This window comes from Medicago truncatula, chromosome 3 (genome assembly GCF_003473485.1).
Source record: "Medicago truncatula cultivar Jemalong A17 chromosome 3, MtrunA17r5.0-ANR, whole genome shotgun sequence".
NCBI lineage: Eukaryota > Viridiplantae > Streptophyta > Magnoliopsida > Fabales > Fabaceae > Medicago > Medicago truncatula.
This window is the reverse complement of record NC_053044.1, coordinates 53489983-53555237: the sequence shown is the minus strand read 5'-3', so window position 1 is coordinate 53555237 and position 65255 is coordinate 53489983. Positions and strand designations below refer to the sequence as shown.

Below are 65255 nucleotides of genomic sequence, written 5' to 3'. Positions count from 1 at the left end.
CAATAATCTATGTATGAAAATTTCAAAATAGTCTTTCATTGTGCAATTTTGACTAACATGTTATCTTTCTCTCGTAACAAACAATCGATAGATTTTCTCTCCTTCAACAAATTTCTATGTTTTTGTACACACTCTTTTCCATAACAAACAATCGATACAACAAATTTTCTATGTTTTTGTACACACTCTTTTCCATAACAAACAATTGACAGTAATTTAAATATTGTACACATTTTTTTAATAATTGTAAAGCAAAATAAAAATTATTTCAACTTTACATCAACCAAAAGTTAAGAAAAAAATTAACTTTAATCCAACTTCTTTAATCTATACTACATATAAAAAAAAAAAATAGACATTTTCAACTCTTTTGAGCTAATTTTTTCTCTTTTCCAAATTACCCTCAACATTAAATACAGATAACATGTATAGCAAACAAATAGTAGAAAAATCAAACATTAAAAATGTGTAACAAATTTAATCTTTTTGTCCACGACGTATCAATTTTTTTTTCTTTTTCTAATCCTTTATTCTTTAAAAAAATAATTGATGGGAGTTAAGGAGAAAACTTAGGTACAATTCCTTAGGTGCTTTTCGTATGGTTCTTAACTAAATTCACCATAATTTCCTCAAATTCATAATTTTCTCAAAGTTTGTTATATCCAAAAAAAATATGTATTTTTAATTAAAAACCATACGAAAAGCACCTAACGAATTGTACATGAATTTTCTCCAGAAGGTAATTCAAAATTTAAAAAAAATGTAACAAATACAACAAGAATATAAGTTCATATTTTTTTTCTTCTTTAATGTTTTAAAAAGTGTAACAAACTAGATCGAATATATATATAAGATTTTGGGCTGACGTTTTCATTATCTCAGGCAGCAAAAAGACGGGTACTTACGTGTCCGTCTTTTCGCTCTTTTTATTGCACTAACGTTTAAAAATTATGAACGGTGTTTTTTTTATGAAATTTTGATTTTGATTAAAACTAAAAATACAAATGTCTGTTGTTTTCAAGTTATAACAAATCAAACTAACAATGACTATCTATTTCAATGACACCAACAATATAACAGAAAAAATATAATCTAAATGCCTTTTTTTAATGACACCAACAACAATCTTTATTATAGAAAAAGTTGTTTAAGGTATAATTGGGATAATGAAAAAGTAAGTATAAATACTTATCTAGTTTGTTACACTTTTTAAGTTATAAAGGGGAAAAAATCAGATATATATACATTTTTTTTTTTACAAGAATCATATATATATATATATATATATATATATATATATATATATATATATATATATATATATATATATATATATGTGTGTGTGTGTGTGTATTCATATCGCGTCTGTTACATTTGTTTTAGTATTTAAAATTATTCTTATCTATTTGTTTTGAAAATTGAGGGTATTTTTGAAAAGAAAAAGTCAGTCTAAAAGTGTCGAAAGGGGTAGTTTTCTTTATATATATTATTATATAGTATAGATTATACTTTAAAACAATTTTTTCTATAATAATGATTGTCGTTGATGTCGCTAAAAAGATAAGAATTTAGATTATATTCTTTTTTATATCGTAGGTGTCATTGAAATAGATAAACAAAGTTAGTTTGGTTTGGTATAATTTGAAAGTAACAATCATTTATAATTATACTTTTAATCAAAATCAGAATTTACTAGAAAAACACTGTGCATAATTTTCAAACTTTAACGCAATAAAAATGCAAAAAGACGGGCACGTTCGCTAGTAGTTATAGTATAGATAGCTACAATTTTAATCCAAATCAAAATAATTTTATTCAAAATTTCATATAAACTATTGTTTATAATTTATACGCATTAACGCAATGAGAAGACGGGACAAACGGGCATGGAGTTAATAATTACCTTTGGAACTTGGAAGCCTATATTTAATAATATATTGAATATTGATTGTACCTGATCGTAAGCTGACTGTCGGTGCTATTTAAAACGGTGGTTGTACGATGGTGGAATGCTTCAGCTGTTAACTGGAACGGGGGGTACCTGCAGACACTTCAATGCGATCGGAATGAAGGTTTAGAGAGAAGATACATTATACCTTGGGTACTTCAAAGAGTCCGCTTTATATAGAAGTGGGTGTTTGCAGAGTCGTTGTGAGGCAAACGTGTGATCGGCGATTACGAATTCGTAGGAAGTGTAACTGCCGAGGAGAGATTCGCGGGAACATGGAAGGGACGCTACAGTTCGTTTGAACTGGTCTCAGTTGCTCCGAGCACCTCTCTCACGGAGAAGGGGTGTGTTGCGAGTAATATTGTCAGATGCAGAATTTAGATTGTATTGCATTGGGCCTAAGCGCTTTAGCCGGTCCAGAACATATATCATATCTAGAATTTACTTTAGTTGCATTTTAGAATGAATATTTTGGATGATTTTAATCGGATGAGTTGGTATGATCAACTTACTATTAAGTATTAACAATGTAAGGGAACTCATGCAGTTAAAATCATCGAAAATCTCTTTATTTACTTATAAATTTGATCTTCATGCAGTTAATAATAAGTTGATCTCCTTAACTTTATTTACTTATAAATTTAATCTTCATTTTAAAATCATCCAATTTTGGTTCATGCCCCATATATTTAGATCGGTGATGTGATATATTTTAAATAACATTGCATAAAGATTTAATGAGGTTTAAATCTAATCATCCGCATAAATTAATTATGTACTGATATAAAAAAGTAGATACGATAAAATTTTAAAAACTCTAAGACTATTTTCAAAATATTTGACATTTTCCAAAATACTCTTTAACTAATTAAAATTTTAAGATTTCAATAACCTCTTTTACTCATTAAACAATTTAGTTTTAATTGCCACATTTAAATACAAGTTCATAAACATGGTCTGATTCCAGCATTGAATAGATCGGCAGATATAAATATTTGGCCATCTCTAATGAAAATTACATTAGTAGGAATATAAGCTGAAACATCTCCTAATTGGGTCTCAACTATTGGTAAAGTAGTCATACTTCCTTCACCTAATTGAGAACTTAATTTAGCAGCTCTTTCCAAAAGACGAGAATATAAATAAAAAACATTTTCGGGATACGCTTCGTGACCTGGTGGTCTTTGATACAAAATTAGCAAGTGTACTAAAAATATATCGAAGTAATAAAATTTATAAGTTCGTATCCACAGGGACTGTTTCAATTTCTACTCGGAAAAAAGTTAAAATAAAGGATGTATTAAATTCAAGAGTGCCCTAAGCAGTTGAGTTGATTTTTGTAACATAAACGTAATAAAAACAGTAAAAGTTGGTTTTTAGAAAATTAGAGAAAGAACTAGGTCTTTTGAATCATCTATCATCACTCGTTAGTAATCTGCACCTAAATCGTATGACTGTTATTCAGTTTACAACAATTAACAAAATAGTTCAGGTCAATCCCTTGACTCAGAGCCCTATTTTCTAATTATAATTCCCTAATTCCTTAGGTGAACCTATAATCATCAAAGGTTTTAAGTCCGTTAATTTTATAATCGCAACCTAACAACTTTCCATCCCTAGATTGTCCGTTAAATTGAACAACATAAATAAGTCTGAGTTATAAGCTGGTGTCAGCAGTCCTATAATCTCTAATATTAATTATATTGAGTCAGAATCATAAAAGCATTACATGCAATTTATACCGAATAAACTAGAATAACTTTCATAATAATTAAGAGCTACAGATTACTTGGTCATGAGCTATAACAGAATCATCTATGACCTAATCAATGGAAACTAGCCACTCATAATAAAAGACTTTAAACAACAAGGTTAAAAGAAATTACAAAGAGATGTTTTGCTCATCAGAATTTCTTCTATCCATGGTGCATCCCGTCTTCTATCTCTCTATGCGTGCGTGCGTTTTGCTTTGGAATCCATTCTTTCCATTCCGTGCTCTCTCCCCCAAAACCGTAATGCATAAAACGTGAATCCCCTGGTGGTATATGTGGCTAGCTTCTTATATATATCATTGTGACCTGGTTGCTATTTTTAATTCTTCTTCGGGTCACATAATCTTGGGTCAAAGCCCACTTGTTTTCTTAATGCAAATACTTGAATTATTTTCATTCATCACTCATTCAATTATTATCACACTTTTGTTTTTCTTGGTTGGCCAATAAACTTATTTCCTTCCTTCAAGTGGCACACACCAATTGACCAATAGAACACTAGTAGACTTAATAAATTAATATCAACAATTTATTTAAAATGACTCTAAATTAAATATTAAACTAATGAAAATAGACTAAGTACTTAACTAAAAAGACTCTAAAAAAAGTGTATGACTGACTGTCATCAGTCTTCGTAATAAAAGAGACATTTGGCAATAAGCATGTGCTTGTTTGAAAGGATTGTCGTAAATGATTAAAGTGTGACGTTCGCGGTACATGAAATATTCAGCCAGAGTTGCACCTATATAAGGAGCGAGATAGTGTACTGTAGCTGGAGAATGAATCAAACTGTAAGCCATAAATGAACAAAAAGAAACCAGAATGTAGCTTGAGTAAATATTTAATTGGTGCAAAATTGTGGGTGGCCTATTTCAACAATTCACAAACTCAAAAGACGTTGTTATGTAACCAGTATGTTAGCAGGTCGGGTTACAGATACAGGTCTAAGTAATGTTAAGAACATAAACCTCATCCTTCTATCACATTCCACAGATCACAGTTACTCTGAACAAATTCCAGTGAATTTCACAAGTCATTAGGTCATCCCAAAGAGCATAAATATGCATCAATTTACCGTAGAAGATGCCACAATCATTTAGATATATCAAAGAATGACTTATAAGTTATAAGCAAACATAAAACAATATACGAACATAAGCTAACTGGATTAATCTCAATGTTAAAGGCAGCCTTAGGCACTGCCATATTCATTTCCTGGATCAATATTCATTGGTTGTGCTTGTTGTTGGAAATCTTGCCCATAACGTGAGGGGGTGTGTTGGTAATCCCGCCTTTATTGCGATTTACCTCGTGCCGGCTTGCTTTGTGTTGGCTTTGAGGGGGTGGAGTTAGTCCCTTACAAGTTGGTTTTGTAATGATGAGTTAGACCCTAAATTTCAACACACTTGTGAATTAGAGTAGCCACTAATTTCATCTAGATAATATTTTTCTATCAACACGGGTTTTTGCCTTGTATGACTCATTTTACTCAGCTGTACATTCAATACAGTAATCACAAATGACATTAGGTGCAAATGGACCTGGCTGAAAGAAAACAAAAATAACTGTCAACGAGCCATATCTGACATCTTTTTCCATTTCTCTCCAATTACTCTTACCACATCCGTAAATGAAATCCCAATATTAGTTTTCTTTAGATTCTGTCATTAAGAAAAAGCAGTGTTTGAAATTCATTCCATCAACAGTTTTAGACAATTTTATAGAAGAAAAGTGATCATTTCCACGCCACCGGTATGTAAAACATAAAACACACCTCTCTTTCCTTTCGAGAAAATAACTTGAATCCAGACAACACACTCTTGGGAGCATTTGGATCCCTTTTCTTCTTCTGTTTTTTCTTCTTCACGTCTTCATCTGCATCTTTTGATTTCTTCTTAGAAGTAGAAGCAGAAGCCTTAGAAGTTAGAAGACAGATCCTTCTTAGGTTCCTTTTTGGCAGGTTTCTCATAATTGACCACCATTGAGGTGTCAGGAATACCAAAGAATTAAAGAGTAAAGGCAAGGCATCGCAAGATAATAAAGGAAAATAAAACAAATCCATTTCCTCCCAAGAGGGCAGGCTCACTTATACCAGTTTGTGTAAGACTTTTAGAAGGTGGTTCATATTTATTTGGTTTACCTGTGTTTGGTCATCATGAAATTAAACAGCCGTATAAGAAGGAGGATCCAAACTACATGGTTATGATTTCTCATTTGAAAATTTATAACCTTCCAGTATTTCGATTTCTTCTTTATGACTGAATTCACTAAACTAACAACATACAAATAACAGAGTAAGGAAGAGAGGGGTTGGGTAGCTCAACCGGTTCAAGCTAAGGGAAACAAACAAATATTGCATCGCGATAATTTATTGCTGCATATGTTAATATTCCAAGCCAACTTATTATTGTAAGCAAAACAAACAAACATTTCTTAAGACATATCATTATTTAACCACTAACATAAACCTTAATCCATATGTTACTCTGTTCTCAATACTTGAACAAATTTTATGTGGCATGATATGTTGCCCAACTGGCCAATTGTTTCTATAGATGAATTATCAGGCTTCTAGTGAGAACTCAAGACATTCTTGATTTGATTAATGCAAAAACCAAGGGAAAACTTGGCAAAGACTGATTCATCGGAGCACAAAGCAAGTAATGCCTACAAAGGGCACAACTAAGCATTCAACAGAGCAGGCACAAATCTAGTGTGGGGGCAATGGGGTCAAGCGACCCCACTTGCCTCCACATGTGTATTGTATTTTTAATCCAAAATTAGATATATATCTAGTTTGACCACTCTTTATATAGTATTATTGTCTTCACACATTCTATTTATTACACTACAAAAAATTATAAAACTAAGAAGAATCATAATGAGTGTTCTAAGAGCACTAGTTAATAAATCAAAAGAAGTATTTTTTTATTTATTTTTTTTATAAAAAGTTGTTATAATTATTATATTGATACAAATAACACTTATTTTTAAGATAAAAATTTCTTTTATGAAATCTTTAACCAATTATCTCAGAGCATATCGTTGGCAAGACCATAAAACTATTACTATTATTATATAAACTATTCTTATATTTGTTGAAAAAGGTTGTGACTACGTTGGTGGTGAAAAATAATTAATTATAGTTATATTTTTAATACTATGTTAGAAATGGACAAATATTTTTTAAAAAATCAACATTTTAGGACAATTGTAAGTATAACTTATATAATTTTCGCACGCTTACGCGTTTATAAAATTTAATATAAATTTTTATGATATAATTTGACCCCATTTATTAAAATTTCTAGATTCGTCGGTGCAATAGAGAGACTGAGAATAATGGAAACAGTACAAAATACATATATATTCTTAAGCCACTAAGCAACTACAACGACTTCCATTATTAGCACTCACCGACTCCCGACCATGATGGACTTGATTAAATATGAGCTTGGTAAATTAGAAATGTAGAAAATAATTATGAAGTGTGAATGCTACTAAATTCTGAATATGATATCCAACATATTACTCCCCTATCCCTGCATCTAAGCACCCATTTAATTTTATTTTTGTCCATAAATATAAATCTATTTTCAAATTAATAGATGCATTTATTATTATTTTTTTAAAACATACCCTTAATTAATATTATCATCTTGTCTTGAAATATGAAAAGACAATTTTAATACACATACAAATAAAGGACAATTTTGTAATATTAATACACAAAACCAACACATTAATTACACTGTCAACTTTTGTTAAGAAATGTAAAAAAGGCAATAGATGCTTACATTAAGGGACGGAGGGAGTATTAAATATAGGCTTCTAAGTTCCAATGATAAAATTAAATATGAAGACCAATTTTCATATTTGTGACATGAATGAATGCTTTCGTCTTTTAGTGAGCCACCCGTAACCATCCATTCCACAACAATTGAAACAAAAGGGAGTTGTTCTTGCCCATATGCCGAAAAAATGAAATACAGTCCTCTTGAATTCCAGTCATTGTTTCCCAAGCAACTTTACCAGAGGGAGACAGTTTATAACTTTTTCTTTTCCTATAAACATCTTTTGGAGCAGTTTCATCACAAACATCTTTTTGGAGCCCATGAAAAACCCTTTGAGCCTCTTTCTGCAAGTTAATTAGACTGCTCGTAAAAAAGACAAGGTCGGCGTAGCACTCCTTCTGCTTTGGTCTGCATTCTGAGATAAATAAGCAATGTAGTAATTATTATTACTACCTCCGTTCCTTTTTAACTGTCGCTTTTTGACATTTTACACAAACCAAGACACTAAATAAATGTTATTTTTTCTTATACAATAATTTATACTTTTACTATAATAACCTTAGTCATTTAATATCTTATTTCATATATTTCTCTCTCCGTAATAAATAACTAAGGAAAATATTGGTAAAACAACATTTATTGTTGCATTGAACTTTGAAAGTGACAGTTAAGTAGGAACAAAAAGTTTCTCCAAAAATAACACTTAAAAAGGAACGGAGGAGTACATGATTTTCTCGTAAATAAGGAAATTCCTTTGATATCTATTCTACGTATTTACAAATGTCTAGAAAACCACCCAACTCAAATAGTTCAATCTTTCTCTCCCCCAATTGCCATTTAACTCCTCACCAAAAAGTTCAATCTTTCTCTCCCGTAACTCTATTCTTTTCTTTCTTTCTTTGAAACCTAAAAAAAAAAACACAATGAGAATCAAGTTTAATCAAGAGATCTCGTTTTGTTTGATTGATTTCAAAGTTTCTAGATTTGTTGAAGCATGTGTCTGTGATCTGTGATATATAATCATCAAACTCGGTCCAACACATGTGTTGTACTACTACCTTGCTAGCAGTAGCGGAGCTAGGAATTTTATCGAGTCTGAGCAAACTTTTTATCGCAAATTCACTTGCGACATAATATATAAATAGTCATAAATCAAAATAAAAGAGGTTCGTCATTTTGCTAATAAAAGTACAACTTGGAATAAGATAGATGAAACATAACACTTTAAAATGGTCTCCTTATAATTACCTACCCGTAGGTAAATGTGAAAAACATGTAGTGACAGTCATTTGGCAATGACGTACATATTTACCTACGAAAATTTGCCCTATATTGACGGATTTTGGCTGTTATTATAAGTCAAAATTCCTGTAGCGATACAAAGAAAATATTGATTGAGCCCGGGCAAGTGCCCATGCTAACTGGGCCCTAAAAATACCCCTGCTTGCTAGGTTTGGAGGATTAGTGGAGATGAAATGATAAATCATATATGGCCTAAGAAAAATTGATTCATTTCTATCCTTTAATTTTATTCAAGTACTGAATTTGAGACCACCTGAATGTCAACGACAATAATGCGTGTTTGATAGTGTATAACATTTTTATTTGAAATTTTGAACTTTTGTTAATGCATCATCAAGAGTAAGTGTTTTTTTAAAGGGTTTTGCTAGAAGACACCTTTTATGAAGGTGTCTTTTAGCAAGTTATTCTATTAACATTTGGTGAAAGACACCAACTAATTTTTATGAAAGTGTTTTTTAGCAAAATTATAACTAAAAAGTGGAAATCACACCTTAAGGTGTGGATTGCTAAAAGACACCTTCATGGATGACTTCTAACATAACCCTTTTTTAAAAGGCTAATTTTTTTTATCAAACACTCTTAACCAAGCACAAAGATACATCAGAGAACAATGTTTGATTACATACTCCCCACCCCCAAAAGATAAAAAAAACAGAACCAATAAGAATGCAACAAGAATAACAACTTTAAATTCTACCAAACGTCTAGAGCACCTCTTGCAATAGGCTAACAATTACTCCCATCAAACCAAACTTGCCAACATAAATACATAAGACCAATACACTATATACTAATAAATTCAACCATGTAACCCAAAACTGTAGACTCAAACAACACTAGTACAAAACCATCATTTCCAAAATCGCACCAGATTAGACCAACACTAGTACAAACAATGTATTATGCCATAAGGTTTGTATCATGCTTTGAGATTTTTAATGGAACAAGACTTTATATGATAAATATTTATAGAAAATTTTAAGCAACGCAAAAGTGATAAAATAATAGTATCGTTGTCATTGAACAAAATACTTGAGATTCTAAACACTATCATATTATATATTAGAAAAATTAAAGACTCATTAACATTGATAAATTAAAATTATTGTTTAAGTGTCTATATTTAAAAAGTACGGTAGAAATCATTCAAATTTTCATCTCAAATGCATTTACACATTTGATTTTATAAAATTCATGAGATAAAATATTTTTTATGGTATAAATTTCCATATAATGGGGGCAATATATTATTTTAAGAGGGATAAATTATTAAAATATCAAATACTTAACAGATACTACAGAAATAGTAGTGGGGGTAGTTGCCTCCATTCTACTATATGTATATTTGTCACTGCCTACATGTGTTAATAACCTCACTAAATTCAGTTAATTTCATATGTATATGCATTTATTACTTTACGGATACTTAAAATATGTTTTATCCTACTATATTCGTGGGCACTCTTAAGATATTCGCTCCATACTGGTCCGTAGTGAATTTTATTTGCGAATACCATTTATACCAAATTTTGGTAACCCTTAAATATATGTCTAACTTGGGTAACACCGGATAAATACACTAGTATTTAACACAAACACTTGATTAATGTTGATATTTTGAAAACAATCACGAGTTTTCAAGATTTTATCATTTCGATTATTGTATATTAGTGTACATTTTTCACCCTATATATACAAGCATATAAAATCCTCAACGAGTATGGTGCCTCCCCAAAACATGTTTCTCTCATTTTTCACTATTTGATCACTCAAACCAATGAGATATATATTGCCACATGGCCAAATTTTTCAGCAAAAATACCATATTCACCTTTAAATATTTCACACCATCAATTTTAATTTTTGTACGTAGAATAAATGACAAAAGTCATTAAAAAATAGTTTCCGTAAACTTAGCTAAGTTGACAGGGACAATGCATAATATATGCAGGGGTTGAGAGTTTATTTGAATCGGACACCCCACTTTTCCACATTTAAAATGTGCGAGCTCTAACCAATAGTAGGGATGACAAAATGGGTTGGACCCGTCGGTTTGGCCCGTTTAACCCGTCTTTTTTAGCGTGGTGAGTTGAGATTCTGAACCTGCCACAAGCAGCCTAACCAGCTAAAAAGCGGGGCACTGATGGGTGAGGTGGGTTGGGTTGATATGCTAAAAATAAACTCTCTTTTTCACTTCTTTTTATTTACAAGTCACAATCAATTTTCCAATTTTCTTCTACATATACTGGGGAAAAAATTATATTAATTTTATAATTTTTGTTTCATGATTTTAGCCTCATATTTTTAACAATTGGTCAATTGATAACTCACATAGTTTTTATTTTCAATATCTTATTGATTTATTATAGATTTTTAGATGATATAATTTAACGTTTGAATGATTATTTTCATATTTTTAGTGGAGTCAATAGTTATATATTTAGTTTTCCTTAAATTTATATATTACATCATTTATGTGAAGTTTTTAATTAATATTTATTTTATAAAAAAAAAACATTGACGGGTCAATCCGCCAACCTGTCAGTCCCCGATGAAACAGAGCGTATTGATTTTTTCAACCCTACATCTCTAGGTTGCCTGCCCCGCTCTGCCTCTTTCTAGACGAGTTATCTGCGGTGCGGACGCAGGACGAGGCAGGTTAGTCTTTTTTTGTCATTCTTAACCAATAGATTACTTAACCAACAAAATAACACACATACAAACGAAGGAGTAAGTTTGTACACCAGTTAGTCAGCGAGTCTGACTTAACATTTTTGTTTTTATTTTGTTTGAGCTGACATTAAATATATTTTATAAACAAAGTGAGTAAAATTATACTCCTTCCGTTTCAAAATGAGTGTCGTTTTAGCAAAAAAAAATTGTTTTAAAATGAACGTCACTTTTAGTTTCCAATGCAATAGTAACTTTTTCTTTTCAATTGTACCCTTCAATTAATACTATGTTACACTACTTTCAAAGTATTAATTTTTCTTTAATGAAAAACAAACCAATAGTTGATTATGATAATTTGGTAAAGTTGCCATGATATTTGAGTACTTTATCCCATTCCTTAATATATGTGCAATGGGTTAAAGCGACGCTCATCTTAAAACGGAGAGAGTAAAATTAAAAAAATGAAAGTACTTAAATGGTACTCGGGGACATAATTTCAGAAATTTAAAAAACGAAGGGAGTAAAATTGCAAAATAAAATAAAATTAAAGTACTAAAATCGTATTTAGAGTAAATCAGGGAAGAGATTGCAATTAAAATTTATTTACTGTATTTTTTTTTTTGGAGAGAATTTACAGTATTTTGTTGTCACCATTATCATCACTACGTCTACACCTGGCTTCTCACGCCGAAGACAGTGTTCATTCATTTTGGACTCCATTTAACAAACACTTTCCGCGCAATCATTTCATTTCATTCTCGAATTGAAAGAAACAACAAGCACAATCTCTCATTTTGATGCAGCAGCAGCATCACCGCGATGCGACAATGGGGAAAGAAACCGAAACCCTCTGTCGCCTCGTCGCGAATCATCTTCATCTTGCTCAATTCGAACCCTTACGCGGCGTTCTTCTCGCTCTCCGAACGCGAAACCGTGACCTAACTCGCCATATTCTTCAATCTATCGTTGCTAGATCCGCTCAATTCCCTAACATCGCTTGGTCTTCATCTTGTTCTTCTCCCGCTCTTCTCACCTATCTATCCACTCTCGAATTGCTTCAATTGGATGACGCTTCCTCCGTTTGGAATTTTGATTCCGAATCGCTCCGTTTACGGGCGGAGTTTCTTGTTCTTGTTCAGCATTTGATTGATTTTGTGTCGGAGAAGGAGGAAAATGATGATGACGAGGTGAAATTATGTACAAGAGTTTTGGATAGGGTTTTGGAGTTAGGTTTTAAGAGGTTGAGAGTTGATGAAAATGGTGAAATTGAAAACGAAATTGAAATCAGTGTGATTTTGATTGAAGAAATTGAGTTGATGAGTTTGAGGAAATTGGTTTTGCACTGTGCTGATGTTTTTGAAGCACTGAGTGAGAATATAGAGAAGCAGATTAGACGGTGTGATCTTGAGGATAATGGTTTAGAGGTTAATGTTAAGGATGGTGATGATGATTTGAAGGAGGATGTTGATGTTAAGGTGCTTTTTGGGATACAGAAGATGGCTCAGGTTGTTCATTTGAATGCTATTAGGGAGAGTCTTGAAGGTGGTGATGTTGAAGGGGCAATTTCTCATATACGTTTTGTCCATTTTGATTATGGACTCGATCAATCTGAATACCGGTATGTGCCTTTTTAATTCCCCCATTCAAATTGAAGTAACTTGTGATGTTGTTGAGAGGGTTGTTTTTAGTAACTAGCGAGTTGTCCCTGATGATTTGTTTCCATGTCAATGCACCATTTACCAAGGGAATTATGAGTATTTTGATTCTTGAATGTAGAATTTTGGTCTCCCTTTTAGCATCCAATATATTGAATGAATGGAGTTTTAACATGCATAGAGACTTACAATGTTTTAACGAGCCTTCGTGATGCTTTAAATCTATTATGGAAACCTATAAAGTTTTTGTTTCTAGATTTTATTTCAACTATGGAATTTCATTAGCAAGGATATTATAAATTTCTTAACTCATTCTTATTTGGGTCTATGTTCAGTGCTATGGACTAGTGTTGCCCCTTATCTCAGAAGTATCACTGCTTAAATTAAAGATGATTTTAAAATAGAATGAAAGTAAGCCAATGTTGCAGAGATGAGAATATTATGCTGCATGAGTTTTTGCAGTATTACACAAGACAAGTTTAACTTAGGAATGCATTGCCAGATAGAAAAACGAGGCAGCCATCATTGTAGAAAATATGGCAGGTTCTAGTCTTATATTGTTTTAGTATGCGTGGAAAAGACCCCATAAACGCAGGAGTGTCAGTCTGATAGGAGGCAGTCCAATAGTCAGCGTAGAGGTATTGGTAAATGATCTAAATGTGAACTTTATACATGGCATGGTGATGTGATGCCGTTTAATCTTATGTGACTGAGTGGGAATAAAAGCTTGGTTGTTGTATGGTAGGTAATAGAATGAAAAGTTGAAAACGTTTAATGTACATTTAGGAGGAGTGGAGGATAAGAAGTAATACCAAAAAGACAAAAGGAAGAGAAAACAGTAGGGCAACATGGCTCAGTGTTAAGATTGTGTAAACTCGACATGAATTATCATAGATTCTCTCTAGGAGTTAGTTAGAAAACTAACTGAATAATGTTGATATGATTGAATGAATAGATTACAATCCCTAGAATGTCTATTTATAGACATTTAGCTAGACCTGCAGTAGCAGATTACTACTGCTAAGATGACTGACACCAGTATGTCATTTTGTTACAGCACTCTAACTGTCTGAAGCAGTTAGTTACAGGTAGGGGATACCGTGATAGGATAGAGAGGACCTATGGCAAGCTCTCATGAGCCTGCACTAAGACTAGCTATACTACTCCTTTAATACTCAGAAAACTGTTAGGCTACCAATTTCTTTGAACATTTTTCTTTTGAATTAATGTAAAACAGTATTGAGTAGCACCGTTAAGAATCAATAATCTAGATTCCAGACCTTATTCTCCAAATTAGAGGACACATTGAAAGATTTCATTGCCTGAGCACAAGATTCATGTATTTTTTGTTTCCTTTATTTTTGTCATGATACCATTGGTATCTGTGCTACCTGCAAGTTCAAACATATGATAAATCATGTAATATTTCTTTATCTGTTATAGAAGGAGCAGTTATGGAACTTTCTTATCATTTCTTAATTTTGTGATTTTTTTTTTTCTTGAAATATTTTTACAATCCTAGTAGTTCATACCTGCATGATCCTAATTCTTTTGTAGCATAGTTTTGAAAGATCTCTTGAAGGCCGTTATATCAAGAAGTGAGGATTTTGGGGAATCTTGGCTTATCATGCGTAACCAAATTCTAAAGATTTACAGTGAAGCTCTTTCATCAAAGTGCAGAGATATTGTTCAAATGATGCAGGTATATAGTCCCTCCTTTCTGCCAAAGGTTTATTCATTTATAATTCTTCCTACGATCATTAAATGCTATCAAATACAAGTGTTATGTAAACTTTTGGTGCTTATGTGGTCTAGACTTGTAAAATCAACTTCTAACATTGAACAGTTTACCCAAAGTAAAATTCAATAATAAAAAACCATGGCAGTTCCCTAACAAAAGCAAGGCACAATAATTAAATGTGACAGTACAAATCCTATTCTTGCACCGATGACTAAATCATATTTCCGTAAGGTGAAACCATCTAAAGCAAGCTAAGGACCCGTTTACTTTGTGAAAACTCTTCGAACTTTCATTGTCTAAAATTTGTATTATATTTATTTCTAGTTAATAAGTGAATTACTACGACAGAGAGAAGATAAAATGCTAGCTAGAATGACGCACTTCAAGAAATAATGAAAATATCTCTTGACATTTTCATTGTTTCTGGAAATTCAAGGCAATTGTTCACATCAAGAGTCTCCTTTCTCCTTGTTAACAAGTAAAATTAATACAAATTTTAGGAAATAGAAATAGAAAATGTTTTCCTAAAGTAGCTAAATGTTCAAGATCTTCAAAATTAATGGTCTTGAATGGACAAAATGTTCAGAACTTTAAGACTGAGAAAATGATGAATGGACAAAGCACATAACAAGTGGGTTCGACACATAAAATTGATGGATTGGGATTAGGTGACTTTAGGGAGGGAAAGTTATGGGGACTTTAGTGTATTTTAGGGTGTTTAATGAGAGAGAAAGATGAAGGAGAAATAGTAGTTAAGATGAGAGAGAGTAATATAAGAGAGAGATAGAGAGAAAGTCACGGCGACTTTCCCTCCACAAAGTCACGGCAGCCCAAAATTGATAGGCATACACAACAATAACAAAAGAGTACAGTATGCACTGTTACACAGACACAGTAAAATTAGTTTAGTAACAGAGCTGGGATTGGCTTGTTTCGAGTTGACAGCACAAAGCAGTAGGTTTGTGCTAGAATGTTGAGGGGGGATACCATCTAACGGAGCAATGTAAGGATGTGTTTGTAGCGCGGGATGCTCACCAGCCATTGAGTATTCTTTAAACGAAGTGTTGCTAGAGGATTTCCAGAAGGGAGGGAGAGTTTTTGTTGGAAGGACCGGATTTTATGAGAAGTCAGCTCCGTTTGGCAGGGAAGCTGTGCTAGGTTTAATAGACTTGAAAAATCATGTTCTAACTATAATTTTGAGTGAGTTTGCATGAGTCCAAATGATTTTACCACCTAGAAACATCAACATCACCAACGAGTTTGAGTGGCAATTTTGACACAGCAAAGATATCCAAGTCAATATGTGAGTTTGACTACCATCTTCCAGAGCCTTCATTCAGTAGCATACTTCCATCACTGCATGCATCGTTACATGTTTCATCAGAGAGCTGCTGAATCAGGCTCTAACTCGCAATTTTGAGCGAGATTGCACGAGTTCACAAGAAATACTGCTAAAATACAAGTTTGTATGTGATTCCACTTGTTTTTCCTACCAAGAAATGTCTCCGGAGTTTCAAACCATCTTGTGAATCCTTTAGGAATTATCATATTTAATCGGTGCATGCGTTGCTGCCGGATTTCTTTTTTATTGTTAAATAGATTTGAATCCCACTCTCAAAAGCTAGCTCATAAGATGAGGGTGTCTAAACACATAAATACACCCAAAAACCCAGGAACCTTGGGAATGCAAGACTCCAATACAACTTCAATCCCACCGTTACGCCTAGCACAGGTACTGGACCAATTCCACATTGTCATCCTTAACCTGGATCTAATACGATGTTAAATGGAATTGGATCTCACTCTCAAAAGCTAGCTCATAAGATGAGGGTGCCCCAAACACTTATGTACATCCAACGACCCAGGAACCTTGCCAATGTTGGACTCCAATACAACTCCAATTCTCATAACAAGTGTTTTATTTCCTTAACTTATTGGATGTAAAGTAACTAACATTCAGGAAATCCCAAAGTAGAATAATCACATATAATGTTTGCATAGCAATTAGCAAGACATCACTTCAAATGGGATGCTAGAGAAAGCAACACAAAAAATAATATGAGTTTTAAGAAACTAATTGTTAAAGAGCCTCACATCGGATAAGTGATGGCCCGACAATGTGTTTATAAGTGGGGGAAATCCTCACCTCACAAGCCGGTTTTGTGGGGGTTGTGTTAGGCCCAACCATGATTTCTAAGACTAATGATTCAGAGACATCTTATTTTAAAGAAAGCATACAAAACCATTTTTCAAGCGAGCAGAAATTTTTGGGAATGCTTATTTTGTCTTTCAAGAATCATTTTGTTTATCTGTTAAAGCATTCCGGCTTCTGATCAGTAAGGTTTTTACAAGAAAAAAAACTAGTAATGCATTTCCTGCGTCTCCCACCTTTTCCCCACATTTAATCAACTCAGAGAAAATGGTTTCACTATAACTCAACCCATATCAATTTAGGTTGGTCATTTTGTCTCGGTGTTATTATTTTCCTTTATTTAAAATCATTTCTAATAGTTGTTAGATGAATAACAAGTTTAAACTCTACATCATATATAGTTTTTTCCTTGACCATTTTACGTAAAAGGAAATTTTGTTTTGTTTAACTATATCAAATATCAACGTTTCTATTTAGAGCATTCATGACGAAGTTTTGTCTGAAGAGATAGAAGTGGATAGAGTTCAAACTGAAAATTTTACTCCGCGTCCTCTTGTACGTCTTCAAAACTATCTGGCACAACCGAAGCCTGGTACGAACTTGGATGATAAGATATTATCACTGAATGAGGTAATCAGATCATGCAAGACAGAGATGTATCATTATGCTCGTGTTTCTGGAGTACATGTTCTTGAATGTATCATGGATACTGCCCTGTCTGCTGTGAAAAGAGAGCACCTGGAAGAAGCTAGCAGTGTATGTGCCAATTTTTGTACGCTTATGAATAAATATTTGTTACTGTATCAATTATTACATCCTGTCAATTTAACTCTCCCTAGTCCATAGTCCCTACACAGATGTACTTTAAAAAATAAAACTTCCGTACTTGTTTGTTGCAGGTCCTCCAATTGTTTCCACAACTCCAGCCTTTAGTAGCTGCCATGGGTTGGGATTTATTAGCCGGTAAAATAGCAGCCAGGAGAAAATTAATGCAACTTCTCTGGACAAGTAAGTCACAAGTAATTCGGCTTGAAGAATCTTCTCTTTATGGTAATAAATCAGATGAGGTATTTTTCGTCTTTCGTTGTTTCAAATGTGATTTGTGGGTAGTAAAAGTAAAAGGATGAATAGGTGGAACTTCACTCAAAATTTGATTTGATATTCTGGCAGATGTCATGTGTGGAGCATCTATGTGATACTTTATGCTATCAGCTCGATCTTGCCTCTTTTGTTGCTTGTGTGAATTCTGGCCAGTCATGGAATTCGAAATTGTCATTAGTGCGCCCTGGAAAAGAACAAGTGGCATTTAGCGATGAAGATGCCAATTCTGATCATTTTGTTGAGAACTTTGTGTTGGAACGTCTTTCTGTCCAAACTCCTATTCGGGTAATACTTTATTTCAAATGTACGACATTGTAGTTGGTGTGCTTGGAATTCACTCCTATCTTTGGAAGGGTTATAATTCCATATCAATAATTATTGATGTGATTGACTTAAAATATATGTAATTTTTTGCATCTTCTCACTAAAGACGATCCTCCTTTATAGGATGCACATGAATATTCGAACTTTATGTTTTTTGTATCCTGTGATACATAATGATATGTAGCGCAGCAGCTGTTGGGCTGCTTTTATTTTTATTTAGAAGATAGATGTATTATAATCTGTAGACAGTGATGTTATGATCTTAATTGGTAAGATTCTCCTTTATTTTGGTAACATCCTTTGATGCTATCATGTAACTATGCAATGCAAGTTATTTTAAGACATTCCACATACAGTGGGTATATCTTTGATGAAAACAGATTTGACTACAAAATAATATGTTTGTTGATGTGTAAAATCATGAAGGGCATCTACCTTCACTTCTTAAATTATCCGTAGTCACCACAAATTGCAGTCTTTATTTTTCAAAGGAAAATATATCACAAGTTGATAATCTATGATTTTTTAAATTTCAATGAAATCTGTAATAATTCATTTGAGATTGACAAAGGATAGAAATGGAATTAGCCCAACTAACCTTTAGTTAGTTACTTAGTTTGTATCTAGTTAGTTAACATGTAACTGCTATGTAACTGTCCGAATCTGAACTGAATACATAACAGTTTTGGCAGCTGAATAGAAATCTTCGCTAGCTCTAATTCATTCAACCAGAAACAGAATTCAAGAAACTCTCTCAAAAACACTTCCTATGAAAGATCTAAATCCTATAGTTTACGAAATTCAATAGAGATTCATTGTACTTTAAGTTTGGATGTTAAATATGATAGCACCATCTTCTGTTGTCTTGTCATGACTTGAGAATCTTCTGTAGGTACTGTTTGATGTTGTCCCTGGCATAAAATTCCGGGAAGCCATAGAATTGATCACTATGCAACCAATTGCTTCGACTCTGGAAGCCTGGAAGAGGTATGCTTATGATTCTCCTTTCTCTTTCAGTAATGTTCAGCAGCTTTCACCGAAAAAAAGTAATGATCAGAAGTGTTGTCGTTTTCTTAGGACAGATAGGAACCCTAAGTGACTGGTTTTACTGGGTTTGTTAATTAGTTAGTGTATAAGATGACAGGCACACTTCATTTTGAGGTCTATTGTTTCTGAGAAAATTACAAGGTATTCTTGATACTAATTTTTCATATTTGGAAACAGCATTCGCTCAACCACTACTGAAAAAGTAATTAATCTATTTTTTTTTTTTTTAATTCTGTCTTAACGTGTGTATATTGTACTTGTATTCTGTAAACATACTGTGATTCCTAGATGTTCCATTTATTTATTTCGATATAAAATTAATTTTGTTACGAGCCAAGGAGGAAAATACAATGACGGAGAACAGTATACCCATTAAAGTCCAAAACAACTAAAAATGGCAAAAGAATGAATCATGAATACAGCATGATTGCAAGTGCCATTTGCATATGTTCACTCTGTAATCTATTCTCGTTCTTTCATTAGTGTAATTAATTATTGGTTGCTCCTGTCAGCATCTAAAATGTTTTTTTTTTGTGTGTAGAAGTCGAGCTAAAATAGTAAATAGGATATTTTTATTTTTGATAAAAATGATATTTAGTTGTTTGAGATGGGGATATTTACATAAATGTTAATTTTGTCAACTATGGAGTGAACAGGCATCTTATTAATTAACTTGTATTACATTATGTTGATATATACTATTTAATAGTAATGCTAGCCACACACCTCTTCTCCTTTCTACACTATTTGATTTGCCATTGGATTATTCTCAGCTGTGTCAAGAATTTTTTGCATATATGAACATGTAATCTGATGGCGCTTGATTGGATGAAAGCCACAATTGTATAGCGAGACTTTCGTGACATGAAATGCTCAAATGCTTAATGTATCATAGTTACTGTGACGTCTATTTAACTCATTGAGCCTTTTGTTTTGTTGCTGATTTTCCTTGATTTGTCATAGGAAGCAAGATGTAGAACTTTTACATATGCGTTATGCTCTAGAATCAAGTGTTCTTGCTTTAGGAGCAATGGAAAAGAGTATGTCTGATGAAACAGAAACTCGTCAAAATGTGCCACTAGTTCATCTGAAGGATTTGCGGAGCCATTTGGATGCTATTAGTAATCTTCCACGCAAGGTTATTTTATTTTCAATGATTCTATAATTTTTTTGTCCAGTTTCTTCCTTCTCAGAATGTTAATCATTGCAAGGAAGAAGCAGTTTTCTTCATGTTGTTGGTCTATCAGAACTTTCTTGTAATCTTATACTCCTCAGTCCAGACATCTAATTCATTATTTTCTCTCTAACCATCTTCTTAAACAATTTTTTCCCATCCGTATGAAACATCTGACCAGTGACAAGTGCGATGTGTTGTATTTGGATATTTTGTCAAATGCTTTCATTTATTTAAAATTGAAAAATATGCTGTATATGGATCAGTGACTAGCAGTTGTGAAAGTGCATTTTCTGTGATATTTTGTATTTTTTTAAGTTGTTATATTTTAAGCGTTGGCATCAATTGTTCAAAGATTCTATAATAAATTATTTTTATCGTTTTTTACCTGACATGGACGAAAGTTGAAACATATGTCCGGTGACAAGTTCTGCATGTTTTATTTGGATTTTTTGTTAATTGCTTTTCTTTCTTCCTCTCCAATATTACTTTCATTTATTTAAAATTTAAAAAATATATTCTATTTGGATCCTTCTCTTAATTGATCTTCACAAAACAAATGCAAGAAAATAACTCATGTAGGTTGCAATATACCGTGTATCTTCGACTGGAAGTTGTGAAAATTTTCAAGTAGCATCTATACAGTATCGTACACATTATAAAAAGTGGTCAATGTGGCATCTTTTTAAATGTTTTGCATTCTCTTTTATCATTTGTATTTCTTCAAATTGTATATTTTAAGTGTTGGTATCAATTGTTCAAACTTCAAAACTGTAATAATTTCCTTTTTCAGTTGTTAATAATAATATAATAATATACCATATCTAAATCTATTTTTTCGTGATGTAGGTGACAGCTAGTTTTCTCATAATCTTATCCTCAGTCCACGCATGTTCTAACTTTACTCGTTTCTCTCAGTTAGAGGAGTCTCAAAAGACAACTAGCTGTAGTCTTAGTGAAGCCTTCTCTAGAAGCTTCTGAGTTAGTTAGAGTTTGTTAGAGCCTTGTAACTAACTAACTAACTAACTAACTCAGCTATAACTACACCCTACTCACAATGTAATTCATTGAAACATCAATACAATTTCAGTTTTCTCTTTAACTTTCTGAATTCTCTAGTTCTAACACTGTCCAATCAATTTTATAATTTATTGCACTAATTTAGATTAACGTTTGACCAGTGGCAAGTGCTACTTGTTGCCTACCTGTATTTGGATAATTTTCTCATTGCTTTTGTTTCTCCATTATCACCTTAATTTATTTGAATTCAAATAATTTTATGTTGTATTTGGATCTTTTTGTTGATTTTCACAAAATGAATTTGGGAAAAGTTTATGTAGAATTCAATGTCATATACCAGCGGTATGTTGTTGTTAATATTACCAAGTAGTGTCTATGTGGTATGGTACATACCATAAAAAATGGTCCACGTGGCATTGTTTTGGTATTTCCTATGATACTTAAATGTATCTTTATATTTTAATATTATAAGTTTTTGCACCAATTGTTCAAAGACTCTAAAACTTCTTTTTCGAGTTATGATACTTTTCCCATTGAACCCTGATTTTTCAATGATGCAGATTTTTATGGTGGATGTCATAATTTCACTGCTGCATATGGATAATATCTCTGCTAACTCGATGCATTGTGGATCACAAGAGAGTGATTCTACGTTAGCCAATGCATCTTCTTCGGGAAATAATTCTTCAGCTAGAAATGAAGGGGGAAATAAAATGGTTATATCTTTCACTAGTTTGTTACTTGACACATTACGTCAAAACATTCCATCATCTGTGGTTGAATTAGAAAACACACTAGATGGTGATGTAAGGACGACCAGCAGACAGGCCCTCGAGTGGCGAATGTCAATCTCAACGCGTTTCATTGAAGAATGGGAATGGCGCTTGTCAATTTTGCAGCATCTTCTTCCATTGTCTGAACGCCAATGGAGATGGAAAGAGGCATTGACTGTGTTACGTGCAGCTCCCTCCAAGCTACTCAACCTGTGAGTGCAGCTTGTATTTTTGTGCTCTTTGTTATATTTTCATTTCATGGTCTTTGGTTATTCTCCAGTGAATTTCCCGAGTATTAGAGAACTCTTTGGACTAATGGTCTATTATAAGTTTCCTTTATTTTGTTGTTTCATCTGTCATAGGGAAATTTTGTTCCCTCCTTATATGTTCTTAAATGTGTTAAATGTTTATTCATCGCAAAAAATCTGAAATGTTTTTTCCCCCTTCTGCAGTTGCATGCAGAAAGCAAAGTTTGATATAGGAGAAGAAGCAGTTCATCGGTTTTCATTATCTGCCGAAGACAAAGCAACCCTTGAGTTAGCTGAATGGGTAGACAGTGCCTGCAAAAAATCATCTGTATGTACTTTTATTTGGTTGGAATTTCTCTGACCTGTTGAACTTGTGCCTTTGACATATTTTTCCTGTCATCTTGCATTATTGCCATATGTGTGCGGAACCAAGTTATTAATTTTGCAAAAAATTATATTTAATTGCCAGTGAATTGTGGCCTCATTGATTTTGCCAAAACCTTGGTAATGAGCCAACATAATTTGCCCCATGGTAGGGGGTACATGCTGTGCTTAAAAGATAGCAAGGAGATCGTTCCAGAACAGGTGGCTGTAACACAATTAAGTATTGTGTCATTTCATTTTTCAAAAATAGATTTTGCACACAACACACTTAAGGTGAAAGAGAGGAGGCCAAATTTTATTCTTTAGGTTGTTAAAAACTTAAATGGTTGTCTTGCTACCTCCATCCTCTTCCTTCTTTTTCTTGATTTATAGGGCAATTCAATGAGTGTGATTCTTGTGGGTTTTGCACTATATACTTAGGGTATGTAGATGCTGTTATCATTTTCAAATTACCAGATCCTTATGTTCGTGACAAATATACCTTTCTTCTTTATCAGTATTGAACACCGAGTTGAATTGTCATGGTTGCAACTTCTGTATGAATTCCTTTTTATCATGTTCTTGAATATTTCATATTGCTTGTCATGAATGGTACTAATTTTGTAAATGCAGGTAGATGATGTGGTGTCCCGTGTCCAAGATCTAGATTTTTCCTCTTTACGCTCCCAGTTGGGACCCTTGTCTACAGTAAGTGGCTAAAATATTAAGAAAGCAATTTAGACTTTGTCATTTCAACTGACGAGGAATAGAATGCTTTGTGTATATCTGGTTCTGAGAATGTGCATTTCTTGCCAGATTCTTCTTTGCATTGATGTCGCTGCAACTTCTGCAAAGTCTGCAGGGATGTCTCAGCAACTGCTGAATCAGGTGCTTTAATAATTTCTTGAATAGATTCCAGTCAGCTGATCCCTTATCCACACAAAACAAATTAGACTATGGAGAGGGAAGGGGGAAAAAACAACACAATAAAAGTAGTTTAATATTTTTTCCTTTTCAAAGACAATAAACAAAGCACATCTGGAAAAGAAGCTCATAATAACAATAGCAGTTTGGGGGCAAATGTTAGAGAGACGTATGAATACCATTCTTCGGCTTATACTTGCCTGTTTAGCTATTAGGAGAGCTAATCTTTTAGTTTTCAATTTTCTCTCTAATACCTTGCGATTAAGATGCCTATAAAGAGACAAAGACCAGAAAAACCAATCCAATTTCGTAGCAGGGCCTCAGAACCGTAATCTTGAACATACCGGCACTATACTCTGCAGTTCTGCTAAATACACCTAATAACGGTATGAGTTAATCAGTCACACGAATCTCTGGCCTCCTTAATCCTTTAAAAGGTTTTGAAACTGAATAACTAACCGTTCAGATTTAACAGGAATCCCATGCTTAATGAAAAACTCCAAAAACCTTTGTTGGGTGACCTGCTTAGTTGTGTAAAAACAAATGAGCAGCCATTTCAAAGCTGGAGCCACACATGATGCTGACATAAGGGAAACAATATTTTATAATTTTCAAATATTCAACTTGCTATTCATACTAAACCCTGCGAGTACCACAATCCAAATGAGAGACTTGTCCGCGTAGATCTCAATTTCCAAACTGGGGATGGTTAGGAACTTTCCACTCAGTTTGAAACAAGAGGGCGTTGAAAGCAAGCTTATCAAAGAAATCAATATTCCAAAGCTTCATAATCCATATAAGAAGACACAATGAAATTGTTGAGATCCCAAATTGACAAGCGATGTAGCCAAAATAGTTCCTATAAGGCTAGAGCGTTTTTCATCCTTTGAGCTAACTTTTTGAGTTGTGTTCCTTCTAGCCTGCATTCTAATATGGTGCAGGAGCCTATCCTAAATATGTTATTTGGCCACCTGCATTTGTTCACACACTAGATGTCCATTCCTGGATGCGAAGTGTGTTGAAATCTCCCAGTGATTAAAGTAGTTATTGGGAAATCTTCACCCCTTGGGCTAACTTTGGGGGTTCAGTTAAACATCCGAATTACATTAGAAATCAAGTTGCCGTAAAAGATACTGTCATAATACACCTATTTAAAGACTTCATTTTAACATTGTTGGTTTTACAAATTATAGGTTTATAGAAAACTTGTTTGCTAGTTGCAGAATCTATTTTATTGTTCATTCTTATTTCATATTTCTCGTTAGTATATTGTTAACATTAATAGAGTGAAACCAATATTTTCTTTAAGTTTCAAGAAAACAGACAAAGGAGAGATTTGATAGTAGAACAAAGAATTAAACTGTCATTTATGATATAATTTAGGAACTAAGATTTGTTCTTACATTCCTTGTTCACCAAGAATGTCATCCATTTAAGCATATTTTTATTTTTGTGGAATGCTATTCAATATAGGTTTGATCTCTAGTCCTTTGTTCTTAAAAGGTTTGTCCTCATGACTAGATAGTGGTTTATTCAATTTGTAGGCCCAAATTATGTTATCTGAGATATATCCAGGAGGATCTCCCAAAGCCGGCTCTACTTATTGGGATCAGATCCTTGAAGTGGGAGTCATCTCTGTGTCACGGCGTCTTCTCAAGTGCTTACAGGAGTTCTTGGAGCAGGTGAGGGCTTGAATATTATTTATAAGAATCCTTTTCAAGAAAATCAGTTCCAGTATACCCTATGAAAGAATTAATTTCCTTTTATGATTTTGAGCATTGGCATAATCCAACAATATTACTATGCCATCGTCTGTTATTTCCCATTAAGTTGGTTCCATATGTTGATATAGAATACTTTTCTGGGCCTTATTTAACAGCTCATGCTTTCAATTGATGTGATTATTTGACATGTTATCATATCTTTGCTGAGCAACTAATTTAGAGTTCAATGCTATCTTGCTCGGAAAAGCACTATATAGTGGTGTTGCAACTCGTGCTTCTTCCAAGTTAAGGCATTCTCCGTAATAAAGGTGGTGTAAAGTGAAAAGGCATCGATACAAAAGAGCTTTCCAACCCCTCTGCTTTTTTTGTCAAGAATAAACATTAATAGTGTAAGGATAAACATTTTTGAACAGAACTGTCAGTGTTCTGCTCTAGTCAAATAAACCAAAGGACTACCAGTGTTTTGCTCTACACAAATACACAGAAAAACATCGCAGTTATCACACGGCTAAAAATATGCTTTGCCTTTCTTATCATATCAAAATAAAATACGATGAAAACACACAAAGATTGTGGAACCCTGCTCAAGGGTGATGTAATACCATTTTCTTTTTGTTCAAGATATTTGAAGAATGAAACACATTACTAAATCTAATATGTTAAAATCAAAGACAAGAATTGCAAAGCTTCTAACCTTAAGCAAAAGAAGTTGCTCCATACCTTGGGGCAAACATGATCGCACACTTAGCTGTGCAGAAATAATACTTTGCATATTGTTTTCTCCTTCCCCTTATTTTTAAATTTGGTAAATCAGGCTGTACCAAGTGTATTTGGGAGATTTCCAATTTTGTTTTTATTGTGATTTTTCCCTTTTCTTTTATTTTTTACGGAGATACCAATATTCTTTACTTTGGTGGTCTTACTAGAGCACATACAAATGCCATACCACAAAAAACTTACATGCAAATTTTGTAGAAGGCTGCGATATTGGTAATGATGTTCATATGATTTACTCCTCCAGGACAAACCTCCGACGCTGCAGGCAATCCTATCCGGGGAAATTGTCATCACATCATCAAAAGAGTCGCACCGGCAGGAGCAGAGAGAGCGTGCTCTGGCTTTGCTACATCAGATGATTGAAGATGCTCATGTGGGCAAGCGGCAGTTTCTGAGTGGTACTTATAATTATTGGCATTTTATTACTTTTGTTATCTTGTAAAATCTAGTTAGTTGAAATCTGTATCCATCAGGCATGACTTCATTGGTTATAACACATTTTTATTCGAAAATCAGGTAAGCTGCATAACCTTGCAAGAGCTGTTACTGATGAAGAAACTGAACCAAATGCTACTAGAGGTGAAGGATTTTATTCTGAGAGGAGTTTTATCTCCAACAGTGACAAGGACATTGCACTTGGGCTTGGTTTAAGAGTTGTTAAACCAATACCTTTAAGTTCAGTTGGAGGAGAAACTGGCCCGCAGTCTTCTGGTTTTGACATTAAAGACTCTGGGAAGAGAATATTTTCTCCCTTGAGTTCCAAACCTATGACATATTTATCACAATTCATTCTTCATGTTGCTGCAATTGGTGACATAGTTGATGGGACTGATACTACTCATGATTTCAACTTTTTCTCAGTCGTTTATGAGTGGCCTAAAGATGTAAGTTTTTTAAAATATTTGAATTATTTGACAGTGTTTGATTTTAGATGCAACTACCAGCATGTTTATGAGTACTTAAGCCTGTTGCTATTGCACAACCGTGGATCTATTTTTATTATCAGAAGTTATTCATATATCATTTTTACCCCTCCACACTGCAATCAAACATGATTTTTTTAAAATTTGAGGGAAGTATCAATGTGATCATATTTTAATAAAAGTGAAAAGCATATGTTTCTTATACTATACTCAACAATAACAATACTCATGCTTAACTTATTTGTGCAACCATCACAATATACTCACAGTTAACAAAGTCTGCCATCTTTAAAAGGCAACTTATTTATTCTTTTATATATTTATTTTAATAAAATATAGGAGACAAGGTTGCTTCCTTGAGATTTGGGGGTCATTGATCCTACTTGCTGAAATACCCTTCCATTCATAGCCACACAACACCGAACTGTAAGATGAGGATTGCTGAAGTTTTATAAGCTCTATTTAGGCCTTATATCTAACCAAGAGGGGATTTGGGTTTTTCTCAGTAACCTCTCATCCCATAACCATTGAGCCTGGTGTTGGATAATAAGAGTGGCCCAATGATGATTCTAGGATATACTTTAATATGTATTTGTGCGCAACTCACCCCCACAAAATCAATTTGTAAGGTGGGGATCACCTAAGCTTTGTAAGTCCTATGTAGGCATCATATCTAGTTAATGTGAGACTTGGATTACTTCTATTAATGAGTTTCAGGCTGCAAACATTTGACTCTTCTCCAACACAGCAACGCCGGAGCCTTAGCCACTAAGTCTCCTTTTATGTAGCCAAATAGAAATATTTATGAAAATTTAATATTTTCATATGATGAGCATGTCTTGCTTTCCTTTAACCATGTTTTACTGTTTTATCTCGCAGCTTTTGACCCGTCTTGTTTTTGAAAGAGGCAGTACTGATGCAGCAGTGAAGATAGCTGAAATTATGTGTGCTGATTTTGTGCATGAGGTGATTTCTGCATGTGTGCCTCCAGTTTATACTCCACGATCTGGCCATGGATGGGCATGCATTCCGGTTGTTCCATCGTTCCCTAAGAGCAGCTCTGAAAATAAAGTACTTTCTCCTTCATCTAAAGATGCAAAGCCTAATTGCTATTGCCGGTCTTCAGCAACACCTGGAGTCTCATTATATCCTCTTGAGTTAGATGTGGTGAAACATTTGGCAAAAATATCCCCAGCGAGGGCTGTCTTGGCCTGTGTATTCGGGAGTTGTATACTGTACGACAGCAGTAGCTCATCAATTTCAAGCTCCTTGAGTGATGGATTACTGCAGACTCCGGATGCTGATCGTTTGTTTTATGAGTTTGCTCTTGATCAATCTGAAAGGTAGCGTACCCTATTTGTGTGAATTGGTTGTCAGTTTCTGTTAGAGAATATAGCTTAGACATATTAGTAAATGTATCTAGCTTAGTTTAACTATTTGTGGGTGTTGGTGTCTTTTGTTTTTGTTGTGTTTAGGGCACCTCTGGTACTCAGTTTGATGTGTTCTGTTTGATTTTGATACTTATCACTCTTTATTTCGTTTAACGTTTATATATATATATATATATATATATATATATATATATATCTTTGCCATTCAAAAATAAAAAACTGTACTATCTTGCTTTGCAAGCTGTTGAGTGTGGACAACTGTCAGTTTGCTACAACAGTTGGCATCTCAGCTTAGGATACTCGATCATTAAAATAAAACTTCCATTTGTTTCGATACTGTTAACATCTATATTTCGTTCATTGATTTTTCATCAACATGTATTTTCTTATGTATACCTTGTTTTATAAAGATCTATTATATATTAAATTTAAAGATTGACCATTTAGCCCTAAACCTGTTTTAATTGTTTGGCTTTCTGACTCTCTATCTCTAATTGACTATCCTCCATTTTCCCAACCCTCCTAATTGGTTGGTACTCATACGGGACTTCTCCACACATGCCCAAACTCTTAGAATTTGGGTTGGACCTAACTCAACCACAAAACTTGATTGTAAGGTACCGCCCAAACTTTATGTGCACTGCACAGGCCATATCTCTAGGCACCGGGGACCTAATTCTACTCCTTCACACCCAATACATTGAAGGTGTAGGAGGCTGCAATGAAGGATACCCAAATGCTGCAATTAGGTGGCTAGGGTGGACCACAATGAAGGCGAAATTTCCAACACGAACCATTTAAGACGAGACTCTACAATCATTCGACATTAATGTAGCTACCACAATTTTATTTTGATGATTGGATTTTTCCCAATCTTGTTTTGTATAACCACACATCCATTATAACATTCTCCCCTTTGAAACATAACACACACTTGTTTGATTTTGTTGAAAAAGATAAACCATGAAAGAATCTGTGTTACTCAATAGTCATAGTAGACAAGTCCCGTAAAAGCATGAATCGAGCAGGAGGGAAAACAACGATATTCTTAGAATTCTGGTCAAGCCCAACTCAACCCTACAAAACCAGCTTGTAAGGTGAGAATTGCCCCCACTTATAAACTTTTGCTCAGACTTATCTCATCCAATACGGGACTATTTAACACCCCCCACTTCTAAACTTATGTTCATGCCATATCTCATCCGATGTGGGACTATGACACCCAAAGAAAGCAAGGATCATATGAGTGCACCGAGTTAGTAATGGTTATGGTTTCTTCTCATTAGGCTTTGCGTACCATGTTAAGAAAGAGAAAAATGAGCCTGCAAACAGCATATATGAGAGAAGATGTGTTTTACACACGGAGGTTATGTTATATATACATGTGAAAATAAATACAAATTTTTCTCCCATTCATATTTGTGCATTTGTTATAAGGGAATATTCTAAGGCCTTCAGCTAACATGCCCTTTCTGGGGTTTTGGTACTTCCAAACGGAGTGTAAGGCAAGTGACTTTACCATACATTTCTTGTTAGCATTGCCTTTTTTTCGGTGGCTGGGGAGCTGTGTGTATTCTATGTGATTGAACAGGATTGAATTATGTTAATATTTTTTGCCACATTTCTTGTTGCTTCTTGTCCTTTCCTTTATAAATTCACTTACAAGCCACAGGGGTTGCATACTTTATTTGTGTATTATTCATTAATTTGTTCAATGTTTTTTTTCCTGATGTGCAGGTTCCCAACTTTGAACAGATGGATACAAATGCAAACAAACCTTCACCGAGTTTCAGAATTTGCTGTAACTGCTAATCAAACAGCGGATGATGGCAACCTTGAAGCAAGATCTTCTGTTAAGAGAGTTCGTGAACATGACACGGAGACAGAGTCGGATGCTGATGACATTAATAGCAGTACAATTCCTGGAGCTCTGACAGACCTAAATAGCCAAGGGGTTGAAGCTGCAGACTTCTGGCACAACTCCTCAAAATCTGAAGCTTCTCAACTTGACACAACCATTTTCCTTTCTTTTGATTGGGATAATGAAGAACCATATCAGAAGGCAGTGGAACGGTATTATAGTTAATATTTGTTCAAACAATAGTTTTTTCCCTTGTTATTTACTTACTTTTAAAAAAAATATATATAGGGGAGGGAGAATATTATCTTTTTTAAATAGTTAAAGGTTTTTTCTTCCCTTGTTGAGTTTCATTGCATTTGCATTAGAATGTTGCAGACTTGGTGCAATCAAAACAAACAAGATGATACCCTATTAGTTGTTCATGGTTATTGTAATTTAGCTTCATTCAAGGAAATCTGGACTTTGCATTGTTTAAACATTGACTTATTCCTGATTCAGTTTTGTCAACTTCAAATCAGATTGTCATTGTCAAACCTTTTTTTAAAATGTGGTGTTACTTGAAATAGACAATGGGGAATAATAGAAAAAGCCCATACTTTCTTAATCACAACCATTTCCTGTACCAAGTTTCTGAATATTCTTGCATTTTTTTGTTCAATAGTTTTAGTTTAAGGGCCTTCAATAATTACAAGTATTATTTCTTTAGCAATGTACATGTGACAATGTTTTTCTTTTGCTACAGACTAATTGGTGAAGGAAAGCTAATGGATGCTCTTGCACTCTCTGACCGTTTTCTACGTAATGGGGCCTCTGACCAGCTTCTTCAACTGGTTATTGAACGTGCAGAAGAGATCCATTCAAATTCTGCACAGCGTCAAGGACATGGAGGGCATAATATATGGAGCAATAGCTGGCAGTATTGCTTAAGGTTGAAGGACAAGCAGCTGGCTGCTAGACTTGCCCTAAGGTGAGTAAATCACTTGATCATATGTATGTATAATGGGATTATTCTTCATGATTTATATTGAATAGGTAAGACTCTTCCTAAAGTGAATCTTTATGGAAGAAACTAACATAACAAGGTAATGTCAAATTTCTAAATAAGATGATTCACTCCCGGGTATGTTATGAGATACAGAACCATTCCTGGGCATCCACCTCATAACTTAGTTTTATTTCATGCTTATATCGCTTAGTTTTATTTCATGCTTATAATTAGGAGTTTATGATCATTATTAAATTGTGTTGTCCAGTATTTGTTTCAACCTGTGATATCACTTCTAATTTTCTTAATTTCATAATAGATATGTTCACACATGGGAACTAGATGCTGCTTTGGACGTTCTCACAATGTGCAGCTGCCATCTACCTCAGAATGATTATACTAGGGAAGAGGTGCGGAAGTTACAGTTATTTTTCTTTTTAATACTGTATTGTTATAATAGATATTTTCTTTAATAGATATGTTCACATATTATGTATCCAATATAACTTGCTGGATATGCTTTGGCACACACCCTCCCTTTTATTCTTCAAATTTCTCTAATAAATGCCCAGGGCCGACTCAACTGTTATTAGGCCCAATACAAAATTTGATGCTAGTTCTTTTGAAAGCCAATCATAGATATTTTAAAGAAAAATATTATATTTTTATTTAAACTATTTTGTTTTAATTTTTATTTTTTCCAAAATGTATGTGTGTGTACATGTAACCCACATGTAAGATTTCATATATAACTTGGGATTCTAATTATTTTTCTTGTTAAACTTAAATAACAAAAAAAAAAATTGGTGGCCTCCGCATCCCATAAAAGAAAAAATGGGGTCCAAAACCCTAGATTTATCATTGCTATATATTGCTCAAGCCTTAAGTATAGGAATCTATGCAAAAGATCAAGTTTTTTTTCTAAATGAAACAAACTAATTGTCCATTCCTTCAAATCATGTGATCTATTAATGTATTTTTGCATACTACGTATATATTTAGGGAGTTCGTGAAACGTGGGATTAAAAACTTTTGATTTACTACTTTATTGTTTTTGGCATTATATTTCTCCTTACTACACTCTCATGCCTGTACCCTTGTTTAAATGTTTTAGAAATATAATTTTTAGTATTTCTACTTAGTATGTCATGGACTAATGGTACAAGTGCTTGTACCGGTTCCCATACTATTTTTAATCTTAACTGGCATTATTCATTGTAATGCTTAGGTTTTGCAAATGAAACAAGCTTTGCAGAGGTACAGTCACATACTGAGTGCAGATGATCACCATACGAGCTGGCAAGAGGTTGTGATCTTGTCCTTTAACTGCTTCACTTTTAATGCATAAAAGCTATGCCAGATTCATTTTTTCTCCAGAAGTTTATATTGTCTGTGTATATGAGCTTAACTAAACTTTTCTGTAAATGATGGCTTTCTCGATTTTCCTTTCTTATGGAAACTTGATAAAAAATCATTGCATTTCAGGTTGAAGCAGAGTGCAAGGAAGATCCAGAGGGGCTGGCGCTTAGATTAGCTGGAAAAAGTGCTGTTTCTGCTGCGCTAGAAGTGGCAGAAAGTGCTGGATTGTCAATTGATTTACGGAGAGAGTTGCAAGGGCGACAGCTTGTGAAACTTTTAACAGCAGACCCTCTTAATGGTGGAGGACCAGCTGAAGCTTCACGTTTTCTTTCATCATTACGGGATACAGACGATGCTTTGCCAGTTGCTATGGGTGCAATGCAGCTTCTGCCTAATTTGCGGTCAAAGCAACTTCTTGTAATTAGACATTTATTTAGCATTTTTTTTGGTTGTCTAATGATATAAATTTCTTTAAACTGTATGTCAATGATTTTTGGGATTCCATCTTCATTTCGATGACCATTTCTGTGCACTGTTGAAGGTTCACTTCTTCCTGAAGCGCAGAGAAGGGAATCTGTCTGAGGCTGAGATTTCCCGGCTTAACTCATGGGCTTTAGGGCTTCGTGTGCTGTCTGTCTTGCCAGTGCCATGGCAGCAAAGGTGCTCTTCCCTGCATGAGCATCCTCATCTAATTTTGGAAGTGCTACTGATGAGGAAACAATTGCAGTCTGCTGCACTGGTAATTTAAACTTCCATTAGATACTTTCATTAACATGCATTATTTTCCTTACTAATTTATTTGGGAGTGCCGATAGCAAAGCATTAGGGGATACCCGTGTCTCATATATGGATAGGTTTTGTCTTTCATTTTTACTTGTTTTCTTGATTGCTTCTCTCTCATTCAATGTGGCGTTTGCCTGTATTTCTGTAGATATTAAAGGAATTTCCTTCTTTACGAGACAACCATGTAGTTACTACATATGCAACTAAGGCTATTGCAGTAAGTATCAGCTCGCCTCCTAGGGAACATCGCATATCTGTCTCAGGCTCCAGACCAAAGCAGAAGGCTAGATCAGGTGCTCCACCAAAGTTGTCTTTTACGAGCAGTCTAAGTAACTTGCAGAAAGAGGCTCGAAGAGCTTTTTCCTGGGCTCCAAAAAATGCCGTGGAAAAAAATGCTCCAAAAGATGTTTATAGGAAAAGAAAAAGTTCTGGACTTTCTCCTTCTGATAGGGTTGCTTGGGAAACAATGACTGGAATTCAGGAGGACCATATTTCATCTTTTGCAGCAGATGGGCAAGAACGACTCCCTGCCGTTTCAATTGTCGAGGAATGGATGCTTTCAGGTGATCCACTAAAAGATGAAAGCATCCGTACATCTCATAGATATGAAAGTGCTCCTGACATTACACTATTCAAGGTGTAGTTCTGAGTTGATCCTCATATTTAATTTTGTGTTGGAACTTGGAAGCCTGTAATTAATAATTTGGGTAATATCATCTTCAGAATTTAGTGCTGTTGCTTTGGCATTTCATTGACGTTTTCTTCAATTCAAGCTTCTAAGCTCATTTAATTGGAGCCATCATGGGTGGGAATCCCTCGGTGATGATAAGCAAAGTCATTGTATTTACTTAGTGTCTTGAAAGGGCGACAGCTTGTGAAACTTTACACACACACACACACACACACACACACACATATATTCTACTATTTTTATTAACCTAACTGTCTTTACTGAATTCTTGATTGTGCCCTTTGTAGACATTGCTTGCTTTGTGTTCTGATGAATCCATTTCCGCCAAGATTGCCCTTGACTTATGCATTAATCAAATGAAGAATGTCTTGAGTTCTCTGCAGATGCCTGAGAATGCATCTATGGAAACAATTGGGCGAGCATATCATGCCACAGAAACATTTGTCCAGGTATACAATGGGAAGAGTAATTTCTTGATTGCAGTTTATGTTGGTGGTTAATAAGGATAGATGCTTATTTGTTTAAATTGCACAGGAAAGAAAACAACATCACTATCAATTTGCATCCCTGATTTTTTGCTTGCAATGAAAAATACAACCATCTTGATGTGTTGCATATGCAGGGTCTACTTTATGCCAAGTCCTTGCTGAGAAAGCTCACTGGTGGTAGTGAATTTTCAAGTAACTGGGAGAGAAGTAGAGATGCTGATGACACTTCATCTGATGCTGGTAGCTCAAGTGTGGGTAGTCAATCCACAGATGAGCTATCTGAAATCTTGTCACAATCAGATGTTTGGTTGGGACGTGCAGAGCTGCTCCAAAGCCTTTTGGGATCGGGGATTGCTGCTTCTCTTGATGATATTGCTGATGGAGAATCATCTGCTCGTCTTCGTGACAGGTTGGTTGTGGAAGAACGGTATAGCATGGCGGTGTATACCTGCAAAAAGTGTAAGGTAGACTGATTACCTGTCGCTCTTTTATTTACTAGAACTACTCCATTTCAGTTATTAAAGGTTTTAAAAACAATATTGTCCTTTTTTAGATTGATGTGTTCCCGGTGTGGAATGCATGGGGTCATGCATTAATTCGGATGGAGCGTTACGGACATGCTCGTGTGAAGTTTAAGTATGTTACCTTTTATTTTTTCAGTCTTTTTTAAAAGCTTTGAAGTTCTAATTACTAGTACATTTTTTAGTGGCAGGCATAAATACAGACTTAAGGTTGGTTAAACATTGTATACCTATTTCATTTCAGGCAAGCTCTACAGTTGTACAAGGGTGATCCTGGACCTGTAGTTTTGGAGATTATTAATACAATTGAAGGCGGCCCGCCAGTTGATGTTTCAGCCGTTCGTTCTATGTAAGATGTTGTGCACTTTATGATAGTTTTCTTGCTGTAATCTAGTTGGCAAGATATCTCACCAGATCAATGTAGTCAGGATCGAGATCCTACGTAGGATCAGTCGGCCGCTGAAGGAATGTAAAAACGAGGAACGAGACGCGGTTCGTAAGTAGGATCGGTAGGTTATTGATAGAGTTGAGAGATATAAACAGAGAATATAGAGGAAAAACAGAGGAACCAAGCAAGAAAAAAAAGAGAAAAAACAGGAAAAATAGCGAAAAACAGAGGAAATGGGAAAACAGGGCAAAAACGAACCGGAGTGAAGTCGAAGCTCGGTTGAGGTGCCGTGGCACGTAGAATCGTAAGATCCTACGAGCCAGCACTCGATCCTGGCTACATTGCACCAGATGGATTAAGTATTATCACATGCTTTCCTGTACTTCACTAAAACCTAAATGTGTTTAGGTTCTTTTGTAAGCATTGCTTGCAATTTTATCTAGAATAACGAGCTTAGGAACCTTTAGTGTTGGTCATTGCACAGAAGTAACATCTAATTGTATTTCTCTTCAGGTATGAGCATCTAGCTAAAAGTGCGCCCACGATTCTGGATGATTCTCTTTCTGCTGATTCATATCTTAACATCTTATACATGCCATCAACGTTTCCCCGTTCAGAAAGGTCTAGACGATCTCATGTATCCGCAAACAACAATTCTACATATAATCGAGACTTTGAAGATGGTCCTCGGAGTAACCTGGATAGTATTAGATATACTGAATGTGTTAATTACTTGCAAGATGTAATCACAACTCTCCCTTATCTGCAAATAATCGGCTCACAAATGCTTTCATTATTAAGCAGTTTGCTAAAAAAAATTTATCAAATTATATAGCTATGCTTCGGTTTCAAGAATGTGTATCATACATTTTCGTGCATTTATATAAAATTTAAGTGTGTTTTTATGGTTCTTATTATTTCTTAAACAAAAATGAAAATTTTTAACGCCATTTTGGGTGGTTGTTATATACTTGTAAGTTTTTTTTTTTTATACGTTTTGAAGTTTATTTAAAAGGCGTCTTTTTTTTCCCTTTCAATCTGATTCTAAATTCATTTTCCTAATTTTTTTTATTTATTTTTTTATAATTTTACAGTATGGCCGTCAGCATTTGCTCCGTTTTATGTTTAGGCACGGTCACTACCATGATGCTTGCTACTTGTTTTTCCCTCCTGATGCTGTCCCACCACCACCACAGCCATCAATCATGAGTGGAATGTCTTCTTCATCACCTCAAAGACTAGATTCGTTGGCAACTGATTATGGGACAATTGATGATCTATGTGAATTGTGCATTGGTTATGGTGCTATGCCTATTTTGGAGGAAGTCATTTCAACTAGAATATCATCAACTACATCCCAGGATGCAGCGGTGAACCAATATACTGTTACAGCCCTTGCTCGTATATGCCTCTATTGTGAAACTCACAAGCATTTCAATTATTTATATGGTTTTCAGGTAACGTTTTCAACTTAATTATGTAAAAACGGGTTGTGGGTAATTATAAAATTAAAATATGGGTTAATTATTTACAAGGGGGTAAACTTATGTTGGAATACAATCAGAAATGAGTTTCAAGAAGTTCTTCTCACCCTTGGCGAGAAGAGATGTAGTTTCCTCTAAGACCAAGACCCCCACAAAAGATTATATAAAAAACAACTATATGTAACTCGATATTCTTCAAAAGTCTGTTAGAAAAGAAAATCATATCCATTGATATCTTGATATTATACTAGAATTTCTTGGCTTACCACAAAGGGCCTATTAACGTGCTCTCGCACGTCCCGCCTCCAACTTCCCGGCCTTCCAGCACCTTAGTTGCCCGCCACCAGTTTTGTGCCACGAGTAGCAAGGCTCCATTACAACACCCCCTTTATCTCTCCTATTTTGGACGCATTTTTCTCTCTCCTTTGACCAATCACGACTTCTTGTTGTTACAGCCGAAATACAGTGCTTCTTTTGTTTCTGCAACTTTGTCTTCTGAGTATTGTGTCTTTGTTGTTGTTTGTTGACCCCATTCTTGTCCCAGTTGCCTTAGCCTCATCTTTGTTGCAGATGCAGTTCTCAGACTTATTTTTAAGTTAAATATTGAGTCTTCACTCTTCAATACTGTTGGTTTGAAGTTTCTCGATGCAATTTTGAGAAGGTCAATCATGCTTTGTTTGATTGCTTGCCATGAGTTTCTGTTGGTTTTTTTGTGTCTGCTTTGTTTGTGTGTCACCCAATCAAAGAGATGGCGTCAGAAGCTGTCTATTCTAGATATATTATTGAATAGTGTTGTTAATAGAGGCTATGGCGCTATTGCATACCGGAATTTGAACAAATCACTATTTTTTTTTTTCTTTCGCGATAAGCTATTTAGTACCGAATATGGTGAAGTACCGGCTATAGCAGTACTATAGCACTATTGTGTAGCGGAATTTGAACAAACCGCAATTTCTGCAATCCACAATTGACATCATTGCTATTGAGCCACCCACAGATGTCTAGTCATGCGAATTTCACGCTTCAGATATCCAGGTCCAGTCCTGACTGTTAGGCCTTGAGGAGGTGGGTTGAGATCCCACCTCAACCTGTTATATGGCCAAATTAGTCGTTATAAGTGGTAGGCTTTTAACTTCCAAGCCGGTTTGTTAGTGTTAAATTAGACCCAAAATTTAAAATCTGCTACCACATGTCACTAATTAATCGTTCTCTCATCGTTGATACATTTGTATAATTTTTTAAGTTGGTTCTTGTTTGGCTTTGTAATCAACACAATTATTTGTCAAAATAGCATTGAAGTTTTATTGTAAATTTTATCTGTAGTGTTAACTTATATTTCCTGTATATTATATTTCAGAGATAAATAATGTAGAACGACTAATGTGTTTATATAGGCTATTCTAACCTAATGGGCCTGACTAATGACTAATAGGCCAATTATAAATTACTACTGATAATAGTAAAACTTCACTATTTACAACACTCCCCCTCAAGCTGGTGAATGAATATCTATCATTCCCAGCTTGGAAACAATTCTTTCAAAGTTTTTGTTGTTCAGTCCCTTAGTTAGAAGATCTGCAAGATTGCCTTGGGAAGAGATATATGGAGTGCAAATTAGACCACTATCTAATTTTTCCTTGATGAAGTGTCGGTCAACTTCAATATGTTTGGTTCTATCATGTTGCACTGGATTATGAGCTATGCTAATAGCAGATTTATTATCACAATAAAGTCTCGTTCGTTCATCGCTCTTTACCCTCAAGTCTTCCAGTATGCTTTTCAGCCATAGCAACTCACATATCCCTTGTGCCATTGCCCTGAACTCTGCTTCAGCACTAGATCTAGATACCACAGTTTGTTTTTTACTCTTCCAAGTCACAAGATTACCACCAAGAAAAGTGCAATAGCCTGTAGTTGATCTCCTATCCACAATTAACCCTGCATAGTCAGCATCAGTATATGCTTCAAGTCTCATGCTTCCATTTCGTTCAAACAATATCCCTTTACCTGGGGGTCCTTTCAAATATTGAACAATTCGGAGTGCAGCTTGTAAGTGAGTCTCCTTTGGTTGGTGCATGAATTGGCTGACTAAGCTTACAACAAATGCAACATCAGGTCTAGTATGTGATAAGTATATAAGTTTGCCAACTAACCTTTGATACATTTCCTTATCAACCTTAATATCCTCTTCTGCATTCCCCAACTTTACATTTGGATCAATTGGTGTACTTGCAGGCTTGCATGCGGCCTTGCCAGTCTCCTGCAGAAGATCAGTAATATATTTCTGTTGGGATATGAAAATTCCTTTCTTAGAGTGAGCCACTTCAATTCCTAGAAAATACTTCAATTTTCCCAAGGTCTTGATCTCAAATTCATTGGCCAAGTGTTGGGCTAATAGTTGTTGCTCCTCTTCATCATCTCCAGTTACTATAATGTCGTCCACATACACCAATAACACTGTTACTCCCCCTGACTCGGAGTGTTTGACAAATAAAGTATGGTCTCCTTGGCTTTGTTTGAAGCCCAAACATATCATAACTTTAGTGAATCTCCCAAACCATGCTCGTGGCGATTGCTTTAGCCCATATAAAGCCTTTTTTAACTTGCACACGGTGTTGACGTTGACCGCAATACGTCCATGGTATCCAGTGGGTACATCCATGTAGATCTCTTCCTCTAAATCTCCATGAAGAAAAGCGTTTTTTACATCAAATTGGTTCAAGTTCCAATTGTAGTTAGCTGCTAAAGATAATATCACCCTAACAGTATTCATTTTTGCAACTGGAGCAAATGTCTCTGAATAATCTACTCCATAAGTTTGAGTGAATCCTTTGGCAACCAATCTTGCCTTGTACCTTTCAATAGATCCATCAGCCTTGTATTTTATATTGTATACCCATTTGCACCCTACAGATTTCTTTCCAAGTGGTAGAGGAACCAATTCCCAAGTATTGTTTTTATCAAGTGCCTCAATTTCCAAGTCCATGGCTTGTTTCCATTTCCTGGCAGACAACGCCTCAGATAAAGATGTAGGTATTGTGGTAGTATTTAGACTTGTGAGGAAGGCTTTATAGGTAGGTGATAATTGTTCAAAGCATAGGAAGTTGGATAGAGGGTAGAGTGGATTTTTGGTACAGGTTCTAGTATCTTTTCTAAGGGCAACTGGAAGATGTAAGTCTTCAGAATCTATTGGTGGTACTTCTCTAGATTTTGGTTTCTTACACTTTATTGGGCTGGTTTCTGGTTCCTTATGTGATGATGAGTTAGATTCTGGTTCATGTGCATGAGAAAATTCAGAAATTGAATCACAAGAATTTGAAGGGTCAAGCAAAGTTACCTCATGTAATGTCGGATCAGACTCTTGGTCATGAGTAGATTCAGGAATGGTCTTTCTTCGTGTATAAGTCATTATATTTTTCCCATATCTTACATCAGCTTCAACATTTACATGATTTTCAGAATCAACTTCAGACTCAACATCATTACCTCCAGTTTCAGACTCAACTTCTGGTCCGAAAGTAAGGTCAGGAAGTATAAGAGACTCATCTTCCTTACTTATATTCTTCTCCCCCTGAAGATGAGTTTGAAAAAAATAACTTTCTTGTTCATGAAAGGTGACATCTCGAGAAACAAAGTACTTACGAGATTGAGGATGATAACATCTGTAACCCTTTTGAGTGGAGGAATACCCTATAAAGACACACTTTAAGGCTCTAGGATCAAGTTTACTTCTACCATCACGATGGATATGGACAAACGACGTACACCCAAATATTCTAGGAGTGAGATTATTGGAGGTGGGCATATAAGGATATAACGACGATAAAACTTCCATAGGAGTTTTAGAGTCAAGGACACTAGAAGGTAAACGGTTTATGAGGTAAGATGCTGTTAAAACTGCCTCCCCCCAAAATTTCTTAGGAACCTTATTTTGGAATAACATAGCTCGAGTTTGATCTAACAAATGCCCATTTTTTCTCTCAGCAACCCCATTTTGTTGGGGCGTTTTGACACATGATGACTCATGAATAATACTTTCTTTTTGAAAAAAAGAATTAAACTCGTGATTAAAATAATCTTTGGCATTATCAGACCTGACTCTCTTAATACTTACTCCAAACTGAGTTTTAACCATTGCAAAAAAATGTAGAAACAGAGGTAACTTCAGACTTTTGTTTTAGTAAATAGACCCAAGTAACTCGACTACAATCATCTATGAATGTTACAAACCATCGACTACCTGATATATTTGCAACATTTGAGGGACCCCACACATCAGCATGAATTAAATAAAATGGAGAAGTACTGATATTATTACTGACAGGAAAAGAGACACGCTTGTGTTTAGCAAGTTCACACAGCTCACAACAGAGACTCTCAACATCTAAATTTTTAAATAGTGAAGGAAATAATTGTTTTATGACTCTAAATGAAGGATGACCAAGACGACAATGGTACAAAAAGACTTTCTCCTTGTTGGTCTTAATTGATTCAGAAAGAAAGGAATTGTTGTTGGAAATATTAGAGGAGCTGATGAGATTCTGGTTATCAAAATAATAAAGACCATACCATTCTCTACCATTTCCAATTGTCTTCCCCGAATCCTTGTCCTGAAAAACACAAGCATTGTCACAAAAAACAACATTACATGATAGGTCTTTTGTGAGTTTTTTAATAGAAATTAGGCTAGTGGACAATTTGGGAATATGAAGGACATTTTCTAGGATTATAGTTGGGCTTATTTGGACATTTCCTCGACCCGCTACGGTTAGAAGGGAACTATCTGCTATGGATATTTTCTTGTTGCTAGGACAAGGTGAATAAGTGGAAAAGTGTGTGTGTAGGGGTGTCATGTGGTTAGTGGCTCCAGAATCTAGTATCCAATATTGGTTAGATGGTTTATCCGAAGCATTAAATCCAACAGAAAATTGAGACTTACCAAGTGGATGTGGAGAAAGAGATGTACCTGTGTATGCCAGAGACGTACATCTTGGTTTATCTAATTCCTTAAGAAAAGATCTTACCTTGTTTATTTCATCTTCACTGAAGGGTTGAATCAATCCTTCTTTTGACATATTGATTGATGTCATTCAAATCTTAGTAGACAAAAAAAAAAACTCCAAAACCACAAGTTTCAAGCCGGAAAAAATAATCTTTTTTTTCTCCCAATTTTTTTATAAACCGTGGAACAAAGGTGAACAGTATCAACAATGGTGAACAGTGCCTCGTCAGGAACAGTGCGCGATGAACAGTGCTTTCTGAATCTCAAAGAGGCCGCAATTAAAGCGAAAAAAGAAAAAGTAACCGCAAAGACGGCGGCTAGGGTTTATGTGGAAGCAACGCCCCCCAAGATCGGGAGCTCTGATACCATGTTGAAATTTGGGGCCTAACTCATCCTTACAAAATCGCAATTAAGGCGGGAAAAAAAAAGTAACCGCAAAGACGGCGGCTAGGGTTTATGCGGAAGCAACACCCCCCAAGATCGGGAGCTCTGATACCATGTTGAAATTTGGGGCCTAACTCATCCTTACAAAATCGCAATTAAGGTGGAAAAAAAAAAGTAACCGCAAAGATGGCAGCTAGGGTTTATGCGGAAGCAACGCCCCCCAAGATTGGGAGCTCTGATACCATGTTGAAATTTGGGGCCTAACTCATCCTTACAAAACTGGCTTGTAAGGTGAGGGGTGCCTCCTCTTTATAAACCGGCCTGTAAGGCGGAATTTCCAACACACCCCCTCACGCTTCAGCCCGGCCCAATGGGCCTGAAGCGTGGACGATGCGGGAAGCCCAACGATAGATCTAGGATAGGCTCTGATACCATGTGAAAACTGAATATTATATTTCAGAGATAAATAATGTACAACCACTAATGTGTTTATATAGGCTATTCTAACCTAATGGGCCTGACTAATAACTAATAGGCCAATTACAAATTACTACTGATAATAGTAAAACTTCACTATTTACAACAGGAACAAATTTTTTTATACCCAGAACTCATGTTCTTGTGTTCTTTATCTATTAGGTTTTATAATGTTCTCTTCTTCTGTTCAGGTAATTAAAAAGGACCATGTTGCCGCTGGACTCTGTTGCATTCAGTTGTTTATGAATTCTTCTTCACAAGAGGAAGCCATTAGACATTTGGAACATGCTAAGGTATGTCCATATTGTCAGAAAGGAAAACTAGGATGATAACATTTTAATTCCTCAACTCTTTTAATCACTTAGCTCAAACCAGTTGAGCTGCCCCCCGAAATTGGAATTGATTTGATATATAGTTGAGCTGTAAGTAGCATGGGAGAATCAGTTTTGGAATCCCTAAATCAAGATATTTGATTGATTATGAAGTTATTTTTCGATGTTTTCCAGAATTAACACTGATTTAATTTAATTTCGTTTCCCCCTTTTAGACATCATATAATGCTGTGTACCGTGAATTCGAAGTCAATGTGAATAATTCAGATTTCTTCTCATTCTATATATGCATCTGAAATATTTTTGTAGTTCGGGAGACCAGATGCCATGGTTTACTTTCTGTAACAACTGTCATCTTTGGTTCTTGTAATTGTGCATCTAAAATAATAACTAAATTACACATATTTTATTTGCTTAACTATATATAAGTCGCTATAAGCTTGTTACCCTGGCTCTATTTTTTGTTAGTAATTCTGTGTTTTTTTGCTTATTTCTATAGATGCACTTTGATGAAGGGTTATCTGCAAGGCACAAAGGTGGGGAATCTACCAAACTTGTCACAAAAGGTCTTAGGGGAAAAAGTGCATCTGAAAAGCTTACTGAAGAAGGGCTTGTCAAATTTTCTACCAGGGTATCAATTCAGGTAATTGAATATACTCAATCTCATTTTTGGAATTCCAAATTAATAATAGACTTGCCTTTGCTTTATGGACAGTATGACATCTTTGAACGAACATACAAACATTCACTACTTGACTTCTAGACACGTTTGTGTTGTAATTTTTTGACTTTACATGGCATCATCTCTTATTTTAGCAATTCCCAGGAAATATTCCTAACTTCTTAGTCATAGTCATGCATTTTGGAAAATCGCTTATTTAAATGCTCTGCTGTTGATATATTGTCATGAGTTTTGTTAATGATACCTGTGTTTACTCCTCACAATTTCTGCCGATTTATTGTATTTTGTAGGTTGAAGTTGTTAAATCCTTTAATGATTCAGAAGGACCGCAATGGAATCATTCACTTTTCGGGAATCCCAATGATCCAGACACTTTCAGGTTTGTGTAATTGTTTAGCTTAATTACTTTGTAACTTTGACCATCCATTTCTCTTTCTTGGAGTTTGGTATTTCTTCAATTTTGTGGATGTATCTTTTACAATTTTTTGAATAAACTCGTCTTGAATTTGTCAACCCATTTTTAAGAGGAGACCAAATTAATCTCAAATTAACAAATCTAAAAACTCAAATTGACGGTTGAAATATAATACACCTCTTCAGGCAAAAGCTATGTGGACTTTAGTTTTCAACAATGCTCAGGACAACCTTATATGCAATTTTTAAGTCATTTGATGATTTTGGTGCTACTTATTATCATAGTCCTCTTAATGACTGCTAAAGTTTCATCTGGATTTCTCCACCGTCCTTATTGCATGCATTCAAATGTTATTTTTATTGTTTTAGGCACCTATAGTTATTACTTACTAATGCTCCGTATGTTTTTACATTTTAGACGAAGGTGTAAAATTGCAGAGGTTCTTGTTGAGAAGAATTTTGATTTGGCATTCCAAGTGATCTATGAATTCAATCTACCTGGTAATATTGATAATTTACTGCAATCTTGTTTTGCTGCCTTGTTGTTTTAACTCCACAAACTGTTATCAGCATACTCAGCTAGATAATTTAATTGTATTAAGCAGCTGTTGATATATATGCTGGCGTTGCTGCATCTCTTGCTGAGAGAAAAAGAGGCAGCCAATTGACAGAATTCTTTAGAAACATTAAGGGCACAATAGATGATGATGACTGGGACCAGGTAATTTAATTACATTTATTTACTTTTTCTCTTCTGCTTGAAGAAGAGGTTTTGTTTCTACCTAATAATTTGATATGACTTGTACAAATAGGGAGCAGTTTTGCAATTATAAGTTTAAATATGAAATGAAAATAGATTTTTTTTTCTCAAGCAAGTCCTAAGATGGGCCATTGTAACCACGTTGTTATGGTCAATAAGTGAACTTATTTTTACCTTTTAAAAAAAAAAGTGAACTTATTTTTAAGAAATTTTCACCAGCTTCAACGATTTTAATGGTGTAGGTCTTAGGTGCTTCAATAAATGTATATGCCAATAAGCATAAAGAACGCCCAGACCGTCTAATAGACATGTTAACTAGCAGCCACAGGTGATGCTTTTTTTAATTTTTCTCTATTTATTTATTTGCCTTCATGCACTTTCAGTTATGTTGTTATTTGGGAGTTCTATACAGAACTGGTTTGTGTGTATTTATAAATCATTAGGACATAGGCATTGCCTAATTCATGTAGCTGACTCGCTTAATTTAATTATAACTTTCATATATCCTTCTGTATTATTTTATTTGGTTTTCATAAACAGTTTAGCTTTTGCAAATTTTGCTCCTAAACTTGATAAATTTATGTTGTCTTCTCTTCCTTCTATATAGTTATACACATTCGTTCCCAAATGATAATATAATAATTAGAATCATTCAGATTCTTCAAATAGGGGAAAATGCTTTTGTTGGTGACATTATTCATTCACTAATTTTTTTATTTATATTATTTGTCATTGTTCAAAAGAGAATTATACAATCTGTATGCGGCTCAAATGCTTCAATACATCATGTCACGTGCTCTCCTGTAGTAATTCAGTAACCATGGTGACATTATATTTTTGAATTGGGCATGCAGGAAAGTTCTTGCTTGTGTAGTGTGTGGTCGTTTAAAAAGTGCATTTCAAATTGCTTCGCGAAGTGGAAGTGTGGCTGATGTTCAGTATGTTGCTCATCAGGTGAACTTTTGATCAATTTCGGCATCCTCTTTCGGATTTATTTAAGCTTTTAAACGGAATTAACTAACCAACTCTATCCTACGAAACTGCCTCTATTTAGACTACAAATGCATAGCAGCATTAGATTGAATTGTCTTATGTATTCTGAACCCACTTCATGAAACTAGGGGGGTTCATACTCTTTCAAGTGGTAATAAATCTGGCATCCAAGATATGGTGAATGAGTATTTGCTAGAAAATCTAGTTGTCGGAGATTATGGATAACTTACTCTGCCACCTCAAGGCAGGAGCTTCAGCTTGATGACTCTGACAGTGTCACTTGGATTATCTAACCTTTCTCCGTAGGGTCACCAATTTTTTACAGCAATTATTATTCATAGCCAACTTAGTCGAACTGTGATATACTATTTTGTCCTGATAATGATAATGATAATAATAATGATGATGTCTCAAATTAAGAACAACTTTGTGACATCTTATGTCTTCCTTAAGTTAACAATTCTATGCTAAAAAAAGGTTGAAAATACGTTTTTTCTTGGCGCAGTTTCAATTTTTAGAATTTATGACAAATTTTAGTCTGAAACAAATAAAGTGCTTGTTAACCAAAAGAAAAATCATATTTTGGTTCGGGTAGATAAAATATATGTTATATGTATATCATATGGGTCGGACCCCTTTGGGTTGTACCTGATTATTAGTTTAACTACATAGGAAGCCTAAAATCATCAAGTTAGTGCATTCCATTACACAGCCTACAGTAAACCCTCCCTCCACCTTTAAACAAAGAGGATCATATTTTACTGTTAAAGAAATAACAAATGAAGTTCATTCTTTTAAATTCATTATTTCCGTCTATACTTTTGAATTAGTAATGGCCATAGGATATGTTAAAGAGTCCCACATCGGACAAAATATGGCCTGACCATGTGTTTATAAGTGGGGTGCAATCCTCGCCTCACAAGCCGGTTTTTGTGTTAGGCCCAACCACTATTTCTAATATTGTATCAGAGCCTCTCTAAGATCCATGGGCCACCTGCTATCAGGTTTCTGCTGTCGGGTCATCCGCCATCTATATCCACGCACCAAGCCCAATGTTAGGCGTGAGGGGGTGTGTTAAAGAGTCCCGCATTGGACAAAATATGGCCCGACCATGTGTTTATAAGTGGGGGGCAATCCTCACTTCACAAGCCGGTTTTGTGGGGTTGTGTTAGGCCCAACCACGATTTCTAATAGGATAGATCCCTATGTCTTTGTTCTTCTCAGTGATAAAAGAGTCCATGTCTCGAACACTCCTACGGAATAAGTTAATGCCCGATTCAAACACTAGTAGATTTCAGTAGCTAAAACTTACTCTTTCCTTTTCATCCCTCTAGGTCTTCGGACTTGATGACGAAAGTTGTGGATGGCTTAACCAAAAGACATGACATATCCTTTTCTTCACACAGTGCATCTTATGAGAGATATCAATGAAAAAATTTGAGATATATATCAGTTTCTTATTTTTGATGGATCCTACATGCCCTTGGGTTATCAATATCACCTGCACCTTGCATATCAGGGTTTTATTGTTTATACTATTTTTATGTCCTTGAAACATCTTTTTCAAGTGTTCAACTTTCTTACCTTTACATCAATGTTGTTGCAGGCCCTGCATGCGAATGCACTTCCAGTGCTTGACATGTGTAAGCAATGGTTGGCACAGTACATGTAATCTATCATAGGCTGAATCTGTGGGCTATCGTATGTATATTTTGGTTTATTGATGCACTGGACATCTAGAAAGCAGGAGTTGGATCGTGGTCATTAATCAAGAGAAGCGGATGAAACCAAAGCAATGAGAACCAAATATTAATCAAGAGATCTTATTGTTTCATTGATTTCAAAGCTTCTAGATTTGTTGAAGCGTGTTTCTGTGATCTGTGGTATATAATTATCCAAGTTGGTCCAACATATGTGTGGTACTGCTGCCTTGCTTGCTAGGTTTGGAGGATCGGTGGAAATAAATCATGTCTGGCTTAAGCAAAAAAGCGATGCATTTTTTATCATGGAATCGTATTCAAGTACTGAATTTGGGAACACCTGAATGCCAACAACGTTTATGCGGGAAGGTTTTTCAACCAGCTCAATTTAAATCTGTATAATATTGCATTGGAAAGGAGAGACGTACATTGTAAAGCATGATATGTATGTTTTAGTGTAGAATATTTGTACATGAATTTTGAGCGTTTGTCAATGTATCAAAAGTAAGTTGTTGTATAAATGTCATTGTTTTGATTTTTGTCATTTATGTGATTGAGTTTTACACTCTTTACCAACCGTACTAAATCACGGGTAGACCATAATTTGCATCTTCATATAACTTTACTGGATGTCTTTATCTTTAATTCCTTTTGCGACACTCTACACATTGCGGCTCTACGAAGTCGAATTGTAACTGAAGCATATCAAAACAATTTGATCCACATAATGAACGAAAACAAAAATACCTGAGTTTTAGATAAAATGTCGTGAGTCTCTTCTAACGTGACCAAGATCCTGGTTCTAATTTAGATTTGGATATGCTCCAACATTAAAGCTTGTAGGTAGAGTTTACCGTCTATTTGAGTCTTACAAGGGTCAAGATTGTCTTCGTAGTTGCATGTGGAAGATTTCTAATTTATACAAACAACAAAAAAATCATTGAACAATGAAAGTCATTGAACAATGTTTAGCAAATGAAGACACAACTTATGATATCCTAGGGTCGTTTCGAGCATAAGGTGGTCCAAACCCTGCTCTAATCCAAAATTAAGATTTTGCAATAAAATACTTTTTATATCTATATATTTATATCCGTGAAATAAGACATTATCTTGTTTAACAGCTAGTATATTTTTTTTGTTTAACAACTAGTATATTGTTTTCTTATTATTAGGCTTAAAATGTGGTTTAATAAACAATGTTATGTCATAAATGAATATGCCACATCATAATAAAATCTAAAAAATTAGATGGGAGATCAAAATGAGGTAATTGAATTTGTCATAATGGGAAAGAATAAAGAGAAGATAACTTTTGAGCATTTCAAATGTAAATACCGTTAAGAGTAAAATTGAGTTTTATTTTTTTGACAAGTAAAATTTTGAGTTAATGCTTGGAAGATACATGTACTAATTTTTTTTTTTTTTTTAAATGATCACTAAATGTTACTTAAAAAAGTATCATATGTTACAACATTCCAAAAAAGCATTACCAGATTACTATTAATAATGTAGTAATACTATTTTTATTCTTTCTGAAGCATGTAATGCTATTCTGATGACTTAATATTTTTTCCGTCAATTTTTAAAAAAAAAATATTTGATGAGTTGTCAATATAGTTTTTTTATTTTATCATCTTTTATATTTTTTTTATTTTATCATTTGATTAGTCATTCATAAAATAAATATATGATTGTGGTGACACTTAGGGTCTTCGAGGATTTTATTTAAATATTAAAATCAGATTTTATTTAAATGCTTTTGTAATTTATTATATATGAAAATAAAACACTCATCAGTGTATTCATCGGTTTACAGTTTTCACATTACATTAATTAAATGATGTAAATCTTGGGACATTGGTTATCAGACCAACCCTAGGATATTTAGGGTCGACCTGATGCATCCAAGTTTGATTCGTGAAAGTGTAAAAAATTTGGCAAGTGGTATATTACGATGATAATTCATTTTCGTTGAAAGTTGAGATACATTATATCTTGCATTATAAAAAAAAAATGTGAAATTGAGGAGTTGAATCCATAGTTATTAAGTCAAACAAAAATCCATTAGTGTATTTTCAAAAAGAAAAAAAAAATGATACAGTCGCTTGTGTAGTTGACGAAACAAGTTGAGAGGAAAATGACTTAAAGTATGACCTTGTGTTTTAATTTTTCCTCCATGCTTGCTGACAAATCACTGGATCAACAACATATCTATCATCTAAATATATATTAAGTTATCTCTATACATGATTATGCCATTATTACTAGTATATAAGAGTATGTCAAAGCTCCTTGCCACCCTTCCCATATATTTTTCTAATGCTCATGGAGATTCACGCAACACAGAGTTGACTTCTTATAATAGAAAAACTTAAATGTTCGTTGAAATTCATATAAGAAGTTGAATTATTGATTAATAAAATACTAATTAGAGAAAGAATTATTGATAATTAAATAAATTAGACAAAGCCTTGCCGTATGTGGTATGCATATATGTATTCCACTTGTATAACAACGTAGATAACAAGAAGTGTTAACTCTCTCTCTCTCATTCTATCAAGAAATGACGTTGCCATCTCTAGTTAGAAGACGTTCAAGTGGCGAAATAAGGAACTTGGCCTCAATTTCTAGCAGTCTTTTACCAGCATTTGGCACTAATCCTGATGAAGGTTACTTCGACCTAAAAAAATATGTTATTGCTCCCTATGATCGCAGATATAGGTACATACATATTTAATTTGCCTTAATACAATTTATTTGTTTATATCCTGTGCTGTGGAATGACAAGTTTGTGATATAGATTGTGGCAAACGTTCCTAGTGGTATTGGTGGTGTACTCAGCATGGGCATCTCCATTCGAGTTAGCTTTCAGAGAGATGTCAATTGGGTCCATGTTGATTGCTGATCTTGTTGTTGATGCCTTCTTTGCATTTGACATAATCCTGACATTCTTTGTGGCTTACTTGGATAAATCAACTTATTTCCTTGTTGATGACCATAAGAAGATTGCTATCAGGTGCGTATATGCCATACTTTCCACATCCACACAGCAAAAAAAAAATGACAACCCAACTAGGTGCCGCAAGGTATTGACTATAGCTTAGACCCTTTGGGATCGCCGAGACTAATCATTGACTCTGCAATGGGCATTCATTTTACACACCGGAAATTTTAATACTATCTGTGGATTAGTTTATAGTTGTTGTGTTACTCTTAGTTGTTGTCATCGATCTTTTGGGTTGAATTTTTTCGAATGAACAATCCACAACAATAGAAACAATATTAAACAATATGAAAAAATTTATTTTTTATCTTATATAGGAAAAAATGTTGTCTTTTAGTGTAACATTTTTTCGTTCAATATTACTTACCCTTCACTTCATAATTTTGTACCATTTTATCATTCATGGACAATAAAAATGGTGTCCGTCTTTACGCGAGTAGTTATAACTAAATTTAGTTTAATCAAGTATTCGTTGTTGTTAGTTTGTATGTCTTCAGTTTGCATCCATTTGAATATGAAACGTGCTAGTTAATCACTTTGGTTCCGTTTGGTTGTCTACCCCCTTTTATCTTGACACTAAATAGTTACTTCACTCTGTCTTGATTTTTGTCTCCTAGATTTACTTTCAGTTTTGTTTAATAGGACAAGCAATGGCTGAACAATTCAAGGACACCAAAAACTATGAAATATATACTTCGTATTGTTCCTCTATTTTCTCATGATTATTGCGTTTTCATAATAGGTATGTCAAACATTTATTCTTCCCCATGGATCTAGCTTCCACTCTGCCATTTCAGCAGATATACCAACTTATAGCAGGCAAATCACACGACAGAGGGGAAGTCTTTGGCTTTCTGAACATGCTTAGACTCTGGCGATTGAGGCGTGTTAGTGAGCTCTTCTCAAGGTATATTTCTTTAGGATATTTTTGTGGTTATAACAGACATTATACGTATGTTCTGCTATTTCCCACATGTTCTGCCATTTGTAACTTGTAACTAAACCTGCTAACGGTCTTACAGGCTAGAGAAAGACATCAGGGTCAGCTACTCAGTAACAAGAGTCTGTAAACTGTTATGCGTAAGTAATAAATTAAAGCTTCTCTAAGGACTAAGATAGATCCAAATAAGATATAACCATCAAATTGTCTAATTTAGGTTCTTAATTTTGAGCTTCACTTTTGTTGGTTTATCATAGGTTACGCTATTTGCAGTGCACTTCACAGGCTGCGTGTATTTTTGGTTGGCTTTCCATCACAAATCACCCGGAAACACGTGGATTGGGAAGCAGGTAGAGGATTTTAAGCATAGGAGTGTCGGATCGGGTTACACTTACTCCATGTATTGGTCTATTGTAACCCTTACCACTGTTGGCTATGGAGATTTACATGCAGAAAATACAACGGAGAAGGTTTTCAATATTTTTTATATGCTGTTTAACATCGGACTCACTGCATATATTATCGGAAACATGACAAATCTGGTGGTTCATAGCTCTGTCCGAACCTTTGCTATGGTAAATTTTATGAAGATTTTTCATGGTAGTTTAACCCTTGACTTAGCATTGAATTCTATAACACTAACATCAACATAGTTTTATGTCTTCCTAGTGGAAGTTAAAGGAAGAAAACACAATAAGGTTAAGCTACGATTGCTCAGAACATTTATATATTTTAGTATGTTGTACCGACATTCTCCCACTGTAAGTATCTCGAAAATACTAACATCACATGAAAATCAAACTAAACTTTCAAATCCAATCTACTTTAATCTGGTTGGTAAGGGAAAGAATTAACATTCGGAAAACAAACAAACAAAAAACTATTACATTGCAACAATTATACTAGAAACTTTAGACTTGCTTGGTTATAAGTATTACTACAGAGGAGTAAAAAAGGGGAAAGAAGATGTAGATATAGTATTTACCACCTACGTTTCCTACCTTTAAAGTTTTTATGCTATTAAGTTTGTCAAGCAGGGTTTAAAATACTGTTAACTGCTTCTTTTCTAAGCCAGACATGCTTAGCTTAGACATAATTTCTTATATTAAAAATACCAAAGTTTGAGCAAATATCCCTATATCCTAGTCAACTTTCAGCTTAACTGCATTCAAATCTCTACTATGGTTACCATTCTTATATTCTGTTTTTGATGAAATTTTATTTTTCAATTTTTTTTGAAATTATTGCCGTGAAATTCTTCCATAACTTTTCTTCTACTTTAAGCTCATATGGTTACCTTTTCTTCTACTTTTTACTCAAAATCTTTGCAAATTAATGAGTTAAATCGTTTTAATTCCCTCAAAATTCACCAATTGAAATATCAAATTTATTCAATATAAAAAATCCCAACAGAATTCTCTCTTTAAACCCTAATATATTTAAATTTTAATAAATTTTTACTAAATATCTGGCTTTTAAATTTTTAAAACCATTTTAGTCAAAAAAGTTTCTAAAATCATTTTATATTTCAAATACATATCATAAACCTCCTGATATGTTAATAGAGTAGAGAAATAAAAATGTAAGGGTTTTTCAGGTAGAAAGAATTGATGCCATTAGTAGATTTGCTTTAATTTTCAAAATCGCTAATCTAATCTAAAAAGATTATAAATGAGTCAAAACTTATGCAATAAGAAATACTTATATTTATATGTTTCACAGAGGGACGCCTTCAACAAAATATTACAATATGCGAGCAAAAATGGTCTCCCAGAAGGTTTGAAGGACCAAATGTTGGCACATACACAACTGAAGTTCAAGACAGCAGAGTTACAGCAAGAAGAAGTGCTACAGGACCTACCTAAAGCAATTAGAGCCGGTATTGCTCAGCATCTTTTCCACAACGTAGTTGAAAAAACAAATTTATTTAAAGGAGTCTCAGATGATTTTATATCCCAAATGGTAAAGCTTCTTTTTTCTCTCTCTTAACAATAAAATAGATTCTAAACATTTCAACAACTAAACATGACATCCATCACTACACAGGTATCAGATATGAAAGCAGAATACTACCCGTCAAAGGTTGACATCATCTTGCAAAATGAGATGCCGGCATATTTCTACATTTTGGTATCTGGATCAGTGGTAAAACATCTCTATCTCTATCTTATACAATTCATATTCTAGTACTGGATTGAACTAGTTAGCTGCAGACTGAACCATTTCTAATCGCAGGATGTGTTGATATTAAAGAATGGGTCTGAACAGGTATGATGGAATCCAAACAGACAATTGATTTCAGAGTGTAAGTAGCAAGCATGTCTAGAGTAAAATAAGCAGTAACTGCTAACAACTGGTGAGACAGTGACTTAGAAAGACATGATTCAAGAAGAAATAAAGACAACCAAAAATTCTCCCCACTTAGACAACGGAAACTAAAGTAATTCATTTAAAATTGAAATTAGAGAAACGCTGTATTTATTATAATTTCTGAACTATGGAGATCGGAAAGTATCTCATAGACCTGCATAACTTCAAAACATATTGCATCAACCTGAGGCAGAAGTCATTTGGGAAGGTCGTGTTTACTTTACAGAATGAAGTGTTTACCATCTTCAAGCACTTCCGAGCAACCTGCTGAAGCAAACACATCAAACTATGTTAAACTATTTGAGCTGTGCCTAGAGAACATCTTAATCAGACATGTAAATGGAACAGAAGGTCAAGCAAGGTAGTAAGAGATACTAGGAACAAGACTTTTAGAGGGCTAAAAGTAGAGAAATAAAAACCAATGTTTTATGCAAAGTATTTGTGCCTCGTAGCTAATGGCAATTCTCCCATTGCATTGCTAAGCTCGTAATTTTCTTTTCAGTTTTTGTTCAAACTAGATCCTGGAAGCATGGTAGGAGAAATAGGTGTGATGTTTAATATCCCACAACCTTATACAGTGAGAAGTAGAAGACTATCCCAGCTTATACGAATCGATCATCATCATTTCAAGCAGCTGGTGAAACCATTTAATGAAGATGGGAAGGCAATCATCACCAACTTTACTCAGGTTCGTGGATCTTAATAATAGATAGATAGCAAACCACAAATACAAATACACATTTGAAAATTAGCTACTTAATTCACATTTTTCAAATTTGAGAGCAATTCATAACCCAAATCCCCACATTTTTCCTGAAATTTCTAAATATACAAGGATATTGAATATTTAGACCAAATATCCTTGCAAGCCACAAAGACCTCAAAAATATGACCAAATTCCCTTCATACAAACTTCATGTCCACAAGTCCATATCTCTTTATATTAATGTTTGTTTTTTGTTCTACTCAGTTTATGAAGGGCCTAAAAGGCGGGGTGCTGGAAGAAATACCGTATGTAACAGAATTTCTGAGTGATTTGGAAGACGAGGTATATCCTTTTTAAAATTTTAATCACCAATACTCTTCTAGGCAAAAAAAAAAAAAAAATCACTAAAGCTCTTCAGTGATCTAGTGAGGAGCAAAAAAAAATTAGTAAGGCTCGGATTTAAAATAAATTTAAAAAAAAAAGATGCTAAAAAATCCATGGATATTAAACATCGCATGCCCATAGCTAAACCTTAGACAAACTTATATGCAATTAGTAATTTAGTGTGTGGGAGAAAGATAACGGCCAAAGTAAAAAGTTATTCCTGAAATTCCAAAAGATCTTGGTTATCCATCAGCTTTAAACCATGTTTTGAGGAAAGGGGACCAAGAAGTGAAGGATAAAAGAATAAAAGCTTATTCAAAATTGAAAATGTCTTCTCAGATTCCCTCCTTTGCCCCTTTCTCCCAAACAGAACATTCATGTCACCTAATGATGCATGGATAATCACTTCCTTTGAACGAAAGGATCGTGAAAAAAACAAATATTAACATCTCAGGGACAAAAAATATAATATGGACCAATTCTCGCAATGGTTTACACTTTTAACAATGTGTGTGTATACATGGATCAGCAAAACTAAGTATACTATTTAACTATGTAGTTTACACTTTTACATGATAGATCATATGAACCAGAAAGAAAAAAATGATACACAACAACAACAAAATTAAAGACGTTTTACGGTGGATAACATCCCTCCGGAAAATAAAGACTTTATGGCACAGGCAAACAGATTTATTTTAATATTGGCCACACATTTACATCTGTACAAATCATGTCATATATGATGAACATTGTGTGCTTCTTGCAGCATCCGACACAAAATGAGGGCACAAATGATGACATTTCAAAGTACCATGAAGAAAATCCATATGAAGAAGGTAAACTTAATCCTGTGGATTGTACGGTCAGTAAGGGATGATAACACTAAATGAGTGGGTAGATATTGTGTAGGAACATTAAAACAAGAACCAATTGACATTCAAGGTTTCTGCTAAACACGGCACCCAGAAAGATTTATGAGCATGATTATGAGGGTGTGCATAAAAGAAAAAGAAATTAACTAAATTTGAGATTGCCATTCAAAGGTACTTTGTGTTTATCCGTCAACTTACAACAACTTTTATAAATTTTCAACACATACACCACTTAATAACTTTTTGTTTAATATGAATTTAACCAATCTGATCGTGTAATCATGTGATATTACTAAATGGCATATGTGCTAAAGTTTGACACCTAGTACCATTTGATTATATCCCTACCAAGTGTAAGTGTTAGTGTTAAAGATATGTCATATGTCACGTGGGGCGACGTGCACAAGATTGCCCCATGATAAAGAGGCACAACACTAATCCTGGTTTATTCAAAAAAGCAGCATTCCTTGCTGTGCTCATGCTTAAAAGATATCTTTTATGACAATATAAAACCAGCTTGATTGCAATCTTAGTTCAATTGAAAAACTCAAACTCTAGATGACAGGAATAACCTCAAACTCTTGATGACATTAATATATTGATATGGCAAGGTAGCCTAGGTTTTTTTCCTTCAGTTTATTTGCTTAACCGTAGTATCACAGCTTGATATGGCTATGAAATGCATAGAAAATAAATCACGGAGATTTTCTGAGATAAATGACATTATTTCTCTGCTTACCTAATATTAACTCATAGGCGCATGCTAAATTAATGCAGGAGAAACAGAAAATTCCAGTCCTATGTCAAGCCTAGTCCCGATTAGAGTCAAAATCCATGGACATCACCCCAACGAAAACATTGAAAATGGAACAACACCAAAGCTCATTATCCTACCAGATTCAGTCGAAGATCTTCTCAGAGTAGCAGGTATGGGTATAACTATCTAAATTCAGTATGCAAGCATTCTCAAGATTCTGAGTGGTTTCACGGTTGAATAATTATTAAAAAATAATAATATATAATCCAAAAATAGAAATAGCGGGGAGGGGAGCAAGCATTCCCTTCTTTGATTTCATTTTAATTCCACCCACAGCGCTTCACAATAAAAATCAATTGCACCTAATATAAATCAATTGCTTATAATATCATGATTTATTTTTGCATTCATAGTATTGAACATATTAATTTGTGGTTTTTGTACGCAGAGTACAAGTTTGGAAAAAGAGGAAGCAAAATTCTTATGGCTGACAGCTCAGAAGTAGAAGATCTATGCGCCCTAAGAGAGGATGACGAGTTATATATCATCTAATCTTCGCACCAAATAGAGACAATTACAATCTTGTTATCTAAACATGATATGATTGCAATGTATAAAGTAAGAAAAACATGCATGGAATTTTGAAATATGTGGAAATAAAATTCTTAGCATATTAAAATGAAAAAGGATCGAATAATATTACCCTAAGGCTCTTTAATTTCTGTTTAGCATGTCGAGAACAGCATAAGCAGCTTTTTGACAATGCTCTTTCTCTTCATCTAATGCTGTTTTCCTCTCCATAGCAGAACCTTTACATTTCTCGATCTCTTCCTCAATCACTGCAGAATTTTGATTAATCTCACTGCAAAAATAGTACAAAAACAATATTAGATCTGAAATCGAAAAACAATCACTCAATTTTGTTATCTTATAACATAACAAAAATAGTAATGATGTAAAAAATGAAGAAATAATTATGATTAAGTAACTAACGCGATCATCTTAAGCATGTTCTCCATTATAGATTGAGCTTCGTTTGACATCTCTGCACGAATTAAGCAAAGAAAGATGAAATTGAATAATGAATCAAATCGTGTATCGTTTGGTTCGAATGGAAGATCGCATCGAGTATGATTCGAATTAGAGATTAGGTTTAACAAATAGAAGCGATTAAGAGTTGTTGATTACGCACCGTAGATGAGAGAAGTGAGTTGGTTTTCGGTTTCTGCTTCTGCTTGTGGTAGTGCTGACTCTGAACCCGCCATTGATGATTTCAATCTTGCTTCCGATGGAGGGAAATAACCGTTTCGCACACTTTGCATCTTTTTTTCAATTTATTTATATCAGATTAAAATTAAAATGCGGTGATTAGTTTTTTTTTTTTTTTTTCGAAATGCGGTGATTAGTTTAATCAGATCTTATTACTGGTGATTAAGCTTTTGTTTCGGTCAGGCCCGTAAGGTCTCGTGTGAGAAGATTTTTTTTAGGCCTCCCTCACATCTCTTTAGATTTCCTAAAATTACGAATTTACTCTTAATAACACTTTTTGTAAATAACTATCAGATGTTTATTTTAAAAAAATAAAAAAAAAAATCTACATCTAGTAGAAAACTACCGAATATTCATTTAAAAAAAAATTATACATCCGGTAGATAACTACCGAATTTTCATTTTAAAATTTTTGATTTTATATCAATTTAAATATGCATTCAATTTTCTATTTTAAGCACTTGACTTGCGATTTTTACAAAGATTGACGTTATTTGTTCTATTGACTATGATGGTAACGCAAAAAATCACTCAAACATCGCAAGGTTCAACTTGCACTCAAAAATCCCCCAAAAAATTGATAGGCACTCAACTTGCACCAACTACCCAATTATCCACCATTATCAAAACTTGCTAATTGATAGCAATTAAGTGAAGATTGACATTTTTTGTTCTATCAGCTGCTTATTTATTTTTTAAAATTTATTCTGCTTAAAATTGGATTGAATGTAAAGTAATTTATATTTGGATATATTCATCTAAAAATGAGTTGAACAATATCTGTAAAAATAAATTTCAAAATCAAAAGTGCCTCCAATAAAAATGAAACCAAACATAACCTAATTTGTTGCCTTCTTACTTGAATCTCAAAGTGCATCCCTTTAATCAATGCGAAGAAGGAAGGTCGCTACTGGGGAAATCCATTGTGAACATTTTTCCCTTCTAGCTAAGATTATTAAAAGCCAAAGCCGCACATCATTCCACTTCTTTTGTTTGTTAGTAACGTTTGGTGGACAGGTTCAAACAAGAGATGACATAGGATTTTGTTATGTGTCTAGTAAATATCAAAAGTACGAAAAATGGGTTATAAATTAGTAAATTTTATATATTTTTTATTCCGATAGATCGGTAAAACGAAAAGGAACAAAAGAACAAATGTTCGTCAAAAAAAAAAATATGTTCTTCTTTCTATATGTTTTTTTTTTTTTTTTGTTAAGAAGCTTTCTATCTATCTATTCATATTGTCTTCTTAAAAAATACAAAAATAAAATACTATTTAAAAATCAATAAAAAAAACTTTCAAAATTGATATGCTTTTGTTCCTTTCAAAATTATTTTGTAAAATAAAAAATACCCACCACTTTTAAAAGCAATGTAAAGTCTTATCTCATTCAATGTGAGATTTATAATAAGCTCCTTTCAAGTTAATAGTGAGACATTTGAAATAGATCGTAGCAATTCAATAGCGGTAATTCCGTAAACGGTGGTGCAACGAAACTAATATTTAGATTATGTTTAATTTAGATTTTACAAAATCAGCTTATAAAACAAGGATCATCCACCCATTTATAAACACATTGTTAGACTACACACAATCAACATTAGACTCTTGGCACTATGTTCAACTTTTTGAAAAAATAATTAGTAAGATTACTTGAGTAGCATATACTGGTAGCATATACTTTAATGTTCACGTGTACTATTCACCAACCCGAAGGCAGTGCTCCCAAAACAATACAAAGTAGCTTAAAATAATGCAACGTCTCATAATCCCCCTGCAAGAATTTTTTGATTCCTGGGAACATATGAAACCTCAAAAAGACGGTTGAGATAATGATAGCATCAAGAGATTTGTTAATCGAAAAAAGATGATGACGACAGAAAATTGTTTTGAAGAACACTAATCAAACAGCCCTCAAAATTACCTTTGCATTTTAAATTAATTGATAGTGGTACTTGATAATAATAGATTAGTTGAAGTATTGTTTATTTTGTGCCTCCACCGAAAGTGTCTGGTAAATTCCCAACACATTGATATTTTAATATTAAGACGGACAGAATGTATACAAAAGCTGGTCAATATAGAAACTGCAGCAGCAAGTAAGAATTTATCGAGTTAGATGATACGGATACGTGCATTTGAAAACAAAAAGATACGGAGTGGTTAAACGTCTAATTAAGAAGTTTAAAATGAAAGTAATTCTTTAATAAAAGTATTTATGAGAAATCACACATTTTAGATCTAGCTTAAATATTTGCGCACACCACGGGCTGTGACTTGACCTCAAAGTTTTCCCTCTCATCAGAATTTAGAACAATAGCTCTCATGTTTGATTGTGTGTCCGCATCTCAAAATTTTAGATCTAATTCATTTGATTTTTTTGGTTAGTGTATTGATATTTGTATTTTGTTATAGAGAATGCAGTATCTTTTTAAGGTAAATGTCAATAAATAGAAAAATCTAATAAGTTCTTGGAAAGCACTTGTCAAGACATCTAATATAGTCATAATTCATTGGAACTTAGTAATCAATAGTTTTAAAGTTTATAAATGCTTTTTTTTGTTACATTATAAATGCTTCTTTTAAAACAAAATTTTCAATTTTTAAATTTTTAACAAGTACTACTACTCCATTATATAAACAATTGCTAACAGCATCTTTAATGGAATTGTAATTAATGGAGACTTTTATTTAGAATGAAAAGCAAAAAAAAAAGGAGTATCTTTTTTTTTTAAAAGGAAAAAAGGAGTGTCTATATCAAACACCAAACTCTGTGGTCTTTTAAGTGCGGGCTCCACCATTAAAAATAGGAAAAAGTCACAAATAAGATAATTATGATTCAACAGATAAATATTTTTGAAATGGAATGGTGTAGCATTATTGTATAACCATTTAGTAATTTTTAGATGTTATGTGCTGGAGTGATTAATTATTAGTAAGATATCATTAAAAAATATAATAATTAAGTGATGGGTAAAAATAAAGCTTCAAATTGATGTATTTAATTTATGTTCTTAAAGTATAATGTTTTTAACACAGTTCTTTTTTTAAGTTACTATGTTCCTATCGATTAATGATACTATGGTGATAGAACACAAAGAGTTAGAGATCGAACTATCATCACTACATGTTTAAGGTTAGATATGCAAATCTCTAGTCACTTGGATTGGATTAATCCATTGTTCATTGAACACTAAATTTTTATTGTATTGTCATTGAGATCATTCTTTTAAGAGAAGTGTTAATAACACATAATTTTTAATACAATTTTTTATTTTTTAAAATTTATATGGATTTTGTGAAATCATGCAGGTCCTATATGAATTTATTAGATTCTTATGAATTTTAACTACTACTCTCTCCGTTTTAAAATGAGTGTCGCTTTAGCAAAAAAAAATTGTTTTAAAATGAATGTCACTTTCAGTTTTCAATGCAATAATAACTTTTTCTTTTCAATTGTACCCTCCAATTAATACTCTGCACACTACTTCTAAAGTATTACTTTTAAAACTAAGCAATATTTAATAAGGATAATTTGGTAAAATAATCATTCTCTTCTTTTAATCATTGCATTTCTTAATATGTGTGTAAACACCTAAAACGACACTTATTTTAAAACAGAAGGAGTAATAAAAAGAGAATGTGTAAAAATATAGTATGTTGTTAACAATGTTCTTTTTAAAGAGTTGTTAACGTTATTCATTTATTGAATATACATCTTAATTTTTTCTAATTACACAATTTGTTGTTTAACTTTTTTTTAGGTATTACTTTCGTTGTTTATTTATTTTTTTTTCGAATTCATCATTTATGTTATAATCAAATAACACTTTCATTTATGTTATTATTTTTTATGGGGTTTTTCCTTGAAATTTGAGTTTCTACATTTGTATGATAAATATCTGAGTTTCTTTATGAATATGATGAATTTTTTATAAGTTTTTTTAAGATATTTATTTATGTTGTTTTGATTAAAAAAGATAATAATGTTGACATTTTATAATATAAAGGTCTAAATTGAAAATAAAAAAGATAAAAGATGAAAATATTACCTAATTATAACATAAATATTAAATAAAAAACGATGAAATGTTACCTAAAACTAAGTTAATGAATGAATTGTATAATTTTATCTTTTAACTACTAATAAAACATTGATATTATTAAACTGAATATTTTCACTCGAATTCAAATCAGAAACATCATTCTAAATTTGATATTTTAAATTGGATATGATATTTGTCATTTGTTGAAAAAATGTATTATTCTTTTTTGGCAAATGCTAGCAAGTTTCCTTGGGGCACTTGATTCGAAGTTTAAAGTGAAAGTTTTTTTTTAGTGGTGGCTGGAGTTTGAACCCCGAACCTTGCATACATTATGCATTGTCCATACCAACTGAGCTAAGCTCACGAATACTTAAAGTTGAAGGTTTATCTTAAAAGTTGTGTATTCAACACATTAAAACATTAAAAAATAATTTTTTTTAACATAAAATTTATCAATTATTTCCTTTTTTGAATCTTTAACTAATGTCCACTTGTTACCAATAATTTTTTGTTGACAAAAACAAAATTAATTATTATCATTAATCAACCAATATTCAACACAAAAAGATAAAAATAAAAAATACGGTGATTAATCCAAAAATAGACCAGTGTAGCTAAGAGAACTATGTTCGTTTGTCTTTAGAGAAATTTGTCATAACAAAGTTACCTTCTTTTTTATAAGAAAAAAAAATCATAAAAGACGAGTATGGAGTAAAAAGAGGAAAAAATAAATAAAGGGTACATCATTCTAAAAAGAATCTTAACGGTAGAACCGTTGGATTGCATAGAGATGGTCGATAAGAAGCACACGTGCCAGGTCTCTATTCGTATTTGCTCTGTTTCTTCCTTTTTTGAGTACTAAAACTCATGAAAAGCTTACTGATATACATATATATAAATCATGAAAAGCAGAGTCTCGCAAAACGACAAGGAGTACTATTGTTAAAAGTTACAAAGGCTATACTCCTCCCTCTCATAATACCTCGTTAACCTTATTATCCATGTCAAAGTATAATTGTGAACTTAAATATTTATTGAGACGAATCTAACGACGTCTTATATGATACTCCATCCGTCACTTTACAATATTAATGTAGCATTTATTATTTTTTCCGCTATTATACCTTTATTTATTGAATTTCATCAAACTTAACTATTCAACTAAGGCTCAGGCTACGGTACATGACCTCAATGGGTCTCCTACCGTAGGTGACTTGACTTTTTTTTTTTTTACAAAATTGATGTCAACTATTGGATGTGCTTGAAAACTTTAGAAGACCATAATATTATCATACTCTTTAAACATTAGATTATTTTCACACTATGTTCCATCATTCTCTTTCCCTCTCCATATCTCTTCCTGGCCCAACAACAACAACAACGCGATGCACCGCCGCCGGAAAATCACAACGACAATGCGCCGGAAAATCACAACAACAACGACGAATTTTTGGAAATCTTAATCCAATCCATTCAACCCAAAGTTGCAGAAAACAACATTCATTAAACTCAAATTTCATTTAATCTAATTCACCTGAAAACGAAATTGCATAAAATAATGATTTCTCAATTATTCAATTCATTCAACCCAAAGTTCACATATTCATCACTAAACTCATATGAAAGTGATTAAATCCGTCGCCAGACCAAATGTTACACAACAAAACAATCAAAATCGGAATGGAAAATCTCACATAACTCATATCTGGAGAGGGATGGTGTTTAAGTTCAGATGTGAACACAAACTGGTCAATGAAAAATTACGAATGAAAATAGAATAAAAAGAACAAAAAAAGATGTGTTGGTGTTGAAAAAAAAACGACGATTTGTGTTGGAGGTATAGCAATCAACAGAAAGTGCAGCAACAACAATGGAGTTGCTACAGTACACGTCTCTCTCTTAGATCTACCAAATGAAAAAAAAAATATAGTGTAGAAGGATTATGGTAAGATCAGTGTTCTTCGTCAATCTAACCGCAACACATGTCATTTTTGTTATTAAAAAAAAAAATCAATCTTTTTTAATGTCTCCTCCCGTGGGAGATCTATTCAAGTCTCCTACCATAAACGGCGCCGAGATTATGTCTCTAAGTCTAACCATGATGATGTTATGGACGACGATGATAATGATGGAGACATGACTGTTTTTTTTTTTTTAGAATAAAAGAGAAGAGTAATTTAGAAGTAAAGAGAAAAGTAATTTAGAATAAAAGAAAGTAATTCGGTGTGGGAGGTATATAGTAAGCATTTTGATCCAAAGTTAATTTACTTTTATCCAATGGTTCATATTTATTTTGCCAAAAAAAAATAAAAAATAGCCATGTCTCCTACGGTAGGTGACCTATTCAGGTCTCCTACCGAAAACGGAGCCTTCAACTAACTACAATTAACAACGGTGTTTTGGTAAATGCTACTAATTTTATTATTGAAATCAACATAATTATTCATTTTCTTAATAATCATGCACAAACCTTAAAAGTCTAATATTGTGAGACGGAGGGAGTATTATTTATCTTTGTATATTAGTATAAAAACATGGTCAAAGTAAGTTAGGTCAAAATTGTCCCTTTTTAAACGAGTCATCTATTGCGGGACGGATGAATTAATACTAGTAGTAGACCATGTCCAATGGTGTTTAATGGGCATGTTGAAAGCAACGTTCAACAAGTGAAATGCTCCAATGGTGATGTTTAATGATGATGTGGATGAAAGAGAGGTTGAAAGGTTTCAACAATGTTTAATTTGACATAGAGGAACAAGTGGCAGGCTCC

The 65255-nt window shown here is 33.8% G+C and overlaps 3 protein-coding genes across 11 annotated transcripts; 2 read left to right on the top strand and 1 right to left on the bottom strand.

The window, feature by feature from the left end:
• Positions 1 to 12151: 12151 nt before the first annotated feature.
• LOC11431983 (protein DDB_G0276689) lies at positions 12152 to 48750 on the top strand. Of its 4 annotated transcripts, XM_024779288.2 has the most exons (36): positions 12156 to 13107; positions 14702 to 14846; positions 17515 to 17793; positions 17937 to 18104; positions 18208 to 18423; positions 19355 to 19449; positions 20473 to 20647; positions 22264 to 22688; positions 22929 to 23052; positions 23721 to 23795; positions 23904 to 23975; positions 25556 to 25693; positions 26757 to 26910; positions 27029 to 27396; positions 28315 to 28778; positions 30564 to 30899; positions 31430 to 31654; positions 31992 to 32082; positions 32901 to 32978; positions 33158 to 33448; positions 33573 to 33770; positions 33963 to 34451; positions 34793 to 34954; positions 35128 to 35457; positions 35547 to 35629; positions 35759 to 35863; positions 36416 to 36644; positions 36997 to 37359; positions 43441 to 43542; positions 44081 to 44224; positions 44554 to 44642; positions 45096 to 45178; positions 45283 to 45398; positions 45680 to 45765; positions 46292 to 46391; positions 48037 to 48750. In XM_024779288.2, exons 1-36 carry the CDS (start codon positions 12287 to 12289, stop codon positions 48100 to 48102), a joined length of 7485 nt encoding a protein of 2494 aa, XP_024635056.1. In that variant the 5' UTR covers positions 12156 to 12286; the 3' UTR covers positions 48103 to 48750. The 4 variants fall into 4 exon arrangements, with proteins under 4 accessions (XP_039687862.1, XP_024635056.1, XP_039687861.1 ...); XM_039831927.1 differs by lacking the exons at positions 12156 to 13107; positions 14702 to 14846; positions 17515 to 17793 and having other exon boundaries at positions 17937 to 18045; XM_039831926.1 differs by lacking the exons at positions 12156 to 13107; positions 14702 to 14846; positions 17515 to 17793 and having other exon boundaries at positions 17947 to 18087.
• Positions 48751 to 50645: 1895 nt separating this feature from the next.
• On the top strand, positions 50646 to 57877 carry LOC11435453 (potassium channel KAT3). Of its 5 annotated transcripts, none has more exons than XR_003009915.2 (13): positions 50647 to 50854; positions 50934 to 51149; positions 51880 to 52044; positions 52160 to 52217; positions 52335 to 52652; positions 53800 to 54039; positions 54124 to 54222; positions 54313 to 54345; positions 54950 to 55135; positions 55418 to 55495; positions 56307 to 56376; positions 56450 to 56583; positions 57190 to 57327. XR_003009915.2 is itself a non-coding variant. In XM_003603452.4 (13 exons), exons 1-13 carry the CDS (start codon positions 50697 to 50699, stop codon positions 57719 to 57721), a joined length of 1875 nt encoding a protein of 624 aa, XP_003603500.1. In that variant the 5' UTR covers positions 50649 to 50696; the 3' UTR covers positions 57722 to 57877. The 5 variants fall into 5 exon arrangements, 2 of the variants coding, with proteins under 2 accessions (XP_003603500.1, XP_024633637.1); XM_003603452.4 differs by lacking the exon at positions 56450 to 56583 and adding an exon at positions 57618 to 57877 and having other exon boundaries at positions 50649 to 50854; positions 57190 to 57339; XR_003009918.2 differs by lacking the exon at positions 55418 to 55495 and having other exon boundaries at positions 50646 to 50854.
• Positions 54499 to 58616, bottom strand: LOC11433026 (uncharacterized). 2 transcript variants are annotated; one of them, XM_024777870.2, is made up of 4 exons: positions 58362 to 58616; positions 58163 to 58214; positions 57873 to 58031; positions 54499 to 54714 (listed from the first exon to the last, which is right to left on the bottom strand). In XM_024777870.2, exons 1-3 carry the CDS (start codon positions 58489 to 58491, stop codon positions 57884 to 57886), a joined length of 330 nt encoding a protein of 109 aa, XP_024633638.1. In that variant the 5' UTR covers positions 58492 to 58616; the 3' UTR covers positions 54499 to 54714; positions 57873 to 57883. The 2 variants fall into 2 exon arrangements, with proteins under 2 accessions (XP_024633638.1, XP_003603499.1); XM_003603451.4 differs by having other exon boundaries at positions 54499 to 54711; positions 58362 to 58612.
• Positions 58617 to 65255: the final 6639 nt, after the last annotated feature.

Excerpts from the sequence above, each read along its gene's own strand:
- LOC11433026 (XM_024777870.2), bottom strand. The coding sequence starts at position 58,491 with ATGCAAAGTGTGCGAAACGGTTATTTCCCTCCATCGGAAGCAAGATTG. Across the intron at positions 58,215-58,361 it reads ACTCACTTCTCTCATCTACG|AGATGTCAAACGAAGCTCAA; the intron begins GTGCGTAATCAA and ends TAATTCGTGCAG. Across the intron at positions 58,032-58,162 it reads AACATGCTTAAGATGATCGC|TGAGATTAATCAAAATTCTG; the intron begins GTTAGTTACTTA and ends CTATTTTTGCAG.
- LOC11431983 (XM_024779288.2), top strand. The coding sequence starts at position 12,287 with ATGCAGCAGCAGCATCACCGCGATGCGACAATGGGGAAAGAAACCGAA. Across the intron at positions 25,694-26,756 it reads TACAGGAGTTCTTGGAGCAG|GACAAACCTCCGACGCTGCA; the intron begins GTGAGGGCTTGA and ends TTACTCCTCCAG. Across the intron at positions 43,543-44,080 it reads GACATTTGGAACATGCTAAG|ATGCACTTTGATGAAGGGTT; the intron begins GTATGTCCATAT and ends TTATTTCTATAG.
- LOC11435453 (XM_003603452.4), top strand. The coding sequence starts at position 50,697 with ATGACGTTGCCATCTCTAGTTAGAAGACGTTCAAGTGGCGAAATAAGG. Across the intron at positions 52,218-52,334 it reads GAGTCTGTAAACTGTTATGC|GTTACGCTATTTGCAGTGCA; the intron begins GTAAGTAATAAA and ends GGTTTATCATAG. Across the intron at positions 57,340-57,617 it reads AGATCTTCTCAGAGTAGCAG|AGTACAAGTTTGGAAAAAGA; the intron begins GTATGGGTATAA and ends TTTTGTACGCAG.